The 71,373-nt window shown below is 49.7% G+C and overlaps 1 protein-coding gene across 4 annotated transcripts; it reads left to right on the forward strand.

Moving 5' to 3' along the window:
- The first annotated feature begins 3,189 nt into the window (after window positions 1-3,189).
- MAL (mal, T cell differentiation protein) lies at window positions 3,190-31,522 on the forward strand. Of its 4 annotated transcripts, XM_063078953.1 has the most exons (4): window positions 3,190-3,282; window positions 26,097-26,264; window positions 27,386-27,511; window positions 31,448-31,522. In XM_063078953.1, exons 1-4 carry the CDS (start codon window positions 3,190-3,192, stop codon window positions 31,520-31,522), a joined length of 462 nt encoding a protein of 153 aa, XP_062935023.1. The 4 variants fall into 4 exon arrangements, with proteins under 4 accessions (XP_062935023.1, XP_062935024.1, XP_062935025.1 ...); XM_063078954.1 differs by lacking the exon at window positions 27,386-27,511; XM_063078955.1 differs by lacking the exon at window positions 26,097-26,264.
- Window positions 31,523-71,373: the final 39,851 nt, after the last annotated feature.

The following is a 71,373-nucleotide window of genomic DNA, read 5'->3' on the forward strand; positions in this document are numbered from 1 at the left end:
GCTGGCTCCCCTCTGCCCTCTGATGCCCAGGCAGCTGTGACTGTCATGGATCCCTCTGCCCAGCAGGTGCCCTCATTGTTTCATGCCCTCTATGGAAATCCACAGCTGCAGGTGACTATGCTAGAAAAACAAAATCCTCCGGGCTAAGCGCAGGCCCACAGTAGCTCTCTGAATTCAGGCCTGCACTCAGCTTCCCCATCCATAAAGGGATGATGAGTCCCAACTTCCTGTGTTCCCAGTCAGGGGAGGAAAAGTCCAGAAATGCCTCAGGGAGCAAGTGTCCAGGGCCATGCCCAAGATGAGCACTCAGACCAGATTTGGGAGACTGCTGATGGTGTGCGTGGAGCTAAGCATTTGATTGGCAGCTGCCCATCTTCAGCATGGTCTTAACTGTGGAGATGCAGCATCGCCCAGTTTCAAAGCTGAGCTCCATCACTCAGCAGCTGTGTGGCCTTGGGCAGCTATTAACCTTTCTGAGTCTCTGTTATCTCGTCAGTTAAATGGAAATCATCTTACCAAACTCAAAAGCAGATTACGCCTGCTACTATTTACTGGCTATTCTGGACATGTCCCTCTCTCCCAGTTCCCACCCTCTCTAGACACACACACACACACACACACACACACACACACACACACACACACACACACACACACACACACACACACACACACACACACACACACACACACACACACACACACACACACACCCTCTCTCCCAGTTCCCACCCTCTCTAGACACACACACACACACACACACACACACACACACACACACACACACACACACACTCCCACCCACACAAGCTGGAGGTGACCTCTTCTTCTCTCAGACTAGCATAGCAATCATAACTTTCCAGTTTCTACTTTTAGAAACCTGCCCTAGGCCATGCAATATATTTGATGGAAGTCCCAGATCCACCCCAGGTGTACCCGCATTCACACCCACGATGCTGCTAGGAAGACTGAGGATGCTGCTATAGTTATTATTGGCTGAGGTTGTTGTTTCATATCCTGCTGGAAACCAAAGTATAGTCCTGGACTTCTCATGAATATGAACCCGCTAAATTATCAGCAAGTGCCCCAGAGCATCGTGGAGAAGCTCTGCTGGGAATGGAGACAGGCCCACCTCGACTTATCGGTCCACTTCAGCCTCTGGGGTTTGGCCCAGACAAGCCTAGGGCCATCCTGGCATCGGGCTAATGGTTACCGAGCACCTTCCAGGGCTGGGCCCTCGGGTAGGTGCCAAGGAAATGCTGTGGAGGGGAAGGAGATGGGCAGATGGGGTGGGATGTGGGATGCCCTGCAGAGGGTAGAGTCTGGTTGGGCAGACGAACATCAAAGCAAATGACTCCAGGTGAGATGAGGGGGTCGCAGAGAGAGGGACAAGCCCCCTTGACCTTGGCCAGGATGTCTTCCTAATGCTCTGTAGCCTCTTTCAGAGACTGTTTCCACTTATGCCTAATCAAAGGAGACTTGGATGCACCAGGGTGCACCAGGGAGCTGGGCCTTATCCCAAAACTCAAGGCCCAAGTTTGAAGGACTTAGCAACAAAGGTTTGAAATAGTTAGCAAAAAACCCAACCAAATCAAAAACAAACAAACAAAACCCCTCAAGCCCAGGCAAAGACATTATTAAGAGCTGATAGGACCTTTGTGGGTTTTAATTAGCATATACTGGTAGAGAAAACACCAAGCAGCTCCACTTGCTTGAGGCCTGTCTCTTGCCCAGCCAGCTACTTTGAAGCTTCTCCCCACTACTGTCTCCTCAGGAGGAAGACGATGTCCTCTCAGGGGCCAGCAGGTCCAACCCTGTAAGATGTCTAGGGTGGGTAAGGACCTGGGGGTAGGGTCCCCGACAATTGCACAGCCCTTTATGACCAGAGAGGTCCTGCCATGGAACCCTGACGCAATGGGACCCGGTTGCAGGCCACCAAGGCTGGCAGTCCCGAGGAGGCTTCCAGAGGCACAGGGGGACTGGCTGGCTCACGGGGGTGGGTTTTTGTTTGGGAAAATACGTCCGGCAATTTACTTCTCTCCATAGGGACTGGGAAGGACGAAGAGCTGTGTACACAGAAAGGGTGCGTGAAGGCCCCACTGGAGAGAGGGCAGACCCCTGCCCTGCTAGCAGCAGCTGGGGGCAGAGCTGGGGAAACACTGGGGAGTCTGAACTGGAGGCTGAGGCTTCGTTTCCCTCTTGGCATGCGCTGGACTTGGGGGCAGATTTTAGGCTTTAGTGTTTGTAAGAGAAAACACGGCAATAATACTATTAATACTAAATTAAAATAAACCGGAAACTACTAGAGTGTGGTACTTGTTTAAAAATAAAGGGAAAAAAGAGTAAAGAAATTACGGTGCAGGAAACACAAACAAACAATAAAACAAAATACACAAACACAAAACAAAAACAAAAAATCCGGCAATCAACAGCAGTCAGTGCGTGGGAGGGTCGGGGTCGCCCCACCCGCAGAAGAGCTGGGCTTCCTGTCGCACGGATTCAACGCCGGCTGAGCGCAACGTGCCGCCCTCCCGCAGACACGCAGCTGCGCCACCAAGCGGAGTGGCCCCCGGTGCACAGTTGCAGCGCCGGGCTCCGACGACGCAAGGACAAGGGGTCTGTGGCCAGAGCAGGTGTCACGCCGCCCTGCAGACCCCCAGCCCGCAGTGGCAGTCAGGACTGGGGACGCGTCCCCTCGTGAGCCTGGGCGCGAAGGTCGCGCACATTAACGCACCCAGCACCAAGATGAAGAACACCCGACTTAAAAGCTAAAGCCATGGCGACCCGAGGGGTGTCATGGTGGGGAGGTTCCGGGGCCCCGCGGATGGATGGTTGTTATTGTTAAGGCATGGTGATTACCAGATTGGCTTTGTCTTGCTCCCCGCAAGAGATGGCACCCAGGGGTGGGACGCAGGAGTCAGGCCCCGGTCCCCAACTCGGCACTCCCACAGCGTGCCCTCGGCGTGGTTCCGAAGGCGCCCACTGCGTCCCGGCCGGGTCCCCTGGGGCGGGGATCGGGCGGGGCGGGCGGCGGCGGCCCGGGCTCCTCCTCCTTCTGCCGGGAGCTCTGTCGCTTTTAACCCCCGCGCGCGGGCGTCCGGGCCACTGGGCTCCGCGGAACACGCGAGCCGTCAGCGCGGAGCCCGAGCCCCACGCGTCCTGTCGCCAGGCCAACGCCAGAACGCCGGCATGGCTCCCGCAGCGGCGTCGGGGGGCAGCACCCTGCCCCGCGGCTTCTCGGTCTTCACCACCTTCCCCGACTTGCTTTTCATCTTTGAGTTCGTGAGTGGCCCGGGTGCAGGGTTAAGTGGCCCGGGGATGGGAGGGGACGGGCTGAGCCGCGCGCTCTCGTGGGGGCCCCCACGGCGGTCCCGGCCGGATCCGCGGGCTGCGCGAGTCCCGGGAGCATCGGGGTAGCGGGAGCAGGATGCGGGGCTACGCCCGGAAAGGCCTTTCACCTCCCGGTCGTTTGTCCCCTCCTAGACCAAACAACAAGGGGGAAACAGTCTCCAGGACTGAGGGGCAAAGACCAAATTCGCAGCCCGGGGCATGTCGGAGGCGGGCCCGGCAGGACCCACTCTTTGCGCGCTGGTGCCAAAGCCGCGCGCCCGACCCTCATCCCCGCGCTTCGTCCCTGTTTGGAGAGCGATGTCCTTGTAGAAGTGCCCAGCGTTTTCCAGGGAGAGGGTTTCGTTAAAAAAAAAAAAAAAAAAAAGCAAGAAAAACCTTGGTATTACTAACCGAGGTTTGGAGATTGGGAGGAGCGGAATCCGGATTCTTCTCTCCTGGCTTTTTAAAAAGTTTCTGGCGAGCGAACGTATTTGCGACAAAGTTGGTCTGGAAATAAAACAGAGACCATAGTTTGCTCCTCCGCCGCAGTCACTGTGCCCGTGTGTGGGGTGGGGGAGGGGAGGGGGGCTGGCGAGAGCGGTCCGCGTGCCTCGCTTGACCTTGAGCAGCCCCGAAGCCTCTGCACCTGGGGTTGGTCCCGCTTCCTGCCACTGGCCCTTACTTAGGAGGGATGTGTTTTATTCCTTCTGTGGGTGTGGTGCGTTGCAGCCTCAGAGGCACATTTTCCTGAGTTCCCACCACAGAAGCAGCTGTGTGGAGAATTCGTCGGGAAAGAAAATATTGGAAACTGTTCAAAAACTGGATCTCCGGTTTCTTATTGCCCGATTGGAGAAAGGAGGGTGTGGGCACCAAAGGCAGCAGGTTCTGTTATCTATGAAGGGTTTAGAGGAAGGGGCAAAAGGGGCCGCACCTGCCCTGTAGAGGGGGTATCATTGAACTTGTGGTGAGACTTGAGTCCAAACTTGGGTGTGTCCAGAGTGACTTCAAATTCTGGGCATAACCAGAATCAAGATCAAGGAAATGAAACACAGAAAAAACCTTGGACACCATTGACCCCAGCCTGCCCCCCCCATTTATAGATGGAGACACCCAGGCCCAGAGTAGGGAGGGGCTTGCCCAAGATCAGTCAGCTCTTCAGCCAGCTCTCCTGCCACCCCCCAGTTCCTTCCATGTTCAAAATTGCCAGGCAAAACTTGGAACAGCAGCCAGCTGAATGTATTTGACACAGGCATATGGCAGGTGCAGAACCCCCACAGGGCTGGCCCATACTGGAGAGCACCCATAGGATCATTCTTTCTCCATATAGCTCCTCTGGGTGCTTCTCTTAATCAACCTTAGCCAGTGTTTGCCCAGGGCTGGATTTCCAAAAATGAGCATATAGAGTCCAAGACCTGCAAATAAGTAATGGGTGGCTCCTTCAGAGGCTTTACAAAGAAGTATTTACAAAGCCGAGTTTCATGACCAAAAGAGATAACATCTAATGGTGAGATGTGATGGGGCAGAGAGGTTTTTAAGCAAAGCCGACCTAGCGTCTCTTAAATTGCCCTAATGAGTGACTTACCCTGCCTTTGTAGCTGTTTGGGGAGCATTATAACAAGAATCATGAAAGAGTGTGTTAGTTGGGCTTCATGCTTTTGCAAAAGACTCTGGTATACCTCTCTCCTCTTACCCTCAACTATCTGGGCTCAGGTGGCAGCAGGTGGCGTGGGCCTGGCTTCACAGGAGGGCTGGCCTCCCAGTGCTCTCTCTGCCTCCTCTTAGTAGTTGAGCACAGGGGAAGAAGTGCCCCTGAGGATAGGAACAGCCCAGCCAGACAGGGCGATCTGATCTGGGGCGGAGGGGACAGGAGGATCCCACTTAACCCAGCCATCCTACAGAGAGAGCAGGGGTGTGGGAAATCTCTAAACCGTCTATTAGTGGAAACTTACTCCTCCAGGGAGGTTTTGTGACCTGTGACACTAGGGGTTTCCAGGGGAAATAATTCCCCCTTGCCCAGGACGCTTCCCTCTTAGCTGTCTCAGAAGTTGCTGCTTCACCTCAATCTCAGTTCCCTCTTCCTCTGTCCCCACGTCCTGAGAGGCCTGGATGGATTGTCATTTCTAAATCTTCCTTCCTCTCCAAATTGCGGGTAGGCTCACAGGATGCCTGGGAGAGAAGGCGCGAAAGCAGACACCAGTCCTCTAAGTTTCCCTCTGCATGGATTGTAAAAACAAAGCCACTTGTGTTTTGTTGTGTGGAAGGAATACAGAATTAAAGGGCTGAAGAGTCTCAGGCCACCGCTGGCAGGTTTTTTTTTTTTTTTTTTTTTTAAATAAATTATGGAATATTACAACTCACTAACAAAAAGATAAACAGCCCAATTAGAAAATGGGCAAAGGAACAGACATTTCTCCAAAGAAGATATACAAATGGCCAATAAGCACATGAAAACCACAATGAGATGCCACTTCACACCTGTGGGGATGGCTATTATGAAAAAAAAAAAAAATGGAACATAGTGAGTGTTGGCCGGGACGAGGAGAAACTGTGTACGCTGGTGGGAATGTAGGATGGTGCAGCTGCTGTGGAAAACAGTTTGGTGGTTCCTCAAAAACTTACCCTATGTGCCCTATGACTTGGCATAATTCCACTCTTAGGTATATAACCAAATAGTTCAAAGTAGGGACTCAAATAAGTACAGGTACATGCTTGTTCATAGCAGCTCTATGCACAATAACCAATGGGTGGAAACAGCCCAAATGTCCATCAACAGATGAGTTGGGAAAACAAAATGTGATATATGCATACAATGAAATGTGATTCAGCCACAGAAAGGAACGAAGTACTGACACATACTACAAAGCTGATCAACCTTGAAAACTCTACACTAAGTGAAAGAAGCCAGACATAAAGTATCCAAAATGCGTAAATCCATAAAGACAGAACACACAGCAGTGGTTTGGCAGGGACTGAGGGGAGGAGGAAATGGGGAGCAACTGCTTAATAGTATGGACTATCCTTTCGGGGTGATGAATATATTTTGAAATTAGATAGAAGTCGTGGTTGCACAACACCAGGACTGTCATGGTGCCACTTAACTGGTCAATTTAAAATTGTTGATTTTTTGACATGTGAATTTCACATTAATTTAAAAAAACAAAAACACTGATATTTCAAATACTACAAAAGAGTATATAAATAATACTTTAACAGGCATCCACATAATTATTACCCAACTTGGTCAAATCTTAATATTTTGCCTTATTTGCCTTTTAGAATTAAGGAAATAAGACATCTAAGCCCCCCGGACATCCTGTTGTTATCTTACTCTCTGTCCTCCATCCTCAGGACTCTGGGCTGACTGTGCTGTTCGTTACCCCCACGCACAATGCAGGCTTCTACTGCACACATAGCTGTGAGCTACACGTGGCACTGTTTTATGCTTCCACTCTTTATGATAATAGTATCGTACTGTGCATATCCTTCTCTGCAACCTGCTTTCCAGACACCATGTTTTGAGATTTATGCAGGTTGACATTGTTTTATCCATTCTTCTGTTGATGGACATTTTGGCTATTTCTGATTTGTTACTTTTAACTATTGCAGGCAGCATTACTGAGAACATTTTAGTATTTACCTCCGTAGTTACATGTTGGAAATTTCTCCCAGGAACACCTAAAGGATTTGAATTGCTGGGTCATAGGGAATGCACATTCTTATCTTCCCAGGTGTTACCACATTGCTGTCCAAAAGGATTATTCCAGTTTACACCAGGAGTGGATTTACTGGGAAGCTGATGAAGTTTAATTAAGTTCAGGACCCCCACTTACTCAGGCCCCTTCCAAGACTCTGCCTAATTTCATATTCTTTTTATTTATTTATTTATTTATTTTTCAACAGAGGAAATAAAACTTCCTTTATCAGCATATAACAGCACTGTATATGTAGAAAATTCCGAAGAATCTCTCTGGCTCGATGGAGCTGTGCTTGCTCAATCTTAGAGATGACGTCCTTTACTGAGAATGGGATCTCAAGTTTAGGGACCACTGGAATATCAGAGACTATTCCAGGATATCTTCTCATGATGGTGGAATCCTTGACTTCTTTTTCTGATTCAGAGTCATTGTCTATTTCTCTTTGCATTTTGATAAATATTTTTTGAAAATTGGGGTGCCTTTATTTCTTCTTTTTCACAGAATACAGGCAAATTCTAATAAACGTGTCCCCTAGGAAGCTAGAAGTCTATCCCGCTACCAGAAGTTGTGGCTTACCCTGCTACTAATTGGTTGGTAATGATGGTATTCCAATCCTGGTGATATCACAATAGATCCATTGTGACATTATCATTGACTCAAACATTTTAAAGAGAACAAGGCATTCTATATGCTGTGACAGTAGAAGGGTGAAGGGGGGAGGATGGGTAGGAAAGAACAGACAACACAAACGCCAAAAGAAATAGAAGATATAGCCCTGCTTACATGAGCTTAAAATCTAAGTGTTAGAATTCAAGATGTATTCTTTTATTTAAAAAGTACCCCAAATTGCATAGGTTTCAGGCTACATCTGGACCTTCCCCAGCTTCCACCAGCAGTGTATGAAAGTCCTCATTGCTCCTCATTACTTGGTAGTTTCAGACTTTATAATTTTCTGCTCATCTGATGGGTGTGAAATGCTTGATTATTTTTTAAATCTGTCATCCAGTGAGCTGTTGATGACTCACAGTTCAGATTCCCATGCCTGACATCCCAGTAGACTAGGAGGTGCAGCTGCCCAAGGCCAGCAGGGTGGAGCTCCAACCACTCCCATGGCAGAACTGCCCAGTGGAGCAGGTGAGAGTGGCAGCTCAGGGTGGGGCATGGCAACCTCACTTCGGCCTCTTACCCCTGTCCCAGAGCTCCTGACTTTTGAAAGCTGCAGGGACCTCACAGAAAGTGGCTGTGCTGCTGTTGCAGGTGGTTGGATCACAGGTGCACCCCCATGTGGGCCTGGGATAAAATATCCAATGCTCTCTTCTCCCCAAAAATCTCAAGCCAAAGCTTTACTTCTGGCCTGTTCCCCTGCAGAAAAGTCCTCAGCCAGTGAGGGACTTTTATTTTGGGAGCCACAGTGTTGTTTCCTCCTCCTCGTCCTCCTTTCTAAACCAGGGGCCACCATTCACAGAACAGAAGGTTAGCATGGAATACTTTCTGTCTTAGCTCTGGCCAAGGCCCCCAGAGGCATCTTCTCTCACAAAGTGCCAGAAGAGACCCCCACCCCATGGGCACCCTTTCAGGACTTGTGAAGGAAGTGCCTAAAGACAGGTTATGAGATCATTAACCCAACTCCCTCCTCCCCAGCCTATAAAAGGGGTGGGGCCAGCGAAAGAATGGTTGGGAATTAAGAGAGAAAATGTCTCTGACAATAGTGTGCTTGGAGTGCCACCGCTCCAGGGACGGGCATTCCCCCTCCCTGCATGTAGGTCAACTGGTGAGAGTCACGTGCAGGGTGCACATTTGGGGATGGAGGTAGGATGGAAGAGCTGCCATCGGTTTGCAGTTTTGATTCTTACAGTGAACTAGACGTAGTAATTACTATAATAAGACATTTTTTGTGACCCCAAATGACCAGGGACTTTAGATTTTCATGTGGCAGGGGAAAAGCTGGCCCTGCAGAGCCAGGACTGGGCCTCTGGGTGATAGAGCAGTTGATGGAGTTTAGATGTGTTGTCCCCTCCAAAACTCATGTGGAAATTTGATCTCCAATGTTGCAGTGTTGGAAACTGATTGAGTCATGGGGGCAGATCCCTCATGAACAGATTAATGCTCTCCCTGGGGGAGGAGGGGTAGTGAGTGAGTTCTTGCTCTATTAGTTCCCACGAGAGCTGATTGTTTAAAGGACCCTGAAATTTATCCATTTCCTCTAGATTTTCAAATTCCTTAGCATATAGTTGTTTATAGTAGTCTCTAATGATTCCTTGTATTTCAGAGGTATCAGTTGTAATATCACCTTTTTCATTTCTAATTTTTGTTATTTGGGTCTTTTCTCTCCTTTTCTTAGTTAGCCATGCTAATGGTTTGTCAATTTTATTTATCTTTTCAAAAAATCAACTTTTTGATTCATTGATCTTTTGTATCGCTTTTTGGGTTTCAATTTCATTAAGTTCTGCTCTGATCTTAATGATTTCTTTCCATCTGCTAACTTTGGGTTTGGATTGTTCTTGTTTTTCTAGTTAAGGTGAAGTATTAGGTTGTTCACTTGCCATGTTTCCATTTTTCTGAAGTAAGCATTTAATGCAATAAATTTCCCCCTTAGTACTGCTTTTGTAGTATCCCACAGGTTTTGGTATGATGTATCATTGATTTCATTAGTTTCAATAAATTTTTTGATTTCCTGTTTGATTTCTCTTGGACACATATGTCATTAAGTAGAATGTTGTTTAATTTCCATGTGTTTGTATAGCTTCCAGAATTTCATTTGCTATTGATTTCTAACTTTAATCCATTGTGGTCTGAAAAAATACATGGGATAAAATCCAATTTTCTGAATATGTTGAGACTTGATTTGTGACCTAACATGTTTTCTATCCTGGAGAATAATCCATGTGCTGATGAGAAGAATGAATATTCTGAGGTTGTTGGATGGAATGTTCTGTAGATATCTGCCAAGTCCAATTGGTCTAGACTATTGTTTAGATCTTGTGTTTCTCTGCTGATCTTTTGCTTAGATGATCTGTCCAATATTGATAGTGGGGTGTTCAGGTCCCCTGCTATTATGGTATTAGTGTCTATTTCCTTCTTTAGGTCTAATAGAATTTGCTTTATAAATCTGGCTGCTGTGACATTGGGTGCTTATATATGTATGATTGTTATGTCTTCTTGATGGATCAATCCTTTTATCATTAAGTAGTGTCCCTCATTATCTCTTTTTATGATTTTTAGTTTAAAGTCTATTTTATCAGATATAAGAATAGCTACTCCAGATCATTTTTCATTTCTGTTTGCATGGTAAATCTTTTTCCATCCTTTCACTCTTAGTCTATGTGTCTTTATAAGTGAGGTAGGTCTCTTGAAGGCAGCATATAGTTGGGTCCTCCTTTTTAATCCAGTCAGCCAGTCTGTGTCTTTTGATTGGGGAATTTAATCCTTTTACATTTAGAGTTGTTATTGAAAAGTGTTGATTTACTCCTAGCATTTTATTGATTTTTGTTTGGATGTCTTAAGTGTCTTTTGTTCATTTCTTTCTGATTTACTGTTTGTCTTTTATATTTGTTGGTTCCTTGGGTTGCAGATAAACTTGTTTTTTTTCTCTTCATTGTTGGCATTTTAATTTTACTACTGGGTTTTGATTTTCCTTGAGTTTTTATGGCAGTGGTAGTTACTTTTCAGGTATCAAACCCAGTACTCCCTTGAGAATTTCTTGTAAGGGTGGTCATGTGGTAGTGAACTCCTGCAGTTTTTGTTTGTCTGAGAAATATATGATTTGCCCTTCATTTTGGAAGGATAGCCTTGCGGGGTAGAGTATTCTTGGCTGGCAATCTCTGTCTTTTAGTATTTTGAATATCTCATCTCATTTCTTTCTGACTTTTAGGGTTTGTGATGAAAAGTCTGAAGTTAGTCTGATTGGGGCTTCCTTAGAGGTGATTTGATGCTTCTCTCTTGCAGCTTTTAAGATTCTCTCTTCGTCTTTAAGTTTTGCCAATCTGACTATAACACGTCTTGGAGAAGACCTTTTTGGGTTGAATACAGTTGGGGATCTTTGAGCTTCCTGAATCTGAAGATCTGTGTCTTTTCCTATACCTGGGAAGTTTTCGGGCACTATTTTGTTGAATATGTTTTCAATGCAATCTCCTTTTTCCTCCCCTTCTGGGATACCCATGACTGGAGACACACAAACTACCAAAACTGAGCCAAGAAGATGTGGAAAATCTGAACAGACCAATGACAATAAAAGAGATTGAAGCTGTTATCAGAAGGCTCCCAACAAAGAAATGCCCAGGACCAGATGGATTCACAGCAGAATTCTACCAAACAGTCAAAGAGGAATTGACACCAATTATCTACAAACTATTCCAAAAGATTGAAACAGAGGATATTCTCCCAAACTCATTCTATGAAGCAAACATCACCCTGATACCAAAACCAGGTAAAGATACAACTAAAAAAGAAAAAATATAGGCACAAAAATCCTCAATAAAATACTAGCTAACAGAATACAGCAACACATATGCAAAATTATATGCCATGATCAAGTGGGATTCATCCCAGGGATGCAAGGTTGGTTCAACATACACAAATCAATAAATGTGATACACTATATCAATAAAATCAAACACAAGGACCATATGATCATCTCTACAGATGCTGACAAAGCATTTGATAAAATTCAACACTCATTCATGATAATGACTCTATACAAGTTAGGTATAGATGGAAAGTATCTCAACACAATTAAAGCCATATATGATAAACCCGCTGCCAATATCATCCTGAAAGGGGAAAAACTGAAAGCTTTCCCTTTAAGAACAGGAGCTAGACAAGGATGCCCACTCTCACCACTCCTATTCAACATAGTGTTGGAAGTACTAGCCAGAGCAATCAGAGAAGAGAAGGAAATGAAGGGCATCCGGATTGGAAAAGATGAAACCAAACTGTCCCTGTTTGCAGATGACATGATCCTATATATCGAACAGCCTAAAGCCTCTACAAAAAAACTCTTGGAGTTGATAAATGATTTCAGAAAAGCTGCAGGATAAAAAATCAACACACAAAATTCAGTAGCATTTCTACTCTCCAATAGTGAACACGCAGAAAGAGAAATCAAGAAAGCCTGCCCATTTACAATAGCCACCAAAAAAATAAAATACTTAGGAATAGAGTTAACCAAGGATGTGAAAAATCTCTATGAGAACCACAAACCACTGCTGAGAGAAATTAAAGAGGACAGAAGAAGATGGAAAGATATCCCATGCTCCTGGATTGGAAGAATCAACATTGTGAAAATGTCCATACTACCCAAAGTGATATACAAATTCAATGCAATCCCCATCAAAATTCCAATGACATTTTTCTCAGAAATGGAAAAAACTATCCAGACATTTATATGGAATAACAAAAGACCACGCATAGCCAAAGCAATTCTGAGCAAAAAAAAAAAACCAAAAAAAAACCCATAAAGCTGGAGGCATAACTACGCTATAAACTATAACTACAAAGCTATTTTAAACTTTAAGCTATACTACAAAGCTATAATAACCAAAACATCATGGTGCTGGCCTAAAAACAGACACACTGATCAATGGAATAGAATAGAGAATCTAGAAATCAACCCACACACCTACAGCCATCTGATCTTTGACAAAGGCACCAAGCCTATACACTGGGGAAGAGACTGCCTCTTCAGCAAATGGTGCTGGAATAACTGGATATCCATATGCAGGAGAATGAAACTAGACCCGTACCTCTCACCGTATACTGAAATCAACTCAAAATGGATTAAAGAATTAAATATACACCCTGAAACAATAAAACTTCTTAAGGAAAACAGGAGAAACACTTCAGGAAGCCGGACTGGGCACAGACTGCATGAATATGACCCCAAAAGCATGGGCAACCAAAGGAAAAATAAACAAATGGGATTATATCAAACTAAAGAGCTTCTGCACAGCAAAAGAAACAATTAACAGAGTAAAAAGACAACCAACAGAGTGGGAGAAAATATTTGCAAAATATACATCTGACAAAGGATTAATATCCAGAATATACAAGGAACTCAAACAACTTTACAAGAAAAAAACAAGTAATCCAATTAAAAAATGGGCAAAAGAGCTAAATAGGCATTTCTCAAAGGGAGATATACAAATAGCCAAAAGACACATGAAAAAATGCTCAACATCACTCAGCATCCGGGAAATGCAAATCAAAACCACACTGAGATACCATCTAACCCCAGTTAGGATGGCTAAAATCCAAAAGACTATGAACGATAAATGCTGGCGAGGTTGCGGAGAAAAAGGAACTCTCATACATTGTTGGTGGGACTGCAAAATGGTGCAGCCTCTATGGAAAATGGTATGGAGGTTCCTCAAACAATTGCAGATAGATCTACCATACGACCCAGCTATCCCACTGTTGGGAATATACCCAGAGGAATGGAAATCATCAAGTAGAAGGTATACCTGTTCCCCAATGTTCACTGCAGCTCTATTTACAATAGCTAAGAGTTGGAACCAGCCCAAATGTCCATCATCAGATGAGTGGATACGGAAACTGTGGTACATCTACACAATGGAATACTACTCTGCTATAAAAAAGAATGAAATACTGCCATTTGCAGCAAAATGGATGGACCTAGAGAGAATTATATTAAGTGAAACGAGTCAGGCACAGAAAGAAAAATATCACATGTTCTCACTTATTTGTGGGAGCTAAAAATAAATAAATAAATACACAAATAAACTGGGGGTGGGGAAGAAGACACAACAATTACAATTCCTTGAAATTGATACACAAGCGAACAGAAAGGAGGTTGTTGGGAGGGAGCGGGGAGAGGGAGGGAGGAGGGAGGTTTCGGTAATAGGCCACACATTGTATATTGACAAAATAAAATAAAATTTAAAAAATATAAATAAGTTAAATTAAATTAAATTAAACTAAAAAAGTAAAAAATAAAAAAATAAAGGACCCTGGCACCTCCTCTCTCTCTCTCTTGCTTCCTCTTGCCATGTGATCTGCTTGTACCTGTCGGCTACCTGCCGCTTTCTGCCATGAGTAGAAGCAGCCTGAGGCCCACGCCAGATGCAGCTGTCCCAGAATCATAAGCCAAATAGACCTCTGTTCTTTATAAATCACTCGGTCTCAGGTATTTCTGTTATAGCAACACAAAACAGACTAATAACAGCAGTTTTTCATTACGTGGTCCACATCCCTGGCTCCGACAAGAAGGCAGCATGGAGACTCCTAGGAGACAGGAAATGTGGAATCATGGAAACCTAGTTTTCAGAGCTGGGAGGAAACTGAGGCTCAGAGAGGGAGAAGCTTGCTCAGGTCACTCGGGTTCCAGGAGCTTTTCTTGCAGTGATGGCAGGTCACATCCAGGCTTCTGTTTTCTCCCAAACACCCATGGTGAACTTTTGCTTACACCAGAAGAGAGCATGCGTAGGAGGCCCGGCCCACCTGGCAGGCCTGGGTGAGGCTTAGGTCCCTTCTCTTTCCCCAGGAAATGAAGCTCAGAGCCACTGAGGAGCTCACACCCCCTGGGCCTCCTGGTTAGAAACAACCCTGCAGGTTCTGAGTCACTAGGTCCATGGCAGGTCCAAGAATCTGCATTTGATGAGCACTGCACGCTTTCCATTGACTCAGTGATATTTGGAGCCTTAGTCCGTAGGCCAGCCTGCCTCCTTGATGCTTTTATTGGGGGACAGAATAGTGGGCCCAGATCTCAGTGAGAGGCTGGGGCAAGGAGCCAGGTGCCCTGAGATTCTCACAGATTCAGGCCACTGACCCCTCTTTTCCTGGAGAAATTTCGCTGCTGCCCCAGCCAGGAACCTCTCCTACAGTCACCAGGGAGTAGGACTGGCCATACTTGGCCAGCGCAGGACAGTGGTGGAGTTGGCCTTGCCTGGCTGTGTCAACAGGCTCCTGGTGTTACACTTCCCTCTGTGTAACCGAGATGAAAAAAAGAAAAAGAATTCACTCAAGGTAACATGAATGAGGTCTGGAGGGACTGCTGCCCATCAGGGGAGCAGCCACGATTCAAAATCCACCTTTCTTTTTATTGACAAGATAAGGAAGTTTCACAAGAAAAATAAGTTGATTCAATCATTAAAGAAGGACATAAAAACAGGCAGTGTAAAACTAGTAACAGCAGTAAATTAACAATGTGATGTTCCAGAACGCAATTTGTAAAAAGCTAAGTCGATCCACCAACAAATAGCTTGCCCTCAGTAAACCTTTTCTTTTCCACATACTTCCTACAGCGATTTCCTTAGCATATTTAAACAGCATTCAAGCAGTTTCCTTAACATATCTTAAGAACAATCAATAGGTTAAATAGTCAATAGTCCTTCAAGCTGAAATCAAACCAGCAACCTAAAACAGTCAAAGTACACAATCCCATCCCTAAACAGTGATTAGAATTGATTAGATGGCTTTTGCCAAACTTATTTGTGGACTTTTGTCCTCTACTCGAGGGCTATAGCCCATGCATGCATTACCTAAAAATGCTATTCTAAGATCAAAGGAGAATCAAGATTTCTAACCCACTACATCCTGGTCCTGTCTCCTGGCAGTGTGCTGTGGGCCCCTCTCTGTAGCTGTTTAGAGAGGTGCTGTCTGACACTGCCCTGCCTGAGTGTCCTTTCCTCCTCTCCAAAGGGAGGAGGAGAATTACCGATAGAGGTCTCTCAGGGGTTTGTTCCCGGTGTTGAGAAGTAACTTTTCCAGTTTTTCAAGAACCAAAGGCCTGCTTTGATCAGGAGTCAGTGACTCTGAGCAGTTCTCTGGAAACTGCTAAGTGACGGTGGGGCTCAGCTCGGCAGGATTGTCATGCGTGTGTCCTCACAGCTGAGCTCTATTTTAAAAGATTGCTTTTAGCTTTTCATAAGTCCCTCCCCCACCTCACAAGGATGGGGTGATGCCAGGGGTGGTACAAAAACTCCCACGCCGTCTGCCCAAATGCTTTCAGTAGAGTAGGAGGACCCGAGTTACTGATGCCTGCCAGGGAGATCCGACGCTCAGGTCAGCCAGGGACACAGGCTGATTATTTGCACCTACACCACCATGCCAGCCAGCCAGTGGGAGAGCACACTGCGCTGCCAGCCCAGGCCAGTTCTGCACAGCCTTAGCAACGGCTTGGCTTTGTCCTGGGCCCAGGACACATTCCCTGAGAGAAGGGGCTGCCTGCCTGGGGCCTGCCTGGGTCCTGGCTGGGATGGAGCCAGTCTTGAACTAGATGGGGTTGTGGGCTGACTCCTAATGGACTCAGTGCTGAGCCCTGGGCTCTCAGCGGGAGGCTCTGGTTAGGTTCTACCCCTGATATAAACCAGTCTGGGGCTTCCTCTTGGGCCCTCAAATATCAGTCTCTGGATAAAGTTCTTTGGACCAACAGTCACCAGGGCCAGGTGCTGATAGGACACCCCAGTAGGTATTCCTTTCTGGTGCTAATGGGCATGAGGATGATGGGCAGCTACACCCCTTGTCGTTGAGGCAGGAAACCATGGGAGAGTGTGGCCATGGGAGCCTGGAGCATGGAGCAGGTCCCTGGTAATCTGTAAATCACAGGAGCTCCAAATTGTCTTCCATGTTGGTGGAAAGGGTTGGTTCCCAGTTAGCTCCCAGCTGGACCTGAGCAGCATAATTATTCCCTAAGGTAATGAATGTGCTGGCCTGCATTTTCTGCTGGACGTGGCCACGGGCTCTCTCCTGCTCCCACCACACTCACAGCTAATGTTCTATCCTATTGGGGAAAACAACCCCAGTGTTGAGTCATTTTAATGCACCAAGGCCCTTGGGCCTGAGAAAAATATATAGAAAGCTAAAGGAAAGCCTTGTCACTAGCCATGGCACATGGATATACACATGAGCAGTGGGAAGAGAAAGGCCCAGGGCGACAGGGCCAGTCTACTGACCTGGAATTCCAGGCCAGAGCCTCGGGTTCCTGTGAGAATGCGGGGGTGGGGTGGGGGGGGAGTAACAGAAGATCAGAAGATGATATCCTGAGACCTGTTAGTGGAGGTGGGGTGGGGAGGGCTGTCACGACAGTGGACACCCCTGGGTTGTCTGGTTGCTGGGGACAGCAACTGCAGGCCTGTGCCTGCAGAAGAGGGAGCAATGTCCTTCAGTATTCGATCTTCTGCTTGTTTTTTGGTCTTGAACACAAACCTCATCATTTCCTCGGAAGGAACAGAGCCCAGTGGAGGGGTGGGGAGGGAGAGGCAGCGGCCGCTTCCTCTGCGGTTCTCTTCTTGTGCAGACCGACAGGCAGCTGGGAGTGGGCTGAAGACTAATGAATGGGCTGGTCCCCTCTCTCCTCAGTGTTAATATTCTCATGGCCATGTCCAAAGCTGACCCTAGACACAGGGGAGGTTTCATGGTAAACTGCAGGTGGGACACCACAGGTCACCGCCACACCCACAGGGGTAACTGCCACACCACACTCAGCAGCTGCGGGGATGTGGGCAGGCAACAGTGCTCTGTTTCTGCATCAGTAAAATGGGGATATAGTAGCACCTGTCTCAAGGATTGCAGAGTTCTTCAAACAATGGCTATTATCAGTGGCTATTAGGTGCAATTATTATTAATGAACTAATTATTCAAACACCTGCTGTGAGATCAACTGGCCGCTCTGTGCCAATGGAGGGCAGTCGCAGGAGGGGCTCTATAACACCCGTCCCTCACCACCTTTTGTCTTAGGTGTCCTGTGGCATTCTCATGGCAAGGTGTGTGAGGCAGAGGGTAAATGAGATTTGGGGTTGGGCCGGGCTGCTGAGGGCATGCTTGACTTGTCCCTGGGGTTGCCAAGTCCTGCATGGACACCACCTTCTGTAGGGCCTTCTCAGTGGCTCTTCTCTCACTGAGAAGGGACAACTGAAGGGCAGAGGTTGGAGTGTCCTCTGCTAGGAACTGCCCGTGGTCAGCCTGTCAGGGTGGCAGCCCCATTCTGCCCTCTGCCCTGGGGGCGTGGTGCTTTCTGAGCCTCTCTTTGTGCCAGGACCAGGGAGGATGGGGAAAGCTTTGTGGACTCTGAGTGCATCTGCCTGCAGACGTAGGAACCCATTACCAGCGGGCCATGATTAACCCTTTCAAAAGTGAGTTGTCATTAGTGTTAGCCTATGAACTGTCTAGAAGGGCATCAGTTCAGGGAGGGGCAGCCTCTGGCATACAGGTGTGCCCTCACCATCACCAGCCTCCATCCTGCCCTGCAGCTGCTTGGGGACAGGCCGGGCACAGTTGGATTGAGGGGCCTGGCAAGCTTGTGGGTCTTAGGACTCTTTCTAAAACCAAACATAGACCTCTCTCTTTCCCATTTGCAGTAGGGGTGCGTGGGAACGCTCCTTTGTTGGAGGTGGCCTTTCAGGCCAGGGCTTACCCATCACCTCCACCCAGAAGCCCACCCCAATAGGACCCTTTCCTGGCATTCAGCACACATCCTTCAGGCCCTTGCTTGTTGTCTGTCTCATGCTTGAGCATGGCCACGTCCCTGGCACAGACAGGGCACTCTGAATCATTTGTTCTCAGCAAACATTGGTAGGAAAGGGGCTAGCATCTCATCTCCCAGGGGCTAACATTTATGAATCACAAGATGAGCCCTTGACCTCATCAAGGGCAGAGAGAGGGTGAAACTGACAGTGGTATCAATTCCCAAGGGCGCCCCTGGGACCCTGGAGAGATGTGCCAGGCCCTGGTGGGTGGTTTCTTCTTGCCATTCGCAGGTAGACTCTTGTTTTGTTTGCTGGCTCACCACGTTACTAACTTACCTGGGGACTCCCATCAATACCCTCTGCTTTTCCTGTGTTGAAGCCACTCCTCTGGTCTAGCACTTCCACAGATTTCGTCTTTTACAGGTGGCTCACCTGGTAATTTTTCACGGAGCCTCCTTGTTTCTGTTGGTCCTGCGGGCTAAAGCCAGTGGGCACAGATGTCGTGGGCAGAATTTTCCATCCACACTAGGACATGTCTGTCTTGTGGACCTGAGAGGACCTTGTATTCATCCAGGAACAAGTGACTGTCCTCAAGCTAGTATTAAGCCGGCAGTCACTTGCTCATGCTGGTGGTGGGTGCTATGTGAGAGGCTTCCCAGGGGCCCCAGAGTGGGTGGGTTGCAGCCTTGAACTGGGGACTCTTCCCAGTCTGCACTTGCCTTGTTAATATCAACCACGGTCCTGAACTTAGCCCCATCTCTTTGAATACCAAGTCTCTATCCCCCTCTTCACAAACAGACCCAAGGACCCCTGAGTCCTGGTCTTGCCTTCAAATTAGATAAAGGGACACTGTCTAAGCCTACCTGAGGGGCATGATGGAGTGATGGGTCCCCCTGGAAGGAAGGAGCCTGCAGACAAAGGGATCAGGAGGGGAAAGCGACTGGTATAGGTAAACCAAGTCAGGTGGCACCAGCACCACTTCTGGTGTTCACCTTGGGAGTAACCCCAGAGGTCAGACTCCCAATAAACTGTCTTTTTAGTTGGCAGGGGGAGAGGGGTGCCCACACAATCTTCTGATCCCCTCCCCTATATCTCTCCCCATGGGGTCAGAGTAGGAATCCTCTGCAAATTACTGGGCTCTGTCCCTCTCCTGTGAAGTGTTTAGCTGGTTGCCCTTGTTGGACCCTGATACTTTCACCAGGTTCCCCTTGGTGGACCCAGAGCCACTCCAGTGGGACTGGCAGCAAGGCTTCAAGAGAGATCAGTTTGTGTCTTTGAGTAAGGTCTGTCTCCCAGGTGCCTGCCCCAGTGCTGACCATGGTCACTTTCCGTGCTTGTTAAATGCATGAATGAATGAGTGAATGGACGAGTGAGCAAGGGAGTAAGCGAAGCCTGCTCTGACTTGCTGGGGGCTGATCCCTCCACAGTGGGGAAGTGGAGCTCATAGGAGCACTAGGGAAACCCTGCTGTGTTTGCTTCCTGCCATCTCCACCTCTCAGAACTAGAAGAGTCCCTGGCCTCCCTCTCAGACCCATTTCCTGAAGGGAGGAGCAAAGGGGCCTTGGGGAAGGCTTCAGAGGTTAGGAGTCTTGAGTCTTTCCCCCCTGACCTCCCTCTCTGTGCATATTCATTCTCCCACCACCTGGTGCTCACTGTCTTCCTGACTTCACCCTATCATCAAAGCCTGTTGTCCTCCATGCCATTTCCCTGCTCTGCTCTAGCTCCTCCTTAACCTGCCTCTGCACACACACAGAGACACGCACCCATGTCTGCACATGCATGCACATGTATACACATGCACACACACGCACGCAAACACATGCATGTGCACATGCACATAAGTACCTACACATACATACAGGCATATACACATATATGTACACACACACATATACACACACCCCATGTGCATGCATATACACATATACATATACATACATACACGCGCACACACACACGTACATACACAGGAAAATGCCCCCTACCCTTTATCTAACTCGCAGAATAATTAATTTGTTTAGTCCATCAACGCTTAGAGGTGGGCAAACCTGCTGAGCCTCTCCTACAGCACACAGTTATTATACTGGTCAAATCACCTACCCAGAATGTCCTCCTGGCATCAAAATAACCCTTGACTGCTAAAATAATTCAGGGAATATATTGCCAGCAACAAGAGCTGAGGTGTTGTTCCTGGTGGCCTTGGGAGAGCACCAAAGGGCTCGGAGCTCCCGGCAGCCCTTGCAGCAGACTGGCATGAGTCTGTGTGCACTGCTCATCTGGTGTGGCCATCTTTTCTTTTCCTTCCTGGGGAGATGATTTTCGCCACTTGACCAAACTGACAGAATGGCTCAGCACTTGGTGTACAGCTTATGTTCTGTGCAGTTTCCTTTACTTCTCAAGAATCCAAGGCACAAACTTCTGTTCACATATGCCTTGCGAAGCTGATGGGAATTTTGATGATGGGCTCTGAGGGGCCACACCACCAAGTGTATGGGTGGAAAGCCCTGTGTGGGAGGTCCTCTTTGGTTCACATCTTGACATATTATTGCTTGTGGAGTTTCTGCTTGTGGAGACCCTGGCAGAGTAAAATGTAGTTCCCCCAAAATATCCAGGGAATTTGAGCAAGTCCTCTGCATTTGACCTCTGTTACCAAGTCGTGCAGCAGAAACCCTGGGGACTGCAGATGAAGAGCTCTTTCAGACACAAAGGCGATGGAAACTCCAGACAAATCTGAAGAATGTGCCAGAACATTCCTTTTTACCCCTTTTATAACTGAGGCTCATTGTTTGAAGGAAGGCCTTCTCAGATTTTTATGGCCTTTGTGTTTCCTTCTGCAGAGGCAAAGACATTTCTCTTAACTTTCAGTTTCTGGAGGATCATAGTTTTTTCTCTTTTTGATGCTTTTGAGGTTATTTTTAAATTCTGGCTCTCAACAAGTTTTGGAGTGGATAACTGTGCATACTGAGATCATAGACAACTGGGATTTTCAAGTGGTTACAGGTGAGACTTTGCTTTGTCACATGACAGTTGTGGCAGCAGGCACTTAGAGCGCTCACAGTGTGCCAAGCGCCCCGCAGATATAAACTCAGTTCATAACTAGTGTTAGCACTACTCTTCAGATGAGGGAACAGAGAGTTTAAGAAACTTGCCCAGGGACAACAGCTTGCCCAGCTAGTAACTGGCAGAGCTGACATTCATACTCTAACTCTGGTTCTAAAGTCTACATACACCCGTAACCACCCTAGCCTGCCTCCTGTGGATTAATTCACAAAGAAAAAATGAGAACCTTCTCTGAGTTCATGCAAAGGCTCCCCAGAAGACTCTCTCCTGAGGGAATTTTTTTTCACAAAAATCATTTGATGGGGTAGACCATGGATGTGAACTCTTAAGTCTTTGGAAACTTTTTGTCCAGTTTTGCACATTATCCCTGGTTCTTAGAGAACCTCAACTCTGCTCAGCACCCAAAACTGGACTGAATTAAAGATGGGAGGTTCTAGCCCTGAAATATCAGGGTGGGTAGGGGCCTCAGATCACCTGCGCAGACCCCATTCACAGACAGCGAGGCTGCATCCAAGCGCTTAGAGGACACACAAGGATGAGCTAGTCTCACATTCAAGGCAAGACAGGGATCGAAGCTCAAGGAGAGAAGAAGAGCAGAAAGGAAACTTTAGGGTGACATTTTGCACTGAGAGGCCAGGCAGGAACTGGAGAGGAGTGCTTGGCTGGTGTTGCTAGAAATCAGGCATTTGGGATGGGAACCATTTCCTCTGCTATTGGCGTGAATTACTAGAGCATCACCCCACAGCCTTATGTTATGAAAACATGTTACAGGGCCTCTGGCAAAGGGCCTGGGATGTCTGTTCCCATCCTGTAAGTCTTGCTTCTCTCCAGTTGAGTCAGACCTTGAGCACTGGTGTTTTTTTAAAGGCCTCCCAGGCAATTCAGTGTGTAGGGTTGAGGACCACAGCATGTTAGGCCCGGTCCCACCCCCATTTTCCAGCTTGGGCTCTGGGACCCAAAGAGAGAGCTCCACCCATGGGGCCGTTGAACCACCAATGTAGAGACCACTGTCCAAGACCACCCTTGCCAGCTGCTCCATCTCTGTTCTGGTGGACAGTGACTGGGGTGCAGGTGGAGGGGGGTGGGAAGCCAGGTCTGTCCACAGAGATGAGCGACACTGGGGCCATGCCTCCCTGTGTGAGAATGGTTTGGGAGCCACCTAGAGTTTTCTTTACGAATCGAAATGCTTGAACCCTCACCTACCACCTTGCTCTGGACAAATATTTGGCCAGCGGGGTCCCGAAGCTGGCCGGCGTCGATGGCTCACTGCCCAGGAGTGCCTTATCTCCCTGGGTGGGTGCATGCTTTCTCTCTGTTTACTCCTGGTACACTTAGTAGGTGGAGCGGGGCAGGAACTGGCTTGGGCTCCCTTGATTCACACTGAGTCTCAGCTTCCCACGGAGCAGGGCCGTAAGCCTCACCCTCCCTTGAGCGCTATCTCCTGCCACTCCTTGCCCTGACCTCGTGCCCTCCCCTCCCCCCCTAGCCTTCTGAAGCCCTCACGGCAGCTTCAGCATCCTCTGGGCCGGGCATAGAATCTTTCTCCCCTCTGCAGAGCCACGCCCTGGCCCTGTTAACCAACTAGCTCCACCTCTGCCTTCAAGACTCCATGGAGACCACGCAGCAGCCCCTGGCTGCTCTGGGGCTGGTGTCAGCCTGCATGGTGAGTGGTGTCTTACCCACAGTTGTTGGGTAGAGCTGGGCACGGCGCCAGAGACTTCACACTAGCTTCCAGCCAGTTGGCACCAGGCCACAATATGGGAAACCGCTGCAAATTGCCATTTCCAGATGAGGAAGCCAAGGCCAAGGGGCTGGATCACTGGCTGTAGCCTCCTGCCACAGATGCAGGAGAGCCCCTCTTAGGACTTGGCAGATGTGCGTGTTGCAGACAGGAGGGAACTCTGACACTGCTGCCCATGCACCTCTGCATTGCACTCCCAAGGGAAGGGGCACGACTCTGAGACAAAGCTAGGAGGGGAAGCTGTTCCTGTCTCATGGACATTGGCTGGCAATAAAATCTTTTTTTCCCTACTCCTCCTGGTCCTCTCAGGGTTACTCTGCACCCTCTCTGGCCCCGTTCCTAGATGCCCCCTGCAGCTCCTTCTTGCAGCAGTGACTCCTCCCCTGGGCACCTACTGGGCAGGGCTGGGAAGGGTACGAGGGAAGACCCACTGCCATCTCCTGGGAGCAGACCCCCAGTTCCGAAGTATTTTATCTGTGCTGAGGATATTACCTTCCCATGATATGTTTCCTAAACTATGTTTCTGGGACAGATAGGGACGGGTGGTATCTTTCCCGTAAGAATGTCCCTGGGAACGAGTGGCTCCTCAGTGCACCTAGAGGCAGGGCAGGTCCTAAGGTTTGCCAGGGGACAGGGGCTGGGGTTAAGCACAGCGTGGGCTTTGTTCTGTGGACCACTGTGGACAGGCTTCCTACCGCAGACTCCAGGAATCTGCATGAAAGTGTGTGAGAGGGAGAGCGAGAGGCCATGCGCATACGCACATATTTTCTGGGGAGCCAGAACATAGTCTTCATCAGACTGATAAAAGCACACACACCCAAAACAGGTCAGAGTCTAGCTTAACCTGGAAGCTTCCCTCTGCACAGGCGCTGGAAGCTCAGAGGCAAAGCTTGGTTCTACCAAGGTGCACACGTGAAACCCTATAGACAGCACTCGGTGACTTCACTCTGACTCCGCCCGTCTTTCCTGCCCTTCATTCCTGGTCATGATTCATATCTTGAGCTATATGGGGAAGAATGCAGCTGAAAGAGGTAAAGCAGGATGACTCTGCAGACCAGGAACCGATTTTGCCATTTCCAGTAGTCACTTGTGCACTAATTTACCTTGTATGTATTTTGTAGTTAATTTTTTCCCCCAAATAATGATACTGTTACCATAAACATAAAAACAATGTCGCTATCCAGTTCATCTTTGCCTGCTCATGTTCTAAGAGGACTCCAGACACCTGGCTTCACCCTGAGCCCTCTTGCCTTAGTCAGAAAAACCAAAGACAGTGAAAGAGAATCGTGGTCTTACTATGGCGTTAAGTGTTCCTCGATGTCGTATCCCTTGGCCACCTGCATAACAGAGTTCCTTCTCACCCACGTGCAACCCAAAGCTCTCCTTTCGGGTTTGGTTCATAAGTCACTCTAGTTTAGCCTCATGTGGCTGCCAGGAGACTGAAAGCCAGTTTAACGCAAACAGCAATGCGTGGCTCGATGGGTCTTCCCTATGTCCCCCACCAGGGAGCCAGCCATGAGCAAAACGGATCTCACTCTCACCATCACCTGGTCTAGGAAAGCGCCATTTTGTCACTGACCTAATACACCTGTGTTTGTGCTGCGTGCCACAGAGGAGACGTGCAGGACTGTCTGAGAGTGTATGAGTAAGGAACCTAACTTATATTGGTCTTCCTAGGATGGTCAGAACCTTTGGGAGAGGGGTCTCCCAGGCCATTGCCTCTCTCTGCACACTGGATGGACATACCTGACCGATCCTCCCAGTTGTCCATGCCACACTCTCGTGCCTCCTAAATCCAAATCCTGCTCAGGGGCCGGCCCGTGGCTCACTGGGGAGAGTGTGGTGCTGATAACACCAAGGCCACAGGTTCGGATCCCATATAGGGATGGCCGGTTAGCTCACTGGGTGAGCGTGGTGCTGACAACACCAAGTCAAGGGTTAAGATCCCCTTACCGGTCATCTTTTAAAAACAACAAACAAACAAATCCTGCTCCACCATCAACATGCTCATGTCCCTTTGTCAGTGCCCATATGGAAAAGGCCAAGTAATCTGTTTGATCTTAAAAGCAACTATGAATGAAATCTACAGACACACGTCTTATTCCATGACAGTCTGTTCAATTTTTATAAGATATACAATATGTCCCATTGACTCTGTCACATGCCTCTAGGTAATCTAAGATCCATCAATAGAGAAGATTTTCTGGCCAGAGATGCCCGTATCTGATTCATTAGGCACAACTTGGTTTTGATAAATCCAGGTTCTTCACTGCACTGATTTTTCTACCCAAATGTGATTCTCTCCTGATACTTCTCAGCCAAGAGCTCAGAGAACACCTGTGAAGACAGTGGTCTCTCTTACCCAGGTGGTCAGTGGGTCCAGGGAGAGGGGGTCAAGGTACCACGTGAGTTCACACCACAGGGGAGGTAGGACCAGGAGGGTGGCACCATCCTCAGCCCCAGATGCTCAGAAGATGGTGACAGGCTCCACAGGACCTTGGAGACCTTTGACTGCAAAGCCATTGCCACACTGCCGCAGCCCCCTCTGAGCCCAGTGCTTATCTGGGTGGGTGACAGGTGGATGAGATTGAGCTGATTTCCCACCGGCGTGAAGAGGAGCGAGGAGAAACACAGAAAATCCCAGCAAGGACTTGTGTGTGTTTGTCCACAGGCTGGATCCAGCCCAGGGCCTTGGGGGCTGGGGAATGTAAGAGTCATTTTTGGTGAGGAAAATGCCCGCCCTGTTCTCTTGTGTTTTGCACCCCAAGTGCCCCATTGTGACTGCTGGGCCTGGGGCCCTTCCTGGGTTTGGCCCTGCTCTGGACTGACACTCCCCTGCCTCTCCCTCAGGTCTTCGGGGGTCTGGTGTGGATCCTCATTGCCTCCTCCCTGGTGCCCATCCCCTTGGTCCAGGGCTGGGTGATGTTCGTGTCTGTGTTCTGCTTCGTGGCCACCACTGTCCTGATCATCCTGTATGTAATTGGCGCCCACAACGGGAAGACTTCCTGGGTCACTCTGGTGAGTCCCAGCCCAGGGTGTTTGTGGGGGGCCGGGTAGTATGGGGCCCTCTGCCCTGGGAGGCTGGCTTTCCCAAAACTGGGTGAGGCTGCCCTGCAGATGTCTCCCAGCCATGCTCCAAGGCCAAGCTGGCCCAGGCCTCAGCTGACTGTCCATAGTAGTCCGGGGCTCCCTGCAGCGCAGAGATCAGAAGGAGGGAGTGCTCCATGTATCTGCCACTGTGGTTCCCTGCCCCGCTTTCTCCTGCATGACTGCCCAACCCTCACACCACACCCCCTGCACCTACCAGCTGCCTGTTGGCACCTCCCATGGTCCGGGAGGGCTGCTTTCATCTTGGGGGAGCAGGATTCTAGAGGCTGACCCTAAGCTGACGGTCCTCCCCAGTGGTCAGCCCATGCCGACTGCCCAGCTTCTCAGCCACTGCCTCCCAAGCAGTGCTGCCAGACAGCATTAGGAATGAAATGGCCTGTGGCCTTTATTCTGTATAAATTCTGCTTTGAGGCTCATGAAAAGGGTAAAACTGACACATGCGGCACCTGCCCCTTACTGCAGGAGGGTGTGGGAGCCACTCAGCCAGGCCGCTCCCTCTCAGAAGGCCTCTGACTTACACTTCTGAAATCACTTCCACATTACAACTACAACTAGGTCCTGTTTTAGCACTTTCTTGCTTTCAAGTATACCAGGGGCCAAAAAATACCTAAACAAAACCAAAACCACAATGGAAATGGTCCAGGCCTCTGTCACCCTGCATGGGTTAATGAGGCCACACCCAAGCTGGACTGTGACCACATGTGACACTTCTCAGGTCCAGAACCAATCTCTACCTATCAACACCCCACCCCCCACCCCTTACTCAATCCCACCCCGAGGGAAAGCAGTGTCCTTCCCCATCAAAGTGCTTACTCTGGCCCCCAAACCAGTGAAATGAAGCTCAGCTGGCCTGCGCTGGTTAAACAGCCTCTGTGCGAGGGGCTGCGGGGGGCCAAGGAGGGTGGGATTCAAAGGAAGTGGCAAGAGATAGGGGAGGGATGGGCGGGTGGAAGGACCTGCTGGGACCACAGCTGCTCAGGGCTGGGCCGGGCGCCTGTCCCCTTCTCCCTGACACCCACTCTGACCCACAGGACGCGGCGTACCACTGCACTGCTGCCCTGTTTTACCTCAGCGCCTCAGTCCTGGAGGCCCTGGCCGCCATCTCGATGCGCAACGGCTACACCTACAAACAGTATCATGAGAACATCTCCGCCGTGGTGAGTCCCCCACGGCCTGTGCCCACCCGTATTCGCGCCCAGCAGCTGCCCCGGCCGCTGGCAGAGGGTGTGAGCGGAAGGCTGCCCACGGCCTCCCCTCTTTTGTCTTAGTTCACTAACTTTTGAATGAAGTCAACCCCCTCCCGCTTCGTTTGTGAAGCAGCAAAGCTTCAGGGAAGTGGGAGGGACGTGCCCGAGACTCCCTTAGTCATCGGGTCAGTGCTGTGCTGCCCCAGGTGGGCACAGGGGCTCCTGCCTGGGTGGGCTTGGTAGAGGGCAGACGTGTGAGGGGACGATGGCCACTGAGTGCCCGGCACTGTGATCACTCTGTCAACAGCCTTATTCAGCCTCCACAACAACTCTGTGACATAGCCACTGCCATTATACCCATTTCACAGATGGAGAAACAGGGCGCAGAGAGTACTTGGCAGGGCCAGTTGCGGTGTCACCCGCAGTCCTAGCACCAGTGTGGAGCAGTGAGTGTGGCCACTCGGGTCTCAGCTCTCCCTGAGTGGTCCTCCACCGAAGCACACAGTCCGGGCAGGGACACTGGGGCCAGGGGAGGATTTTCTTTTTAATGGAATGGATCAGATGACAGGGAGTAACAGAATGAATTGTCTCATAAAACGTTTTTTCAGGGTTGTGCACCTGTGCCCTTATACCAGTATACTAACTCACAGTGTGGAACGTATTTCTTTTATTTTTTAATTTATTTTTTAACTCGTTTTTATTTATACATATTTATGGGGTACAGAGTTGACTATCAGTATTTGTGTACAGTATGTGATGATCAAATCAATGCTGTTAGCATGTTCATTACAAATCATAATTACTTGCAAAATGTATTTCGAACCATGGGTATTGTTATTTTTTTTTTTTTCTTTTTGTGACCGGTAAGGGGATCGCAACCCTCGGCACGGTGTTGTCCGCACCACGCTCAGCCAGTGAGCGCACCGGCCATCCCTATATAGGATCCGAACCTGCGGCCTCAGCGCTACCAGCGCCGCACTCTCCCGAGTGAGCCACGGGCCAGCCCTTGGGTATTGTTTGAAAATAAGAAAACATTTCAGAAATAGCACCCACCCCTCAGATTTCTAGAAATTGACCTATGAATCATGTAAACCCCAAGTCGAATGTGGCAATAGATCACAAGATGCCAGCTCCAGGGGGACCAGGCTGTGTCGCCCCTCTTCTTGGAAAGGGTGGAGCAGAGATGGAGAGAAACCCCACAGGGATGGGTGGTGGGCTTTGCAAAGGGCTGGGCGCGGTGCCTCTTTCCTGCTCCCAGATGGGGAGGGGTCTGGGAGAGTGACCCTCAAAGCTCGTCTGCTGGTCTCTGTGGCCAGTCTCCTGTCCCTTAAGCCCCCAGTCTACAGCCACTTCCCTAAATGTGGCCACCTCAGGACCCTTGGCACCCCCTCAAGTGTCTGCAGTGTGGGAACATCTCCAGACACGGCGGGTTTCTAAACAGTAGCACAGCCAGATAGCGTCGTGGTTGTTCTTCCTTCCCCGAGAGTCTGATGATGCCTCCTAGGTCCTTCAAATGATTCTGACCCATCTCCCTCTGCTAGGAGCGCCTCACACCTCCCCATCCCCCCCCGCCCAGAAGCCCTCTCTCTTAATGGACATCAGCAAAGTATTTGACAACAATTTCTGGAAAATCGTTGTGGACAACAATAGGGAAACGTAGATGGGATGAGGTTTCTGGGTCGGTGTGCTTGATGGAAAAACCCAGATGGAATGAATGAACACTCCTGTCCGCTGGGCGGATCTCTAGTTGAGGGCCACTGGGCTCTACTGCATTCTGACTTTTCTCTTTCGCTTTTTATGGAAATGCAGCATACATCTGGACAAGTGTGCACGTTACAAGTGCACAGATGGATGAATTTTCACAAGGTGGACTCCCCGTGTAGCCAGGATCCAGATTAAGAAATAGGACATAATAAGCAGCTCCCAGAAATCCGCTCTTGTCCTGTCACTGTCACTGTGTGCCCCAACTCCACCCAATTTCTGATCTCTAGCGCCCAGTTTGGTTTTTCCTGCCTTTGAATTTCATAGAAGTGGAATTATACAATGTGTATTCTTCTATGTCTAGCTGCTTTCTCTCCACCCTGTGTTTGTGAGATTCACCCCTGTGGTCGAGTGTAGGTGTAGATTGTTAATTCTCTTCACTGTGTAGTATTCCGTGGTAGGAATTTTTGTTAGTTGAGTTGGGTAGACAGGAGCATGCCCGGGCGAAGTCAGGAGTGCTAGAACCAAGAGTCGTAATGTTCTCAGCAGGTGGACGCATGGGGCCCAAACCACCACCGTGAAATATGAACCGGGTTCAATGTAAAGTCATGCCTTTCCATTCAAAATACCAACTGCACCAGCACACGCGGGACAAGGTGCATTACTACTCAGGATTTAACCACAGACCCTGCCCAGCCACATTATGCCCTTCTGATGGTTGTGGGGCTGGCCAGTCCGGGGGATGTGGGGGTGAGGGGAGGCACCTCAAAACTTCTCTCACACAGCCCTGGCCTTGGGAAACACCCAGCCTGCCTCATGCCCCTCTCTGTAGTTCCTGTTAGGACCTGTCTCAAGAGCTCAGCTTCTCCCCTCTTTCCTTTGTTGGTGGCACAGCTGCTTCACCCAAGGGCTCCCTGGGATTGGTGGAAGTCAACTGACAAGAGCTGGAGATTTCTGGAGACATCTGGAGGTTTCCAGATCTTATCATGGTGGGCAATAACGGCAGCAGTTTAGGGAGTGGGGTTTCGGAAGGCAAAAATATGTCCATTTATGTCCCCAGCTCTAAATGTCCTCAGTGTGCCATTTCTCAGCCTCACTTGGAAATTAAGTCTGTTCCTGCTGGGGACTTCTGAGGTGCTTCTGCCAGAGGTTCTCACTGGGTCAGGAATTCCCAGCTGATGGGGAGAGGTGCTTTTGTGGGGGGGAAGCTGCTCCTTCCCGTATGCCTGCTCCTTTCTCAGGGTACTACGGAGTTCCCGGATGAGTTCTCTTACCTTTGTTATTAAGTAACTCGGTTGACTCAGCGCCTCTGGCCAATGAGGGTCAAGAGCTCGCCCATGCGTGGGGGCAGGGAGAGAGCAGGCACCATGAGGGCTGGTGTTTACACACATTTTCAAGAGTCACAGAACCGTAGCCACCCTAAATGTTTTGCCTGGGCTGAAACACTTGACCCCTGCCCAAGGTCACAAAACCAGGTGCAGATCGGACTTGGGGGCAGGCAAGCCTTTAGGGCGACCCCTCACCCAGAGTAGGGTGATGGGAGTAGCTAATGTCCAAGTGAACACAGCGAGTCACAACCAACCCTTTGCCCCATTTCCAGGGCCTTTGTTCCCCATGCCACAAAGGCTGGCTGGATCGTCCCAACAGCTTTCTCAGGAACCCTCCTCCTTTTGACAAAAGCTCAAAATCCCACCTCCCCTGCCCTGCCCCTCACTTCCTATGCATCCTGGCTCCCTGCTCCATGCCTGTGAGAGGAGGAATCCTAGTATCCAATTCTGATGGGGTCTGAGGAGGTCCAGGAGCATGGAGATCTTGACCAGAGCCAGCAAACCCATGCATTCCTGAGCTCTCAGCAGAGCCGCTGGGATCACAGCTGGTGGACGCTGGTCCTTCTGGTGTGGGGCAAGACGTTTTCCACCGAGCATAGCTGGTGCTTGCCTGGGATACTTTCACTGCAGGGGCCTTGGAGGGCCCCGTTCCAAGTCAGCTGACGCCCACCTGATGTTGTGCGACGGCAAGCCCAGGATTGCTAGGTCACCCGGAGCTCTGCCCTGAAAGGCCTCGGGGTGCACATCCAGGCTCAGCAAGAGAGGCTGTTCGAGCAATGGCAGCCCCCACGCTCTGGGTCCCTGCCCCGAGTGCAGGGCACAGTGCCCATGCCGTGCCTTAACCTCCCCATGCTCACAGCCCTGTCTCTTATTCCAGGTGTTTTCCTACGTAGTTACTCTGCTCTACGTGGTCCACGCGGTGTTTGCTTTAATCAGATGGAAGTCTTCATAAAGCAGCAGCATTCAAGCTGAAAATCCAGACGGTGTTAACGGATGGGCCCACCTCCAGGATAACTTTATAGAATGCAGTAATGCTCTTGATGGTGGAAAAAAGAAAACCAAAAAAAAAAGCAGCGCTCTGTTTCTTACGGGTGTTAAGCTTACTCTGCCATGTACCTTCACGTCAGGGGTAGGGGGGCTTGCTATGTTTAACCTCCAACTGTCTTTTTAGGGTCACTTTCCTGTTTGTGAAAGGGGACAGTGGGGGTGGGAAGGTGGGGACTGTGAGCTGAGAAGGAAACAAATGTCTCCTGCTGATCCCTGGACCGGATCTTGAGAACTGCCTATTGGAATTTTCCACAGGCTCTGTTGAGTGCCCCATCTTGTGGCGTGTTTCTGAGTGTTCATGGATATTCTGCCTGTCACGGGGACTCAAACTCACCCAACAGATATTTCCAGATGTCCACGGTGGAAGATAATAACCCTTTGAAATACTTTATAAAGTGCATTTGTGTTCAGTACTTTTGTGGGATGTGTTTGGGGTTTTGTTTTTATTTCCCCAGTATCAGGAACACCATCACTTAACCTGAATCTCAAGAGGCAGCATCAAGTGGCAGTTCAGAGGACACTGTGTGTGCGCGGCCACTGCACTCTCAGAGCTCCGGGCCGGGACCCCACTCTCTCAGCTATATCTGCCCAGACAGCTTTCCCTTCTCTGGAAACTCACCAAGAGCCAGCCTGGGGGGGGTCTCCTTTTTCCTACAAGACGCAGTGGTCTGGGATCAGTTAGAGCTTCCTTAAGCCCAAAGGAAACAAGGTGCTGAGTTTATTTGTAAAACTGATCAGAAATGTCTGGGCAGCACGCTCTGTGTTCTGTTCCAACTAGTGATGTGGGGAATCAACTGTTTTTAGAATTTCCTTGGGTCACTCCGTAGGAGAGAAAGGGGACCAGACCACAGAGTGAAAGGAAGCACAGTGACAAGTGGTGAAGGCCACATGTCGGGAATGACCTGTCTGGGATGGAAGGAAACAGGAGGGAACTAAATTAGGAATCTGGAAAGACTGTCCGGCTTCTTGCTGGCAGCCACAGAGACCAAAGATTCAAGCCTCAGGTGGAGGGTTTAACAAATTGACATGTTACTTCCCTTCCAACTTGGAGATCTCAAGTCTAAATAGGGTCATAGTGGCATCTTCAGGAGGTCCTTTGTTATCCCAGGGTAACTGGTTCCAGAAACTGGCCACTTGTAGTGAGTCCACTTAAAATGGCCACCATTTCATAGTAAATCATGACAAAACATTTGATTAAGGCCTTCTTTTGAAAAATTAAACTACAAATTAAAAAGCTGTAGGAAACTTATTGCATGTTTAACAAAACGTGCAATCAAGTGTTGACTGAGGGAAGTCTCGTTTTTTCAACCAAACTGCCTGATCCGCATCGAAGGTTTACTTGAATTTCCCAAGGGTTTCTCAATGTTTTGAAATTGTAATCGTTCTCTGTAAAGAAACTTTCATATATCTTTCTCATTCTTTTTCAGTTGCAAATTGGTCTAACTGTAAAACCCTTATTAGTCAAAACCTCTGCAGATGATTCTGACTTTCTCATCCCTTCTATTTCGAGTCATTTGTAAAATTTGCAGTTAAATTTTGCATTTGGCTTGCATCCATTCACATTGGATGGGAATGGGATGGGAAGATTTCAGCCTCAAGAAATGCCCTTTCCTAGTCTTGCTTGTTCTTCCTGCCCCCTCTGACCTAGCCCCCGTCCAGTGTCTGTACTCCTGCGTTCAGTACTCAGCTCTGTCTGTATCCAGCTGTTTAGTGTTTGCAGGTACAATTGCTTGCTGACGGGCAGCTCTACCTGCTACGGGCAATAGGAGCTCAGACCATAGAGACTGGGCACTGGCTGAATACCTCCAATGTGCTGGGACCATTGCTCCCTCAAGGATGTAGGATGGTACCTGGCCCCCAAAGTTTCTTACTGCAGGCACGCCCCACTACTCCGTGTCTGGGTCTTGGACAAGACGGGACCTCTGGGGCATATTCTGGTGCCAACACAAGCGCAGGTGGACATTCCTTAGATGCTCCCTGTTTGGTGGCCTAACTTGGATCAAAGTTCAGGTGGCACCAACACCCAAGCACAACTGCCCCAAACACCCAAACTCACACCTGTGTAGCCATCTCACCTGCCATTTTTGGAGCTCTTGAATTGGGCCAGGCACTGTGTAATCACCTTACATATGCCTGGCCTCCTGTCATCCTCCCAGTGGCCACAGGAGATGGCCACTACATCTTCCTATAGGTGAGGAAATGGAAACTCAAGCAGCTGGTGAGAAGTGGAGGCGGATACAGGGTCAGCGCCTCTAGCCCTGGAGCCCTGTGCTTGATTTCTACCTTAGGGTGCCCAGACCTGTCCTCATGTGGGTCTGTTCTCCAGCCTCTCACAAAGTGACAGTGATACTTTGTGGTAGACATGATGCCAGTGAGCAGGGACCTTCAGAATGGGATGAAGCTGGGTGCTTGGGACAGCCCCAGACTGCTAGCAGGGCCTGTAGCCAGCCACATGACTGAGCCCAGGTCCCAGACTCAGTTGTCTTACTGAGAGGGGCTGGCTGCCGTGAGCCGCAGCGTCATGACATGCCGGCTTAGGTGCTTACCGGGTTCCACTTTGCAGCCCACACTGAGTCAAAGCCTGCCTAGTCCAACTGACACTTTGCAAAGAAGGTAAAGAACTGGGTGTTTTTAAGCTCACAGAATCAAGAGCTAAATCCTTCCATGGGCCTGAGAAAGGATTAAGAAGAAGTTGATGTTTATGACGTGACCAAGAGCCAAAGCTTTCAGAACAAACCAAACCATAGTCAGCCACCGCACTGTCATCCCTGCTGAGGTGGGGCCCAGACAAGAAGAGGACTGTTCCCCTCCTACCTCACATAGGTCATTGGACCTACCGGGCCTCGTGGGCCTCCACTTCCCCTGATTTACTCTGTGGCCTGTGTGCTGCCTGTGGACACATACGAATGTTTATCGCCCAGGTGGGTGCCAGGAGGGGCACAGGGCCAGAACTCAGATAGCTCAGGTTGCGTGAGTGAGCAGGGCCCAGCTCTGCAGAGCTGCTCTAGCTGGCCCGTCCTCAAGCAGGTCTGTCCTCTGGACTTGCAGGAAATGACAGCGAGAGGAGACCTTGTGGTGGATAGATGCCAACTGGCAAGGGGTTTCAGAGGGGGTGAAGCCAGGCATTTGGTACAGCATTGGGAGTGCTCCAGCATGCCTGTCCAGGCAGCAATTTGGTGAGTCAGTACATGCCCTCCTGCCTCTGCAGCCCTCGGGGGCAGCTCCATGGGGCCTACAATATTCATGGACAGGTGTATGGGGAGGGAATGTGTCCTGGGAGGGCAAATGGTGAAAGGCAGATGATCAAATCAGCCAGGACATTTGGGAGGTTCTTCCTATAACCTCACTGGCTGTGGCCCCCTTTTTGCATGGGGGCTTTGTGGGCACCTCCTGGGGGCATCCTTCTGTTGGTCTTCCCTATGCAGCACAGGGTGGACTGGGAGGGGGATTCACCCACATATAGTCCATCTCCCTGGGGAGCCAACCTCCTGCCACCCTGTTCTGCACACAGGGTACCCCTCAGATCTGCCCTTCTGGAGATGATAACAGTTTATAGGAACTGGGCTTCCTCAACATTCTAGGACCAAATTCTGAAAAGCATCTCTTATCAGAACAGGTTGCAGGACTGCTTTTGTGAAGCAGCCCACAGGGAGGCTTTCAGGCCTCCTTAGTCTGACATTAAAGAGACAGCAAAGGGTTCGCACTGCCAGCTGTGGGCTGGAGCGAGCCGGCCTTCAGGGTCCAAACAAGGGCCTGTTGTTTTGTGAATCAATCGGGGCTGGTGTGGGGTCACAATGGGGCCTTTCAAGGAGACAAAGCACCACTAGTCTGGCTGAGTGTCCCTGCACACGTGGGCATCTGCCCAGGGCATTTAAAATAACGCGATTTGGGAAAACAGATGTAAAGTGATTTCCCCACTCTGCCTGATTCAATGGTCTTTGTTCAGTCTCCAGCGCACTCAGTCATGGCGGCGTCTGAGAGCTGGGGAGCTGGAGGCAAGGCACCAGGTTCCTAGCCATGACCTCTCTTCTTTTATAGGTAACTGGGGGTAATCACAGTGCCAGGCCCTCTGAATGGTACCCAGAAAGGGTTGATATGTGTAGGGTATGTAGCCACCAGGACTTGCTTCAGCCGACACGTGCTCAAAAGGAGGCAGGCACCCAGTGACATGAAGGTGAGAAGACTTGCCAACACCACCGGGTGCTGGGTGCTGCTGGAAGTACTTTACCTCTTCACTTAACCTTCATGAAAACCTCATGCAGTAGATACCACTTAGATGAGGAATTTGAGGCACAGACAGGTTAAGTGATTTGCCCAAGGTCACACAGCAAGAAGGTGTGGATTCCATTTCCACTGGCCTGGCTCGATTAACTGTCATGTACATCTCACCACAACATAGTCCTTGTCCCTGTGGGAGCAGGGGGCACAGACACGGTAAGACGTCCTTCACCCCCATAACCAATACCGAAGGCTCAAAACAGCACCCGAGGAATGTCCAGGAAACCCAGCCAGGAACCCAGCCCGCCGGAAGGTGTGTCTGAGCTGAGGGAGACTTGGCCAGGCGAAGGGGTCAGCTTCCCTAGGCAGAGCAAGGGTGGTCCAGCCCAGGTGTGTGTCGGGGAAGTAGTCTCACTGGGGGTTACGAGGCCCCAGAGTGCCCCAAAGGCAGAACTGCAGCTTGGCTTTCACCCAGGGGGCAGACCTGCAGGGGATATGTGTTGGGCGGCAGCTGCTGTCCAGCTGAGAGCTGCTATGGGCCTGGTCCACTGCAGGCCTGATCCAATGACCTTGACCCTCTCAGGCTGTCAAGGTGTACTTCACTGAGTAGTCAGAGGGCTTTGGCAGGAATGGCCTCCTTCCCAAAGGATTGAAGTTTGGCTTACTAGGTGGGGCTATTTTAAACTATTTCATGGCTGATTAAATGCTCAGTGCTGTGGGAAAAAGCAAAAGCATCAATCCAAGTTTACTAGAGAATGTCACCAATGTCAGGAACATGGTTAATGAATAAACACAAGGAGAATAACTATCATCTACTCAGGCTAGAAACTTCAGGATCATTCTAGACCTTTCCCACCTTCCTTCCCATAGTGATAACCACATCTGGTACTTCCTGAGCCTTCATTTGTCTCAGGGGCTCACCTGCACCAAGTCTTCAAATCCTCCCAACAACCTATGAGGCAGGATTAATAAATAGTCCCATTCTGCAGACAGGTAAACTGAGGCCGAGAGGGAGGCCACACACTCAAGCTGGCTCAGGGATCCATGCCCTTGGCCACTCCCCTTGCTGGCTCACAGTTCACTCATGTCTGGTCAAGTCTATACCATCTCCCTGGACCAGACCTCTCAGTCCTCTCAGTCCCCTGGGCACGAGTAGCCAGGCCAGAGCAACCTCACCCACCCGGGCACAGCAGCGCTGGGAGGGGTCAGGGAACTTACAGATGAAAAACCCGACGCCCTGAGAACTCCAGGCAAGTCAGCGCCAGGGATGGCCCTCAGCCTTGAGCCTCCTGGGCACCCTGTGCTGCCAGCCACCTCCCTTGTCCTCCCGCCCCTGCTGCCCTCTTTCAAGATGCAGCTTTGTGTGCTTAGATGGGGCTGAACTAGGGCAACTGGCAACCCACACGAAAGGCCGGGTAAGGGGTGGGAAGAGCCCAGGGAGGCTCGTTGGATGCGACTTCAGTGTCTATTGCCCCCCGGCGTCTGGCCCTGCAGCCTCCAATTTCTGGGGTGAGATCTGGCGACAATCTTGTGGATCACACAGGAAACCCATCCTCCAGTGGCTGGAATGAGGGGCATGCTGTCCCCAGCATCATGCACTAATCACCCAGCACACTCCAGGTAGGTTGTACTGCGAATGTGAAGTGGGTGAAGGTACTATCCTCAGTTGAGCTGCTTAATAAAGTATATGATTCTGTATTTAACTGGCAAAAGACAACTGAACTCCAGACTTTTGATTGGGAACATAATCTTGAATTTACTGTCATTCAGTATCTTTCAGAATTCTGACTGAAGAGAAGTTTTGTTTCTAGAAAGTCGCCTAAAGGATCTGTAGTTATCCGTCTTTCCAAGAATCTTATACTCTTAATCTAAACCCCCAGCTTGGGTTGCCAGATAAAATACAGGACACAAGTTACAGTTGAACTCAGAGATGAAATTTTATCTGAATTGATCTGAAATTTCAAATTAAGCTGGGTGTCTTGTATTTTTGTTTGCTAAATCTGGCTACCCTACTCAGGTAGGTTATTGTGCTTTTATGTGATACCAATTGATTTAATTAAATTACTAAAAATTTGGCCAATGAAAAGAATGCTGTGTGGCTGATGGGTGACATCATAGAATGTGGAGTCGACAAGTCATCTTCTGCTATGGACCCACCAGCTGTTACTTAATCCACTGAGGAAGTTACTTTACTTCTCCAATGTTTGGTTTCCTTAGGTAAAATTAGTAAAATACTGCCAAACACTTTGAGTTTCTGTGCTGATCAAATTAAAAAAAAAAAAAAAGTATTTGGACCAGAGTAAGAACTCAATAATTGGCAACAACTGTTATTATGAAACTTCACTGTGTTTCTTGTAATGCTGATTATAGTTCATGACTTCTCTCAACGAGGACTATGCTCTCCAGTCTCACTATTAGGAATAGATGTGCCTTGATCCCTGCTTCCCCATCCACCTGGAATGACAGGTGTGTTTTTGATTTATGAATACAGGGAATTTTTAATGTTGGAACTGATTTTATGTTCCTTTTTACATTAGCTACTTGAAAGCATAGAGCTAAATTTGGGAACTCTCTACAGCAAGTATATAGGACATATAACGTGGCATTTGTAATGATCTCTTTCTTGGCTCCATAATACCTTTGTTTTCGATTTGCCCCATATTTCTTATTTTTAAATGTCTTGGCTGTCTGTATTATAAAGCTCCTTTGCATTCAACAATAAATGCTGAGCTCTGTTCTCCATCACCCCTTTTCCTAAACTTACACACCACCTCCCAAGTCGCCTGAGCTCCCTGGGGCTCAGTTTCTATGACTGATAGAAAGGGAGGGTAGAGAAGGTGAGCGCTGAGGGTTTTCTCAGCTCCCACGGCTCAGATCCAAGCTGAACACTAGCAGTCAGGTTGGGAATCCAGCAGGCCTGGATTCATGCCAGCATCTCCACTAACCTCTCAGTTTCTTCCCCTGTACAGTAAGAGTGACAGATGTTTCATCTACCACACAAGGTAGGGCAAACAAAACAGATTTAGCCAAAAAACTTGTTAGGGTCTGCATATGATCATGGTGAAAACGCCTTTGAGCTATAGGAGCCCAAAGAGTTATTTTTAACTGAGTCAAGTTTGCATACAAGAAAACATAGATCCTAAGTGTTCAGTTCAATGAGTTTTGAATACACCTGTGTACTATCACCCCAAACAAGACAGAACTATTTCTGCCACTCCAGAAAGTTCCATGGTGCTATTTCCCAGTCAACCCTTCTCCTCTTCCAGAAGCAAACAATGTTCTGATTTCTATCTCCATGGATTAGCTTTGTCAGATTTTGATAGTCATGTCAGTAAAGTCATACAGGACTGTGTCTGGCTGTGGAGGATATTGACTAAGAAGATATTAATGAGATAGAAATAAAACTCATGTTTTTCACAGGACCAAAGTCCTTAGTGTAGAAGGCCAAGGCCTGCAGTTTAGAGGACCAAAGCCCTTAGTTGAGAGGCCAAAGTGCAACCCTTTAGGAAAACATGTATAAATGCTAAGATTAACAAAGACCAGAAAACTTTCACAGGACTAAAGTCTTTGATGTAGATAAGAGAACTAAAGCACAGTGAAAAGTGATTGCTCTGGGGACAGTTGCCCTTGGTGCAGCTAAGCCTAAATGCTGGGAAAGTACACGAGCTAAAATCTTCATGGATATTCTGCTAGTTAGTGCCTGGGGGATGTTCCACATCTTGCCCTAAGCTGTTTCTTTGAGTTTCTTGGGGAGTTAAGTGCTTTGGTGATTATTTCATTGTTTCTTTTTGCATGTCACATAGCTTAGTTTTATGACTCCTTTTGATGGTAAATTGCTCGAAGTGTTTTAAACTATACCTGCTTAAATGAAGATTGTCACATAGCGAGTTTGTTTATGTTTTCACTATGATTGGTTAACCATCTGTTTTTCTTCTGTAACCTTCTTGTCTTTACAATAAAAACAGAAGCAAAAACTGACTCGGGGCTGTGCCTGGCCTCTCCTCTTTTGAAGGAGTTTCCTTGGCGCAGTCCCTTCAGACTTCTCACTGCTCTTAAACATTTGGGCTCTGGGTAATCTTTTGCATCTCTGTCACTCTGTGGGAGGTGACAAAGTCCCATTACAGAAAGGCCATGTTCCCTCTAAGCTGCTGACTGTGTGGCAGGCACCTGTAGAAGAGATTGGATGTGTTATCTAACAGACAAAGCAAGTGAGATAGGTGAGGAGATGAATGTACTACAATCGGCTATTTAAATAGCAATTCTAACAACAACAAAAAAGTTTTAAGTTGTAAATGTAATATGGAAACCTACACAGAACACACTTTCGTAATAAAGCAGATCCCAAAGCAAATATGGAAACTATATGGATTAAATACAGAAACTCACTATTCATCATTTCTGGGTAATATGACAATGTTTTCAAATTTTCTGGAATAAAAAAACCTACCAGTACACCCACCTATTTCAACTAAAACAATCACCCAACTTTACCACATCCACCTCCTTAGCTAACAGAGTCATATGTGTGACATTCTAAGAACAGAATGGCCTACTTTACCCACTTTCATAAAAGCTATTTAAAAAAAAAGAAAAAAGTCCACATGCAACATTTGCTGAAAATGACACCAGAAAGTTGAATGAACCACCTCCTCATACACAGGTGCAATGACATGAAGATTTGTACCGCACTTATAACATACAAGTATTGAAACAGGCTGTGTGTCTGTCTGTCTGTCTGTCTCCGTATGTCTGGTTGTCTCCCTCCTTCCTTCCACCCCCCCTTTCTCTCTCTACTCCCTCCCAGCTGCCTCTGACTCCATCTTTCTGCCTCCTTCCCCCTCGCTGTCACTCTGCACCTGAACTGCTCTCTCATCTCTGCATCTCCCTCTACTTGCTGCTCCATCTTTTCCTACCACCCTCCCCAGTGCTCAGAGCAGAAGACACCACCTATCCGTCTTTAGTCCACCTTTCCTGCACAGACTGGCCAACATCCATAAATCCTAACTGCTAGTCCCTGAAACAGTGGCAAGAGTGAGCACAGTGTGGGTCAAGGCCCACCCCAGGATCTCTCGGCCATGTCACATACATGGCTGCCTGATGTGGGGGCCACCCAGCACCTCCTCTTCCTCCCCACCACACTCCAATAAGCTCTACAACCTACACAGGGTGAAGGCAGGTCAGGACCCAAGGTCAGCTCAGGCCTGGAAGCCTGCTTAGGCCCAAATCAGGGCATGGACTCTGGAGCCAGACCACAAGGGTTCCCATCCTACTCCAACAACTTACAAGCCACTGACTTGGGACGTGGGGTTCACCCTCTGTGTGCCTCAGTTCCACCACTGGCAAAATGGGGGGATAACAGTGCCTGCTTCTCAAAGTTGTGAGGATCAAACGCAGATTAACATAGCGGAAGGACTCAGCACAGTGCCTGGCACACAGTAAGCCACGTGTACATGTTCCTGATCACTCTCATCATCATGATGATGTGACAAGAGAGGGGCAGAGCCGAGCCAGTCTGTGAGGGCCCAGTCAGTGCCCTTCAGGAGCACACCTGCAGTTGAACAAGTTGGGTTCATTACTCACTCCATCGAAGGAGAGCATGCACCAGGAGGAACCATGGGGTGTCTCTGTAAGAGGGTGTTAAAAAGAAACTATTATTGCACTGGGCTTTAGTTGTGTAATTTAGGAGACAGTCTAAGGAAGCTCCAGATTGGATGCTGTTGAAAGGTGGGGGAAATGCTATCAAAGGTTAGCTCAATATTTACGGGGAGAATAGACAAGAGCAAGGATAGAGCTGTCACTGGAAACAAAGTTGCAGCCACTCATTTCAGCCAAGAGAGAAGGATGTTTGGCATTTTGTGGGCTGCGCAGGGATCAGGAGTTGTATGTTCTCGTGGTCTCAGAGTGACTGCCCTTCTTGGCTCAGGCTGCGATAACAAAACACCATCAACTGGGTGGCTTCAACAACAGAAACTGATTTCTTACTCCTGGCCTAAAAGGAAAGCAGGGACAAGAGGGGGGGACAGTAAAGGAGGGGCAGGTGCTGCTGTCTGAAGGCCAAGTGGGGTCCCATGAAGAAGAAACAGCCACATGGATTGGGAAAGGCATTGGCCAGTGAGCAGGTGGAGGCAGCCCAGGACACACCTAGGAAGAGGGATGGGTTGGTGACATAAAGCTTCACAGTGAGGCTACAACTAGACCTCTAAAGCCCGGTCAACTGTGTTAATTTAAAGGAAACAAGGCAAAGATGGATCATTTTTAGTAAAGACCATGCTACACATATTGAGGCCTTAAAAACATGACCGAGGGAATATCTATTGGTGTGGTGATAGATCTACAGTATATGGAAGGGAAAAAAGAGTAGGTGTCTAAAGTGTGCATGCAGTTAGTTGCTGCAGTGAAGACACAGGTGTGTGTGAGTGCTCACACTAGGAGGCCAGAAGGGATCGGAAGAACGTCCTGAAAGCACTGAAAGAAAAGACCCACCAGCCCAGCACACAAGACGCAGCAGAGACGTCCTTAAGGAGGGAAGGCAAACAAAACCAAACACACACAAAGGCTCACAAAGATGGCAGAAAACTAGGAGAATTCACCTCCCAAAATGATGTGAAAGGAACTTTTTGCAACCCAAATAGTAAACTATCCCGGACAAAGAGAGAGCCTATTCTTCTCCTCTTAGATTGTTGAACGTGCATATGAGTTTTGAATGCCAAAATTTTACCACTGTCTCAGAGGTGAGGACTAATTAATGCGGATGGAATACATATGACAACGCTAATAAAGAGAGCAGGGGGTAAAAGAATCTATATGGATGCATGGCTTCTGCATTTTACATTTGTCAGAGCCAAAGCCACACCAGACAAAGATGAACAGACAAGGAAGACGTTAGATGAGGCTATTGCAATGGGGGAACAGGCCCGAACTCACTCTGAGCGCAACTCCCTTGAAACAAAAGGCAGGAGGGTTTTGAAGCACTGAAGTGAGCGCTGGGAAAGGACTGGAGGACTTTTGGGGGAGGTGGACGGTGGGAGCTGTCCAGCACGCTGAGTTAGTTATTCCTGAGATGGCAAATGTTCTCTGTGATCAAGCCATATGTGTTGGCTAAATGGTGCTGACTAAAGTTTGGCTCTGACCCTCCCACAGAGACTGGGACATGGGGGCACTGTCTTCCTGGATGGTTCCATTTCAAAGGGTGGCTCCCAGGTCTTTGAGAAAGACATTGCTGGGTTCTAAAGTTGCCAAGAGGCTTTTTTCAAGTTTCCATCTCAGAGGAGCTGAGAAACAATGCACATTTACAAGTTATCTAAAGTCAGTGCTCTAAGAGGGAGCACAGGGACCTTCAGTCAAGCTGAGGTGAACTTCAAGGTGGCCTTGGTCACTTCAGTTGGGAAAATATGAACCCTAACTAGACTGTGAAATGATTATGATATACTGATAGTATTATGCCCCAAAAAACAACTTAAAAACTATGACAAAATCACTTTTTAAAAAAGTTGGATAACATTAGTAGTCCTACACCTACAAGATACAAATAAAGCAGCTACAATGTTCACATACGGGATTTTGTGGAAATCTAAGTTTTTATTTCTCTTGGTTAAATACCTAGGAGGGAAAGACGGGTCATATGGTGAGTAAATCCCCCCCAGCTGGCCCTGGCAGACACCTCAGCTGCCACCCCAGCAGGATCTGGGTGGTGCCCATGCTTCTGTTCTTAGCTGCTCTCTGCTCCCGTGTTCCCAGGGTAAGGGTAGGAGGTCACACAGGCTCTGATCACAAAGCTGCCACCTCCTGTAGGAGCTGCTCGGCCAGGAACCCTGCTCCCCAGCAGGTCCCCCTTTGCTGGGCAGGGACCCAGTCCTGGGCAGTGCAATGAAAGCTCTGGGGCATGATGGGGAAAAAGGGGCCACTGCCCTCCACTTGAGCTCACTGCCCTCAAGCAGATCACCCTCGACCCTCAGCAGGAGATGGGAAAGCTCCAAGGCTCAGGGGCGGATCCACAGGCTTTGCGTGTGCCTGTGTCACCTGTGTCCTGGGTGCGCCCCTCTCCCTCCACAATCTTTTGTGTGCAGCTGCTCCTGACATATGCTCTGCGCTTGCCTGTTCTTCATGGGTCTGTTACACACGCGCTCACGTGCACATTCTGTGCATGCGCGTCACCCCAGCAACCAAACATTCTGAGCTTTGCCAGTTGGCTGAGTTGGCAGCTCAAGGAGCTGTCTTAGAGCTCAGCCCTCTTATTCAAGGAGCCGAAGTTCCCCAACCGCTTTCATAGGCAGTTACCTGGGCAAGCTTCACCCTGCACCCGTGCCCCCTGCCCTGGGGGGCAATGACCTGCCAGAAGGGCTCACACACCCACAGACCACTCACCCCGCCTGCAGAATTCCCATGGCTGGCTGGGTCCACCCAGCAACCTGTGCCCTGGGATCAACCAGCAGGCCATACAACAGGTATTCAGCAACGTGGCATGAGTGTGGTGACAAAGCATCTGCAAGGAAATGTTCTGTGGCCCTGCAGACACTTGATTCCCTGTTGGGCATCCTTACTTCCATCTACAGGCATTGCCACCCTCTAGAGGAAGCAGGTGCTGTCTGCTCACAACTGCAAGGTGTCCTTCAGCTCAACACCCAGCTGTGCCCAAGATTCCTGCACAGCAAGAGTGTGATGAGGGCCCTTAGAGAGAGAAGCAGAGAAAAGGCTGAGCAAGAGGAAGACCCCACAGCCAAGGAGAAGCAGGAGGGTGAGAGATGGGGCCCCGATGGTGCTGGCGCTGGCACTGGGGGTACACTGTCAGCATTTAGGCCCTTTAGGGTTAATGCAGCCCTCCCTCCCTTCCTTCCTGCCCAGGCCTGGGCCTCTGCAGAGGAACCTCCAGGTGGGGTGCTGGCAGTCCAGATACAAGATACCACAGACCTCTTGTTTGAGCTGCTGCCCCCAACCAAATGCCACCACGAGCTCGTACAGCCCGACTTTAGGTTTCCCACTGCTGCAGAGGAGGAGGGGTCAGGCCACATCTCACTACGGGCTGCTCCACAGGTCCTCAAAGAAAGTGAGCAAGAGGGCCCTCAGCCTCCCTCTTCAGCTGCAGAGGTTGCTGAGAGGAAGAGCCCAGGTGCAGCAACAGGGCAGGAACTCCCTATAAGAACTCCTGCCCACAGCCCACAGCTCCAGGACCTGCAGATGCAAGATTCCTCTGCTGCTGCATATGTGAGGGGAGCCTCTGACACTGTCACCACACCCTGAGCCGGGTTTTTGAGTCACTGCTGATGACCTAGACAGGGAGGAGGCACTGCAGCACATCAACGCTGCCTTGGAGAGTGACAGGGAAGCCACCTGGGACTGCAGGGCTGGGCAGCCTTCTGGCTCTTTCCCCCTGCCAGCTGCAGGGACCACCCCTCCACCTGCTGGTCCTGTGACCTCCCTCATCTTCTTCTCCCAGAGCTCCCCTCCCACTGGGGATCCTAGTGCACCCCTCTCCGCTGGCCTGCCAACCAAGGTCGCTACAGTCAGCTCCAGCAACTCAGCCAGCACACCTGCCACCTCAGCTCCCCAACTCCAGTGGGAACTTCTTCCCATTTGCCCAGGCCCTTCCAACGTCCCTCAGCAGCAGCAGGGCCTCAGCCAAGGTCACCACCAGGCTGCTTGCAAAGAGGTTCTGGGCATCAGCCAAGGTCACCACCAGCACACCTGCAAAGAGGTTCTGTGCCCCAACCCCAACTTGAAAACTTCCTGTAAACCCTGGAGTTGCTGCCCAGTCCAGAGTTGGGTCCCCTCATGGGCAGAAGCGCAAAGCCCCCACCGTTCACAGCTCTCTCCAAGTTGGAGACCCAGCAGCTCTAGTTCCAGTCCTGGCCCTCACCTCTGCTCCAGACCAGCAAGCCTCAGGCAGCACATCACAGTCTGCTTTGGGGGGCTCGTTACCCAACACCTCCCACCTTGGGCACCCATGCCAGCAGTCAGCTGGCCTTTGCTGTCACTACAGCTGTATTCCTCCCTGGCACATCCACGGCCTCTGGCATATCCACGGCCTCTGGCATTGCAGCTGCCACCCACACACCAAGGGCTGTGACCAATATTCAGCCACACACTGGGCAGCTCCACTCCACATTCAGCAGCACAAGCCTGGCACCCTTGAGGTAGGCTGTTTCAGTGGCACCCATGGGCTTTGGGAGCACAGAGGCTGTTGCAGATCTGAGCTCCACATTTGCAGCTCTTGACATCACTGAAGGAAAGATGAGTTCTGAGCACCACACAGCACTATGGGGTAGGCTCGGGCCTGAACGCCTTGGGCCCCTCTAGACAGCAAACACCCCTGGTGACCACAGGACCTGCCTACAGTAAGAATAATCCTGTTGGGGGGAGCACTGTTGTCCTTACTTTGAGTCACAACCTCAGGGGCCCACAAAAGCTCAAAAACCTAAGTTCAAGTTGGGGGCTGAGTGGCACTGTAAGCATGGCTGCCTCTAACCCCAGCAACCCTGCTTCTCACATGGGCTCATGAAGGAGGAATCCTATCTCTAGGGCCCCCTCCTCACCTGCCCAGGGCTCTGTTGCACACACAACTGCTGGACCATCCACCAGCTCATCCTCATCCTCTTCTGGGTCAGGATGCTCGAGGTCCAAGAGGAAGAGGCAGGCCTGGGGACCTTCCCGTAGAAGTGGCCCGGGTCTACAGTCCTCCCAGGCTGGACCTCGTGTGTGCCCTGTTTCAAAGGGAAATGCAAGGCTAGCCCTACCCTCTGGGATCTGAGAGTTTCACAAAGAATTGGTACCAAGACTAGAAATCAGGCTAGAAGGAGTTTTTTGGCACAGGTGGCATGGCAGAGACATAGGTACAGAACCTAGCCCGACCTCTCCCGCAGGGGTTGGGCTTATGTCTCTTCTTGTGCTGAGCTGTGTTGCTCTGATTGGCCAGAGCTTCTGTTGACGAGGAGTTAAATGAAAAGTCCACTGGCAGTTGTTGATGCCTTATGTTAACCAGGTTGATTTTAGGTTTGCGATTATTGGTTCCCTTAGTGTGTAAAGTAGGGTTTCAGAGGGGACCAATGGCGTGGACTTCTGTTGCTGTTAGGAGTTTCGTTGTCTTTTTACTTTACAGGAAAGTCCCGTAGGGCAGGCGCCACCATTTTGAGTATCTTTGAGTAGCGCCATCTTAAGTAGTCCTCCCCAGACCTAATAGTCCTCCCTTCCATGTTTGGTAAAAAAAGAAAGGACGTGAGTTGATTGTTATTAGGGAGACCCCCAGACTGGGTATATGGATGAAGGTCCATCTTCTGTAATGTCTTCCTGCTGACAAAGGGGTGATGAGGGGCTAATGACCTGAGGGGTTTCCTTGTCACTGTGGTCCTTGAGGCTGGAGGAGATGATAACGGGCGTCTCTCATCATCGCAATTTCAGTTACCCAGTCATGAGTCACTGGATGGTCGTGCAGAGGAACTAGGAGAATTGTTGTAGAAGTATAGGTCCTGCAGAGAGCAGAAGGAAAGTTATTACAAACGGATTTAAGATAGGGAGCAAAATGGGTAATAGGCATGAGCCCTTAGACCATTCAGTCGGCAGAATTTTTAGGTTTGTAGCCTTTTCCTGACTGAAAAAGAACATGCTGAGGACAATTAATCTTCCACTTCTGTCCATTTGGTTATTTGAGGGGCAAGAAGTCCCTGAAGTCCCCTTGTAGGTAGCAGTCCCAAAGAAAAGATAGAAGTGTGTTCTCACAGGCCAGGACTTCAGGTGTGTTTGTAAGGAGAGAGTAGAAGTAGATCGTAGAAACTGCGTGCAGCTGACACAGACACCACCCAGGACAGCTCACTCATCAGCTGGGTGTGTGTTGGCTGGAGTAGTTAGGCTTCTGTGCTTCTGGATTCTGACTCCTCTTGTGGATTCCTCAGGTATCCTTGTCAGCCTGACAGAGGTGGGTGTGAGAAGCCAGGAATGATATTCCTCAGGATGTCCTGAGAGTTTTGAATTGAAGTCTGGTACATTTTCTAACCTGGAAAAATGAATCCACGCACTTATGCCTGATAATTTTGCCACGGTTGGGGTGGTGAGAAGTGCCTGATGGGGGCCTGTCCACTTAGGTTGAAGAGGTTTTGGATTTAAGTCTTTTAGGAGAACCCAGTCCCCCAGCTCAATGTTGAGAGGAGAAAAGGGATTGAAATAGGGGTTTGGTAGGTGGGTGTTAGCATACTCATGCAAAAGTAGTCGGGTGTGGTTTAGAGCAGGTAAAAAGTTTCCCAAAGGGTGAGGGTCATAAGGGAAGTTACCCAACAGAAAAGGTCTTCCATATACGAGCTCAAAGGGACTAAGAAGTTGGGGTGCCCTTCGCATTATGTGAATTCACATGAGAGCTGTTGGGAGTAGTTCAGGCCATGGCATACGTAATTGTAACAATTAATTTGGTAAGGTGGGTTTTTTTATAATAGAATTTGCCTTTTCAACCTTTCCAATTTCCAAGAGATGTCTAAAGCCTGTGAAACTCCTTGGGTGATCTGTGAAATGAAAGCTGGACCATTATCAGACTGGACAGTGGTGGGGAGACTGAACCAAGGGATTGTGTGTTGGAGCAGGATCGTGGTGACAGACGCTGCCTTTTCTGAAGTGCTGGGGTCAGCTTCTACCCATCCAGTGAAGGTATCTACCAATGTAAGAAGATACTTTTGTTTTTTTCCAGGAGGCATGTGGGTGAAATCTACTTGCCAGTCTTGTGCAGGAGCCTGACCTCTAGCTTGATCGGTAGGGAAAGGAGGAGGTTGTAAGTGGCCTTGTGGTGACATGAAGAGGCAGATATTACAGCCTAGTGTTATTGGTTGGGGGCCTGTGGAAGATGAGGGTATTCTACTGGAGGAGATGGAAGTTTAGAGAGAGGCTTATATCACACATGGAAATGGTTAGGAAGTTGTGTTAGGATACTGTACGCCTCTGTGGCTGGAAGGACTATTTTACCTTTGAGAATGTGCCATCCTTGTTTGAATTGTGAGCTCTGCTGTGTGAAGGATGTGTGTCCCTCGGGTGAGTAGGGTGGCGGCTGCACAGGCAGAACCAACATTTGGTGTTGGGCCTGTGTGAGTGTGTTTTTCTTGGCTTCAACATCTGCCTGATTGGTTACCCACAGCTATTGGGTCTTGAATTCTTTGGTGTCCCTTGCAGTGAAGGATGGCTGCATGGGTGTGCAGGTAGGCTGCCTGTAATAGTTTTAGGATTAAAGGGCCATTAATTACAGGTGTTCCCTTGGTTGTCAGGAAACCCCTTTCCCTCCAAATTGGTGCATGAGAATGAATTATGGGATAGGTGTATTTTGAGTCTGTGTATATGCTTGCTCTGAGTTTGTTGGACAATGTTAGGGCCCTGGTGAGGGCTGTAAGTTCTGTCTATTGTGAGGTTGTATTGGATGGCAGGGGGCTGGATTCAATGACCTGAGTTAAGGAAACAATCTCATAGCCTGCATGTGTTATCCCCTGGTGTTTAAAACAGCTCCCCTGTATGAACCAGTCCAGTGTGGGGAGTGGTAGCAGGGTGTCTGAAATATCTGGAGAGGGGTTAGTAACGTGGTCCAGTATTTCCTTACAGTCAGGTACATCCATTGTGGGTTGGGAAGGGTCAGGCAAAAGTGCAGCCAGGTTAAGTGAGGAGCAGCAAGTGAAAGTTTCTTTGGGATTTTCAAGTAGCAAGGCATGAATCGCCTGGAGTCTGGTGGCCGAAATCTGTTGGGTGGCCTGGTGGGTAAGGAGTGAAGGCGGTGAATGGGCACAATGTGCTATTATTTTTCAGAAGAGAGTTAATTTTGAGCTTTCTTGTGTTAGTATAGTGGCTGCAGCCTAAGACCGCAAGCAGGGAGCCCAGCCGAGAGCTGTTTTATCCAGCTGTTTGGATGAATAAGTCACTGGCCTGAGGTCGGGCCCATACTGTTGAGCCAATATTCCCAGTGCAAATCCCTGTGTGCTGTCTACATAGACAAGGAAGACTTCTTTTGGGTTGGGGAGCGCCAACGCCAGAGAAGTGAGAGCTTGTTTTAAGAGTGAGAAGGGAGTAGATCCAGGGAGATTAGGATCTAAGGGTTCATGGAGGCTCCCCTCAGTGGCCTAATACAAAGGTCGAGAAATGAGACCAACATTTGGCACCCAAAGCCTAAAATATCCTACTAACTCAAGGAAGGAGAGAAGTTCAGCCTTAGTTTGGGAAGGGGAATTTCTTGCATGAGGCGTTTTCTGTCTACTGGGAGAGCCCTATGACTTGGGACGAGTAAAAGACCCAAATAGGTAACCTCTGTTTTGGTAAGTTGTGTTTTTTTAAGTGAGACTCGGTAAACTTTTGTCCTAAGAAGTTTAGAAGGAGGATAGTATGATGTTTGGAAAGTTCTTTTGAGGGACTACATAGAAGTAAATCATCAACATATTGCAGTAAGGTACTAGGGGTGACGGACAGGTTCTGCAAGTCTTTCATTAAAGCTTGGCCAGACAGGTGAGGACTCTCTCTAAATCCCTGGGGTAGGACTGTCCAGGTGAGTTGTTGTGAGACCCACGAATCTGTGCCAGTCTGTGTGAAAGGAAAGAGGTCTTGCAACGATGGGTCATGAGGAATGGTGAGGAAGGCGTCTTTAAGGTCTAGCACCGTGTAATGTGAGGTATTAGGGGGCATGGAGGAAAGAAGGATGTAGGGATTAGAGATGACAGGGGAAAGGGGAAGAATGGCTTCACTTATAGCCCTGAGGTCCTGAACCAGAGGATAGGACCCATCTGTCTTCTTAACTGGAAGGATAGGGGAATTATGTGGAGGGCTTAAAATTATGTGGCCTTTAAAAGTCTAGCCTGTAGTAATTTATTTATGATGGGTTTTAGACCCTTTAACCTTTGTGTGGACACCAGGTATTGAGGCTTATTTGGGAAAGAAAATGGATCTTTTAAGTTTATATTTATAGGGGAGAGATGTGGGTAACCATTGAAGGATGTTCAGTGTCCCAAACCTGAGGGTTGATTACATCTGGAAAAGGAGTAGTAGGTGGGATAGAATTTTGAGATTCTTCCTGTGTGAGGATAGGAGATTATGTGTTAATGTCTTTGGTGGGTGTAGGGTTAAGGTTGTGTGTAGCTTAATGAGTAGGCCTTGCCCTATTATAACAGTGGGGCAGGTAGGTATGGCTGGCAAAGAACGAGCAGAAGCTGTATCTTGTATGATACAGATTATTGGTGGGGTTATCATAGGTTTGGGAATTTGGCCATTTATCCCTATAATAGAGATTGAGGAAGGGAACAAAGGTCCCACATGTTCAGGAAGAACCAAGAAAGTGGCCCTCGTATTGAGCAAAACAGAGATCAGCTTACCTGCCACCCCCATATTCACCCTGGGTTCAGTCTTGTTGACGGTCACAGTGGGGGCTTCTGAGCCCAGGCAGCGTCAGTCTCTGGTGGCACGTCCCAGATGTTCTGGGAGGTGCAGTCCCAGATCAGATTTGGGTGTTGGAGTGACGGCCCCAGGCCCAGAGGAGTGAAGGCAGTCAGACTTCCAATGACGCATTCTCCCACGTGCCAGACAGGGTCTTGGTGGAGCCTTGGGATTTGGGCAGGCTGTGGCCCAATGTCTTCCTTGCCACATGTGAAGCACAGCCCTGGAGTAGATCAGTGTCGTCCTGTTGGTGCTTTAGGATTCTGACTGCTCTGGAAGGTGGCAGCTTTCATTTGGAATTTAGCCTGATCTCTTTTTACCTTTGGTGGCCTTTGTTCCTCAACTCTTTTATTAAAGACCTTAAAGACTGTCTTAATTAAGTCCTTTTGAGGGGGTTGAGGACCATCTTCTAGTTTTTGTAGCTTTTTCTTGATATCTGGTGAGATAAATGTGGATGTAGGTAGTATAATTGGCCTGCTTCAGAGGTTGGGTCTAGGTTGGTGTATTTAAGGACTGCGTCTGAGAGTCGGCTCATAAAAAGAGCCAGGTTTTCATCTGACCTTCGTGTTACTTCTTGGATTTTGTCATAATTTACTGCCCTGAGTGCACCTTTCTTCATGTCTTCTTAATAGCAAGTAATTAGGTGTGTTTGTTTAGGCCGATCTTGAGAGTTGGTTTGATTGTCCCAGTTAGGGTCAGTTCAAGGGACTGCCACAGTCCCTATTGGATATCTTCTGGGGTCTTGAGTGCATAGAGTTGGTAAATGCAATAGTGGCTGACCAGACCCTACCCCTTTCTTCTGGGTTGAGAGTAGAGGACATGATGATGTATGCATCAGGCCATGTAAGATTATAGGCATGTGTTAAATACTGAAATTCTTTAACATACTGTATAAGGTCTGTGGTGTAACATACTGGGTATCGTGTAGTTTCCTTTCTATCTGAGAAAGATGAGAGAGAGAGAGAGAGAAGGGGACATGGACATGTACAATGCCTTCTGTTCCAGCAACCTCCCATAGGGGAACTTTCCAGTGGGGGAGACAGATGAAGAACTGCCAACAACTTGAGGAGTGTAGAGAGGACTAGCATTTATAAAGTGAATGTATTTCACAGGGCCTATTTTCCAAAGCCCTGTAGTCTCAGGTTTAGCCTAACTTTTTAAAATTACATATAGAAATGTTAAGCTTGCAAAAGACAGGAAACTTTCTCCAGGCTAAAGTCTCTGTTGTGGATAAGAATTGTAACACAGCATAATTGCTGGATCCAAGGACAGATGCCCTTGGTGCAATTAAACCAAATGACTGTTGCCATGACAATTATCTTTTTGCAACCACTTATGTTTCTTTTCTGTAATTTTCTGTCTTGGAGAATAAATGTGGGGAAAGAACCCCAGTTCATGGTTAATTTCCAAAGGAAGGAATGCCTCTCTCGAGGGTTCTGGGAAATTAACCCCTTTGGGGTCTCTCACCGCTCAGAAGAAATGGGCTTTGAGTAATCCTTTTTGCAGCTCCATCACCCAGGGGAAGAGAGGTGATAAATCTGTGTGAGGCAAAGCAACAAGGAGTACATGTTGGAGGGAGATCTAACTAAGACAGGGGAAGTCGAGGCTTGAGCTGGAAATGAAAGAAAGAGGAGGAAGCAGCCGGGTGGTGAAGGAGGTCCTGGAACCAGTCCTGCATAGAGAGCAAAGGACGAACGGACACCCTGCTAGGAACACATACAGGAAAACTCCCACAAGCAGCAAAATCATGCTTGGCTCATTTGCTGAAACCATTCCAGACTGTCAAAGACTCAAGTGCTCACTAGGCCAAGAATGGGGTCTCTCAGCCAGCAGCAACCACAGGGAGACACAAGAGCAGCTAGTCTCTACAGCAGCAGTCACATGCAGGTGGCACGCCAGACTCTCAACTGCATTGACAGGAGGGGAGGCACGGGCAGAGACCAAAAAAGAAAAGAAGAGGTCATCTTTTTTTCACAAATTGCACACCAGAGTAAAGGATAAACCATCTGATTTATAATATCAGAGGATTTGATCACACCTGCCTCAGTACTGGACAGATCATCTGTTGGCAACAGACCAACAGAGGAACAAAATCTATCAGATGGAGAGAACAAATCTATGGTTATTAGAGGGGGGAGGGGGAGGGGAAGAGAGGAAGAGGGAGGGGAAAGAGGAAAAGGGGCAGCTGAAGGGGAAAGGAGGGGGGAAGGAGGGGGGAAGGAGGGGGGAAGGAGGGGGAAGGAGGGAGGGGGAAGGGGAGAAATTGGGCATAAAGAATAACTAGGTTATTTGCATTTTCATAGCAGCAGCTTCTCAATTTCTTTGAAAATAAATTCCTCCTGGTGTTCAGATTGGGGTTACATTAAATATATAGACTTTATGATAATATATAGCATCTAAAAGTATACGGACTTTGTGAACTTTATAGCTTGTGTAGAATAGATATGTTAACAATAATGAGTCTTCCAATCCATAAACACGGTATATCCCTCCACATACTCGGGCCTTTCATTTTTCCCAGCAATATGTTGTCGTTTTCATAGTATTTATCTTCGCCATATTCCAAAGGATTCATACTTTGGTATCTGATTTTTTAATGCTATTGTAAATGGCATTTTTAAACAAATTTCATTTTTCAAATTTCCATCATTAGTATATAGAATTACAATTGATTTTCATGTGTTGACTTGGTATTCCATGATCTTGCTAAACTCAGTCAGAACCATAGTTTTTTGTAGATTTCAAGGGTGATCTTCATACAATCACACCCTCTGCCCAAACGAGGAGTTCCACTTCATTCTTTCCAATTTCACGCCTTCTATTTTTATATCTTCACTTATTGTAAAGAGCTTGTCCTAGGTGAGACCTAACACCCTTTACCAATCTTAGGAAAAAGCAAAATGTTTCACTTTCAATTATGAAGTGACCTGTAGGTTTCTTACAGACGTTCTTTACCATATTAAGAAAGAACATTCTGTTTTACACTGTTTTCTAGTGTTATTAATCCAGAAAGTGTTGGATTTTGTCAGACGCTTTTAAAATTTTTTTGCCTTTATTGAGATAATTATATGATTTTTCTATTTATTAGATGGTGAATTATTTTGATTGGGTAAAAAAGAATGAACATCACTGTCTCATTAAACCCTTTCCCTGTCAGTGATGGGTTTCACCCTTCATTTTTGTTTGAAAACAGTTTTACCACATTATAGAAATTTAGAAACACTATTCTCCTTTGGCCTTCTTTTCTTCTAAACAATTAAAAATCTCCGTTCAACAACTCTGCACCCCTCTGTGATTTCCCAATAGTGAAGCCCCATCCCTCAGGCGATGCAGAAGGCCTGGACTCGAGTAGTCCAGACAGTAACGCCCTCTGCCCCTTCGGCTCACCTCAGGGAGCCCTTGGTGTCTTTGTGTATGTGTGTGTGTGCGTGCGTGTATCTGTGCGTGCATGCGTGTGTGTGTGCGTGTGTGTATCTGTGCATGTGTGTGTGTGTGTGTGTGCATGCACGCGTGCATACGCATAATTGGTGACACTGCATCGGCAGCTTTCCTGAGAGCAGAGTTTTAGAGGTTGGAGCCGTTTCCAATTCTCTTCCGGAGAAGTGAGAACAGCTGAAACAAGTATAATAGTAGTTGTCATTTATTAAGCACTTACTGTGTGCCTGACACTACGAAAAGCTTTTAGATGTATTATTTTCACTTAAGTCTTCTAGGGGCCAAATGAAGTAGGCACTGTTGTTATACTTAATAAAAGCGGGAGGGTGGACTGAGAGATTCAGTAATTTATCCAAGGGGGGATACAGCTACTAAGTAATAAATCCCAGATTTACAACTAAAGTTTCCTTATTACAAAACCCTTGTCTTGAACGCGAGGTGCCTCCAGAAATTAGAAGGCCTAGCAGGTTGCATCACAGTTATCAGACAAATTAATGACTGGGCAATCACGGTCAGATGTAAAGATCTCAGATTACTGTATTAATTTCACCAATGTCCCTTGCTCATTCTTGGGACCTCGGTGAAAACTCATTCTGTGCCATACACAGTGATGGGATCTGGGCACATCTCTCAACCTGAGGGCATTGGATGGGCTACAAGGGGTAAATTTGGGGAATTGGGTTATTGGGTTTGTGCAGGTTCTGGGGACAGCATGCCCCACTCCACCCCAGCCCAAACACACGTACCAAGGCTGAGAACAACTGGTCTCGGAACACGGAACGGGAAGGCAGGGTTCTGCCTTCCACAACAGCACTTGAGAGTGGGATCTGGTCCAGGAGTGATGGGGACAGCCTTGTGGGGTGGGCTTGGACAAGGACACACGCTGTTTGTGGCCGTAGCAGTGGGAAATCTTCCTTGAAAAGACAACCATTGAGCTAGGTTGCAAGGACTTGGGAACCTGGCGGCTGGGAGAAGTGGGGACGGTGCAGGAGCAGCACATGCATAGGTGGATTAGGGGGGAAACGTTAAGTGTAATAATAACAGACACTTGTGTGAAGGACCACAAGGTGGCAATGATGTTACTGTCCTTACAGAAGAGAGACCAAACTCCACACACATTTTTTCCTCCTTAGAGTGGAAGTGTGCGTGTGTGTACAGATCATTTTTTTCTCTCTGAACTTGGTTGTTTTATCATCTCACAGGCTGAGTAAAACACCAATGCATAAAACACGGTAAAGAAAGAATTACACCAAAAAAAATCACTGATGTCATGATTTTCATCAAGGCAGTTTATCCTAGGAGGTGTCCTAGGATATCCAAGTCCAATAAAAGTTTTATGAATGTTTTACAACTGCCCCCTCACTCCCCACTGCCTGGAGTTGAGCCCTGGGCAGCCCACATCCCTCCTCTGATGGCATGCTGAGCCCTGGGGCTGCAGCAGTCCACGATCCAACATGGTCCCTGCCCTCAGGGGGCTTACAGACTGTCCTTGAATCTAATAGCAAAGGGTGACTCTCTAAGGCTGTGAGAAGTCTCCCCATCCTCAGGCCATGGCTCCCTCCTGCAGGGTCTCAGCTGCACCTCCCTCCACAGTCCTGGCCATACAGGGGCTGATGGAGCTGCCTGCCCATGACAGGCCCTGGGTCTAGGTTCTGGGTTCAGGACTTGGCACAAGGCCTAGCACAGAGGGACTTTGGACCAGAGATGTAGATGCCATGAGGACAAAGCACCGGTACAAGTGCCTCATGCTTATACAGGGCTCTGGGGTGAGGAATTTACACTGTGGGATCTGCAGGTCAGAATCCAAGACATATTCCAGTCCCCAGGGCAAGAGCCTCAAAGTGGGGAGTCCTGGCAGACAGTCACGAAGGTGCCGGGCTTTTCCATTTACCTGCTTCTTCTGAATTTCTTTAGAGAAAGTTGGCTATGGCAAGACGGTTATCTCTACTAGTTACAGTGAAGCACCAGTAACACGCTGAGATGCCTTCGTCCCACACCGACAGAAGCATAACATGATGTGATATTTGGGGGAATCACTTTGCCAGGAACTCTCAAGAACCTTTTTAATGCCTGTGGTATTTTCTTTTAAAAAATGAGAACAATTCAACTTCTGAGAATCCATCTTAAGAGTATACCCTACTTATTAAAATAGAGATTTATACACAAAGATGTTCCCAGCAATGTTATTTACAACAGATGTTGGAAACACCTGAACACTTACAGATACCTAAACAATCCACCGTGAAGCCCTGGCCCAGATGATTACTCTCACACCATCATTAAGAGCAATGGCACGGTGACAACGATTGCAGCTGTCTCTGACTGTGCCTCACCGTGTGATGGGCACCGTGTTGAGTGCTGCATGCGCTTTTACCTTTCACTGTACATTTAAACCTCAGAGCACACCACTTAGGGCACACCCATCAACCCATTTTACAGATGGGGAAACTAAGGCTTGCAGAGGCCCAGTCATTCACTCGGGTTATAGACCAGGTAAGTGATGGTGCTAGGATTTGGACCAAGCTCTGCCCAAGTTCTTAATCACTATGTGGTTCAGCTTGCCTTGAAGACTACAGAGTAAAATAGTAAAAGAAAAAAAAAAAAAAAGCTTGTATGATAACATTAATTGAAAAGAATCAGAGCACAAAATTGTATACACCATATAACCTCAATTACATAAAAAGAAGGCTTTAAAGAGAAAATACAAAAAAAGCTGTCAAATTATTAACAAAGGGACAATGGGAGACTTCTTTTTACTTAACCTAGATTATTAAAAAACTAGTTTGTGATTTTTTTTTCAAATTACTTAAAACATCTCATTTGGAAACAGATGACTGGGGCCAGGCTGAGAGATCATGTCCCCGCTAGGACAGGAAGAGTCCAGGGGGCATTCTGGGGCCAGAGGCCTTCTTCCTTCAAGCGATGGGACAATTAACCCACAGGGTAAGGGTCCCCAAACCCTTGGGTGCAGAACAATAACCTATTCCTGCCCCAGGTTCTGAAGGGAGATTTGTTCCCAAGGACCATGAAATATTGCCAATTCTGCCAAGACTTCTGAGACCCAGTTAGGCCACCAGCAAATTCTGACATCCATACTGCTTACCCACAGGGATCACCTTTTCCACCTCACAAATCAGTGTACCAGGCTGACGAGAATGGATGTTACACTTGCAAGTGGGAATGGTCACTGTGATCAGGGAGAGGGGCAGTTTGCAAAAGCTGAAGGGAAAGGAGCCCTTCAAATCCCACCGTGTATGCATCTGACAAAATGAGCTTACTTGGGGCTGCCAGCTGCTGCACGGCACCCTGGGGACCCTGGGAGACTCAGTGGGGGCCCTCAGCCTAGAGAAGCTTGCCTCCAGGGGAGGGGCCACAGCAGTCAAGAAGGGCTCAGGGAAAGCAACTGGCTCGGGATGCTTAGGGTCCCTGCAGAGGGCACCTCCCTGCATCTTGGGGCTCCACAGAAGTCAGGGTGATGATGAAGGAAAGGCCACTCCTGCGGTGAGGATGACTCGGCAGTCACTGGGCATGCTGGCTTGCAGCAATCACCTGCCATTTCTGCCTACTTCTTGTGACAGCCCCTGGTTTTCCTTGGGGAATAGGGTTGCAGCAGGGTCCATCCTTGATGTCCAGAGGAGCACACAGCCCAGGCTTGCCAGTGGGCCCGGGCATACCCCTGGCCACAGTGCTGGTTTGGAAGAGGCATGGGGCTCCAGCACTTTGGTGGGGCTACTGGGAGAGAGGCTCTCTTTCCACTGGACTTGCAGCTGGGAAGACCACCCATGGGGGAGCCTGCCTGGGGACAGCCACCTGGAGGATGGCAGGGCTGAGCCCGGATGACAGTGGCTGAGTTCTGGGATTGAGCCATGCCTCCAACATAGCGCCACCTCTGAGCTTTTCCAGGCACATGGGTCAACTGAGCTAAGGCTCTGTCACCTGTACATGGGACTTCAGCTCCTGCATTTCTCAGTCCCACCTGGTCTAAGTGGAGGGCGATGTCTGGAGCAAAGGAGATCCCGGAGCTCACAGGGCTTTGCTCACGCACGCCTTCGTGCAATGGAGAGCAGTGGGCATGGGCAGACTACAGACTAGGATGGCAAAGACCTTCCCCTGCAGCAGCTCCCAGCCAGGAGTGTCCTGAGGGTGGACACCCCTGGGATTCAGATCTTAGTGCAGGGAGTGGAGAGGCTGCTGAGGCAGAGTAGAAGGTGAGCAGGATAGAGGATGACAAGGACTTGCTGCTCAGTTTGAGAAGGACAGGGAGCCTTCCTGAAGTATCCAGCACAAGTGGCAGAATAAAGGAAAGCCACTATGGGCTGACGTAGGGATGGAGGGTAGCCTGTGACCCAGAGGGACAGTGGGAAGGGGAGGCAGAGGAGGCTGGTAGAAGGCCGAGTGCAGAGGGGGCCGAATGTCATGCTAAGGGCGGACTGTGACTGCATTTTCCTGAGCCTTAGTGCCTGGAGTGACTCTGTGCCCACGATGAGCGTGGGCTGGACAAGGGCTAGCAAGCAGAGGTCACAGCAGTCACAAGAATTAAGTGCTTACCAAGCAGAGAGGTGCCAGAAGATGTCACCTGAAAAAGTAACACATTTACCAATCCCCACACAAACACAAATACTAACCTCCAGGCCTTAGCCTGTGCCTGGTCCCCCCGTGACGGTCTGCAGCCCTCGTGCAGAGGAAGGGAAAGACTCAAACTTACTGACAGGCACAAGGGTCCACATGTCTTATGCACATTTTTTCATACCCATCACAACCCTGAAGGCAAGAACTCTCCTCTTTTTACATGTAGAGGAGAGCTGAGGTCCAGAGCGCATCTTTAACCACTCCAAAGTCGGTTCAAGCCAACACTGGGACTTCTGGAATTCATGTGGGCCATGAGCTCAGGGCCAGGTGGAACAAGTGGACACTAGGTGAACTGTCTGCAGCTAGACGGCCTGGGTTCAGATCTCAGCCCTGGGGCTCAAGCGGCTGCGTGACTCTGAGCATAGTCCTTTACCTCTCTGTGCTCCACTTCCTCATTTGTAAATGGGGACTTCATCATTACAGCTCACTCCAGGTCTCACAGCAAGTACGGAGGTGGGCTTTCAACGCTCACTCCTGACCATGAACCCTTCCCTCCCACGTCAAGTGATGAGCAGAAAGTGCTGCAAGGAAAGGTGACTAAAAGTCTGTGGATGTCACTGAGGTGAGGAGATAATGGGTGACTTTTCCCTCAGACTGTTAAGCTCTCTCACTAAAGTGACCATATGACTTTTATGAGTGAAAACTGGCTTATGATGTGCTCATGATACCTGGATACTTGAGGTTAGCCCCATCCAGAGCTGACCCACCACAAGGATGGGAGGCTGGACGATTAGAGCCCTGCCAGGAAGGCCTGGGGAACAGGCAACAGCCTGCGTCTGTGATGACGTTATGCCAGGGAGAGCAGAGCTCCTGGGACATGCAGATGGTGACCCCAACCTTTGAGCCCTGCTCACCTTATGCGAGGCCCCTGGAGTCATGGGTCCCTGACTCACTACCAGGCGGTACTGGCACACTCAGCCCAGGGCGGGGCCCTATGTAGGCTATGGGTGGCTCCCTGGGGACAGGTCCTAGGGATGGTCCTGGCTGCCTGAACAAGCCAGTGGCCACTTCAGCTTGCCAAACACCATTCTAAATTCAGCTGGCTCCGTGGCCGGATGACAAGGCCTGGGGGGAGGACAAGGCCAGAGCGAGGTGAGCCCAGAGCCTACAGGTTGGGTGCCAGGCCCTGCGCCCACCCCCTCCCTGCTCGGTTCCACACCTCCCAGAGTTCCACACTCCACTGGTGCCCCATTCTCTTGCAGTGTAAAGAGCTGGGGCTCTGCAGCTAGACCCCTGGGTTCCAAACCCTAGCTCTTCCTCCATGTTCTAGCCACGTGAATTTGCGTGAGTTATGTGCCTTCTCGGGGCCTCACTTTGACATCTGTACAGTGAAGACACAGTTTGTACAGTACTTAGCCTTGGGACTGCTCTGTTAGTGGATCCTATGGGTGCAATGACCGCTGTGACTGCTACTGTCACCATGCTCACCACTCCACTCCTCCTCAGGCACAACTGCTGATGAGAAGGAACCCAGGAAAAGCTCAGAGGTTCCACGGAGATGACATCTACGGCAGCAGCTGCAAACATCTGGTAATGTCTAAGAAGTTTTTCATTGTCACAGCTTGGGGCATCAGGGGGGCTATGCTACTGCCACTTAGCGGGAAGAGGCCAACGGTGTTCATAAACACCCTACGGCACATGGGGCAGGCCCTAAAGCAAAGAACGATCGAGCCAAAATGTCATAGCACCTAGATGGAGAAACCTGTCTAGACAAAGGTCAGATGCCAAGCACAGAGTTCAAGGCTTTTCAGTGGTGAACTCTTCCTCACCTGCTCCCCATCCCAGCCAAGGACCATCCCCAGGGCCTCAACTCTGGTTGATTCCACGAAAGACTTCGGGGGAAAAAAAGTTACATTGCTTTAAAAACCTTCTCCAAAACCACTATTTTAAACAAACCAAACTAAATTAGTTAATAACATATAAAACACTTAGAACAACACCCTGAACATTGTAGAAAGCAGTGAGTATTAGTTTCTACTATTACTGAACGTTCCTAGAACATGCCCCCTTTCCAGGTGCCTTAGCATACTCTGCTCCCTCTGTCCCTAACGCCCTTCCTCCCTTTTCTAGCTGCGGAAACCTTCAGGATCAGCTCAAGCCCACCGCATCTGTGAGACCTCCCAACCCCACTCTGGAAGGGAACACTCACTCTGTTCTCTCTGTCCCCCAACCCCTTAGCACCCCAGCCATAGTGCTTGTTACTTTCTACAGTCACCACCACCCCTGGGGAGGTGCCTAAGGCCAATCCTATGTGCTCAGGTCTGACGCTAGTCACAGGGAGAGGGCCACAGCTGGAACACAGGGGGTGGGAAGGAAGGATGAAGGCGTGGGGGAAATAGCAGCCCCTCCCCCCACAGGCCCTGGCTTAGCCCCACGGGGCTGTGGGGGAGGGGCGGGATGTCCCTGGCTCTGCCCCACTGCTGCCAGACCAGAACCTTAACCCTAACTTCCAAAGGGATCTGCCGGTGCTCATCTTCCACACAGGCCACAGAGGCATCCTGCGTGGGGTACGGCTGCTGAGTGGTGATGTGACCAGTGGATGTGGGGTCCTTGCACTCCACACAGCTATCTCTGGGCCATGGGCTCTGTCTCCATCAACCCACTGAACCTCCTCACAGCCACCTTCACCAGTGGTGAAACCTAGCATCACCCACGATGGGCAAAGTGATGTCACGTGTGTCCTGACAGGGTGCACTAAGAAGCACATGAGATCACCTCTGCAAGACTCCATCTAAACATGCACAACCTAAACCCAATCATGAAGAAACATCAGACAGACCCAGAGTGCACTGGAAAACCACCAACCTGGACTGTTCAAAACACTAGTATTATGAACTAAGGAGACCCGACAACTAAAAGCTCATGCCATCCTTTGCTGAATCCTGAATCAGGGAAAAACGTTTTAAAAGACATTGGGACAAATGGGGGACCCTGAAAATGGAGCGTATGTTAGATAACATGGTATCAATGTTAAATTTCTCCAGCGATAATTGCATTATGGTTCCGTAGGAGCATGTCCTTGTTCCTAAGGGACAAACGCTGGAGGAAGCACGCGTGACTAGTACACAACTGATGTCAATGGCTTGGTGCACACACACAGAAAGCAGGTGTGATAGCATGTCAGCAGGTCACAAAGCCAAGTGAGTAAGAGTGTTCGATGAACTCCACCTTCCACTCTTCTGTACGCTTGAAATTATTCAAAAAGCTGGGAGAGTAATCCCACTAACAGATGAGGACTCCGGGACTCAGAAAGGTTAAGATTCTGGCCAGGATTCCAGCTCAGGTCTGGCTGACTCCAGAGCTCTGTTCTTTGACGGTGCCTTGCTTCCAATACCCCAGAGTGGGTAGAAAATGCTGTGTGTACAATGCCGGCCCTGCCTGTATCTTCCAGTAAAAGCCAATTTGGTCCTGGCAGAAGCTACTTCTGACGCAGCTGGCTAAGGACTCTAATAAAATCCCGTGGACAGGTTATTGGGGTTGCCCAAGAATCTGCTCCAGAGTCTATAATTGCAACTGAGTAGTTGGGTGGGTGGGGAGAACACATTTTAAATGAAAACCAATCTCATTTCAAACTCCAGAAGGAACACAGAGCCTAACGGCCCATTGTTCGAGGGCCTATTTATGGGAACACAATGATACCCAAACCTTAGGGTTCTTTGTGTCCCCTCCCTTTGGCACCAAGATGAGTTTTCACTTTTTCTCTTTGCTGGGCTTCCAGAAGCCTCTCAGTTGAACGGTGTTGTGGGAAATGCCCACTTCCATCCAGGACTCCAGGGTCTGCTCGGTGGGCATTCAGCTCCTCTGAGCCTCAGTGTGCCCTTCCGGGAAATGGGATGATGGTCTCCTCCTAGATGCCACAGCAGTAGGAAGAGGCAGCACCTCAAAGAACTGGCACCAAAACAGAAGCCACACTCAATGGCCCAAGTTTCCGAACTGGGAGATTTCATGTAAAAATCTAGATTTCCAGTCTTTCTTGAAAATCTAAAGGATTTGATGGCACTGTGGTCGTGCTACAGCCCAGCAACGCTGGGTATGGAGCTGAGTGCTGGCTACCTCTCCGATGGGGCTGGGCCTCAGCACCCCACAGCCCTCCACACAAGGGCCTCCCACACCCATCAGGCTTCCTGGGTGGCAGGCAGATCCAAGAAGGGGGTGGCACCGTATCTGCAATGCACCTGCACCACACCGGGCATCCTTGTGCACTGGTTCCGTCCTCACAGCCCCTTTCCCAGATGAACACTGAGAGCTCCGAAGGCAGCGGGCTGGCCCCGACACCTTCAGATTGGGCCCAGAACGGGCACGAGCTAAGGGAAGCGGCGCTGACCAGCCTGGCCCACAGCTAAGCTAATGCATCCACGGAGTGATTTCAACACAGGCAGTTGTTGTCGCTCAAACTCTTCTGTCTTAAAACAAAACACAGAAAACTTCATTTCTTATTTGTATGGACCACACTTTTGTACCAAATGCAACTATCCACGTGCCGTGATGGGCTGCTGACCTTGTGCAAAGGACCATATCCAGGCCTCGGCTAGGGTGGTGCCATTCTAGCCCAGCCTGAGGGCAGCAGGCCACACACGGGCATAAAACTTGTTCTGTGCAGTCCTGAAGGCCCAGCTCTCTTGGCTGGTGGTGGCAGGAAGAACCATCAAACAGATGCAGGAGGCTGGTTTCCAGCAGAGCCCCGGCCCTGAGCCCTGTCTGTTCCCAGAGCCTGCCTGAGCTGAAGCCAGCTCACGTCAGGCAGGCCCTCAAGGAGGGCACAGGTGCAGGGCTCCCTGGCATTCCAGATGGGTGAGGCACCAGGACAAGAGGTTCTCATTGTAGAGCTGGTTTCTTTGGGTCCCTGATGAAGCCAGAGATGTGGACAGGCAGGTGATGGGCCCCGGCTCCACACATGCACCAGCTCATATCTGAGCCTGGTTTCCAAGGCTCAATCTCTCTCCCTGTAATGTGGGAAGGGGACATAAGTCCATGATTTGTGGCCTAAGGACAGGTGCAGTCATGTGCAGTCTTGTGGAAGCCCTGAGGCAGGTCCTGTGGAAACAGAACATGGCTCTAACTTGCAGGTGTAGGAACCCACACTGGGGAGTGTTGGGTGGATGCTGATGTGACACTTGGGGCTGGCAGGAACAGCCCAAACACCACTGTGATGTCCTTTCTGCTATGTGCAGACTGACCTGTGCATGTCCTTAGGGACACGATGAGAACATCCACAGGGTAGTGGCACCCCTATATCCAGGGGCACTGATACTCCTACTTATTCTCAGACCCTGGCACAATGTCACTTCCTTGGGAAGGCTTCTGGACCCCACTGGGTCAGGGGCCCTGCTGCATGATCTCATGGCATCGTACACCTTCCCTGTACAGCATACGCGTGGTTGCCAATGTACAAACACTGGGTGGATTGCATACTGTACGTCTTCCTGACTCTTGTAGGTGAACTGTGTCCCCCCAAATTCACACGCTGAATCCTAACCCCAACTGCCTCAGAACAGGCCTATACTTGGAGACAGGGCCATGAAAGAGGCGATGAAGGTAAAATGAAGTTAGGAGGGCCCTAATCCAGCATGACTTAGTCCTGCTGAGAACAGGAGATGAGGACACAAACACGCACAGGAGGACCACGGGAGGACACAGGGGGAAGATGCCATTTACAAACAAAGGAGAGAGACCTCAGGAGAAACCAGCCCTCCTGACACCTCGATCTCAGACCTCCAGCCTCTGGAACTGAGACAGTAAATGCCCGTGTTTAAACCCCCCTCCGTAGTACTTGTTATGGTGACCTGGGCTGACTAGTATACCAACCAAACTGTAAGCTCCGGGAGAACAGGGGTATATGTGGGCCGTTGCTCACTGTGGTCTTTCTGGAACCTAGCACAGGGATGACACATGATGGAGGCTCAAAAACATACTGTTGAGTAGATGAGTGATGTCTCTGAGAGCAGGAACTGTGTCTTCTTTGAGCTGTGTGTCCAGAACCTAGCACTGTGTCTGACACCAGAAAAAATGCTGCCATCCAGAAGAGTAGGTTCTTGGTAGAGAGAGGCTGGCTAAAGGAAGGGTGACTGAGTGAGTGCCAGGCCTGATGGAAAAGGAAAGATCAGCAGGAGGCTGCACCTGCCGGAACCCTCCTGCCTGTCTCTGACCTTGAAAATCAGGGGTGGAGGCTGGGCTCAACTACAGCACCCCCTCCTCCCATGCACCTCAGGATGGCTGCCTGGGCACTGGTGCCAGTTTGGTTTCCTCCTCTGCAGAACTCAGTGATGACAGCCTGGCCTCCTGGGCTGCTGGCAGGATTGAGTGGTCTGCCTACATGAGGGCATGATGCCTGGCACAGGGCACATGCTCAGGAACAGCAGCTGGCTGTATGGCTGTCGTCATCTCAGCCTGGGCCCTGCCTGTGCCTCCTGGAGTGGCTGTAGGATCTCACACTGTGGGCCACCTCAGGAGAGACGTTGGCCAATCACCTGCTGAAGCAAAGTGGGGCATTTAGGGACATGTTTATGATCTGGCTTCTTTTTTAATCAGGAGGGAAAGGTATAATCCTTGCTTTTGACCAAATGCACCGTGCCTTCCAGGGTCAATAAACCAGGTGGTTCTGGTGGCACAGCCAAGCCCTGCTTGAAAGGTGGCTGGGTAACCTCTTGTGGAACAGAGGGCATGAAGGGAGCTCCGGGCTTTGGTGGCATTATTTCCCACTGCTCTGCAGTGGCGCAGGGTGTCGGCGGAGGAGGAAGCAGGGCTCTCAGTGGACATGTGAGCTACCCCACCACCAACAACACACAGTCCCAGCCACCATGTATGGAGTCCCTGCCGCAGGTCAGATACTGCGGGTGGCCCTTCACAGAGCTTATGTGATTTAATCCTCACACATTCCCTGGAAACCAGAATTATCAGCCCTGGTTCAGCACTGAGGAAGTTCAGGCTCAGTGCAGGGACTGGCCTGCCCTGGTCAGAAGGGAACCTGAGCTTCACTGGGACTCCTTCCAAGTAACTGGGCCAGTGGTCCCTGCGGCCCTGGCCAGGCCTGGGCCATCCACCCTCCCAAGCTTGTGAGTGGTACACAGGAGTGCTGCCTTTCTGGGTGGTTACAGCAGCACGCTCCTCCCCCAGCCAGTGCTCAGGGTACGCGCCCCCTGCCCACGTTCTGGCTCACCCCTAGCCCTCCAGCACCTGTACAGGCCTGGCATGGCAGGGGCTCATAACCAGTGATGAAATACAGATGCGGGAGGTGGTGGGACACCGCTTCGAGTCCTGGAACACAGGGTGATGCTGTGTGCTTGCTGTTTCAGAACCCAGGCTGAGGGTGGTCTGCTGGAACCCCAGAGTCCTGGGAAAGGGCTGGGAGGGATAAGAGAGAAGAGCCTGCTGGCAGGGCCAGACCTGCCCTCAGGAGCAGCCACTCTGGTGGCCGCTCAGCTTGGTCTCCCTAGGGACTGATGAGGCAGACAGAGACTCTGGCCCATTCACTTTGTATGTAGCTGTGAGCAAGGAACCTCGGTTTTCTCACCTGCAGAATAGGGACAATGTGGTTGTGCAGGCCGTGGAGAGCTGAATTAAATAGTGGTGGTGGTGGCGGGGTGGCAGTTCTAGGCTAGGGCTTGGGGGACACCCCTGCCTCCCCAGTCCCTGCCCCCTGCTGGCACCCACTCCGTCAGCAGTGCTGTGGAGCCCGGGGTGCAGGTGCACCTCCACAGAATCAGCAAGAGAGGAATGGAGCTGGAAGAGGCCTTGAGAGGAGGCAATGCAGGGACTCACACGCCCACTGGGCAGAGCAGAGAGCCAGGGCCAGGCTCAGGACTCCCCATCCTGTGTGTGGCGTTTCCCACCATCCCCTCCTTTCTCTGCCACTGGCTGTGCTGGGTTGGACTGGCCTCGGCCACGGGGTTCTGGAGAACATCAGACACCTGATTCTCGCTCTCCGCACAGGCCTCCTTCTCCCCCCATGCCTTCCTGCTCAGAAGGCTACTTCTCGGGAAGTCTGTCCTGACCCTCCCCGCCCTGGCCATGTGTGCCCATGGCCACTGGCCATGCTGACTGTGAACTTCTGACTGTGCCTCTGCCTTTCCCACAGGGAAGCGTCTGCAGCAGGACACTGCTGAAATGACCTCAGCATCCCCAGCCTCAAGCCCTGAGCCTCAGCTAGAGTTTGCTGAGCTGGATGGACTGGCAAACCCTCATTTTAAAGAGAAGGAAACCAGAACCCCCCAAGCCACGCCACTAGGCAATGCTGTTCTGAGGGAGTCTGATGACGTGGTGCCTGGCTGCGTTGGAGGGGTTCTGTGGCACCCACAGCACGCTAAGCACCAGGTCACTTGCCTCCACTGTGACACTGCAGAAAGCAGAGCCGAGTAGCCCTCATGGGGCGGGCTCATCCACTTGTTCATTCCAGTCCAGGCTATTCCACCAAATTCCTTCCCCTTTGGCTTGGCAGTGACTGGGATAGTGTGGAGTCAGTGGGCCCTGAACCCCTGGGGGTGGGCACAGGGGACAGAAGCTGAAGCCAGGATGGCTTAGTGGCCTTCCTCAGAACCCCCTTCAGAGGTGGACAGCAGTGGCTCTCCTGACTCCAGCCACTCTCCCCAGGGACCTCCCGGCAGCCATCTCAGGCCCTCTGCCCAGGGGCCTGCCAAGCAGAAAAATCACAACTGCCCCTTCTGCACACACCCTGAGGAATGGAGCTGCGTTTCAATTCCTCACCATAGGCCAATGTGTATGGACACGGGGGCTCAGGGAGAGTCTCATGCAGAGTGGTGAAGAGGGAGGTGAGCTGGGTTCAAATCCCAGCTCTGATGCTCGCTGCCTATGAACTGTCTGTGTAACACTGAGCACCCTGCACTGCCTATGCTCTGAGCCTCATCTGCAAAATGGGATGACCCGAGGCTGGGTTGCTGAGACAACACGTGCATCCGTAGCAGCCCACCTTTTGGGGGCTCATGATTACTCCTCCTCTTGAGCGCCGGCCCCTCCCAATGAGCGGTGAATAGAAGTCCCTTCTGGTCCTAGCTGCGAGCACAATTCCACAAATTTCTTTTTTTCTTTACTCGTCTGACTAGAGTTCATTAGGTTGTGAAAAGCAATAATTTAAAAGGTTGTTAAAAATCACCAAAAGTTGACAATCCTAAGTGAAAATGAGCAGGACCCAAGACCTCCAGGTTCCTGCTGCACAGTGAAGCACTGGCTTCTCGGCCATGGGGCAAAACCCACTGACACGATGAGGCCATTGCAAGACCTTTGGGGGCCGTATTCTCAGCCACTGCTTCTCTGGCTGGTGCAAGGGACATGCTCGCAGCTCTGTCACCATCAGCTTGGTTTGCCATCAGTGGCGTGGTTGCCAGTGAGGAGTGGTGACGCACCTGCGTGAGTGCTGCTGGGGCCCGCAGCTTCCTGGGGGTGAGGCCCCTGCAGTGACACACGCAAGCCTCCCCACACTGGCAGGTCAGGAGCCTCAGAGGAGATGGGCTACCTACCATGAATTTGGGCCACTCAAAAAGCTTGCCCCCTTCCAGCAGGGCACACATAACAGCGCTACTGTTAACTTTAGATTTATGGGACATTGTTTCAGAAGATAAAGCCACAGGCATAAGTTCACCTTCTCTCCTAGAGTGAATGAGCAGTGATTTAGAGCTGTCATTAGGAATGAGTCCACTCAGCTTCTCGAGGGACTGACTCTTCTCTAGCTGGAAGTCATCAAAGTGTTCTTTCCCCCCTGCAAGTGGGAACAGAAGGGGTTAGCAGGAGCTGTTGTCCCACCCCACCATTCAGGCTGCCCCTCTGAGTGGCAGGACAGGGAGCTTGCCAAGGTGAGCCATGGAGCCTGGAGCCCACACCAGGCCACTGGGCCATCCAACATCACACAGCCTCTCAGACAAGGGGGCTTCTGCAATCACCGTGTGGGCCCATTTGCAGACAAGACTGCTCTCTAGGGATAGGAAGCAGGGGCCAAAAAGGGCAGAGGAGCATTGCACACTGAGACCGTGGGCAAGGCCCTCAGGCTGCCTGGGTCCTACCTGTGAGATGGCGGTAACAAGACCCAGCTCCACCCCACAGGCCTAAGGGAGCACGAGTGATGCTATGACAGACAGGAGCCTCATCTACGCCCAGCACCTTTCTCCAGCTACTCTCTCTCTCCACTGGCAAAATTACCCAGCGGATTCCCATCCTCCCAGGCCTTGCAGACGGCAACGTCTGTGAAGCTGTGTAAATGTAGGGCTTTTCAACCTTGAGGCCCCCCGAGACTTTCAGGGATGGCTCCTTGGGCATCAGGAAGAATGGGGCCATTCCTCCAGCCCTCTCATTTCCAACAGTATATTCTGCGAAAGCAAGGGTCCTAAAGTCAGGACCCTTGTCTCTGAGACCAGAGTCTATGACTACATAGAACACGCTGTTTGCATACTACGGTTCAGTTTTGACTCATCAACATGAGGACCAGGTGTCCTCTCTAAAATTCAAGCAGAAGTTACAAGTCACTAGGGACCAAACCAGCCCAAAGGAATGTTCTGTTTAGTTCAGACAGTTTTAGTTTTAATGAGACTTTACATAAAACATCAAATTAGACAAAATGAGACCCCAGGCCTACATTCCCATATAGCAGCAGCAGCTCTCCAGGTGGCCAGGGTCCCCACTGCTCCCTACTGTGGCCACCTGGCCTCCTCAGCACCCACTTGTCCCTGCTGGCACCTGACCTTGCAACCTGAGGTGAGAGGCCAATGGGAGGAACCAGAAGATTCTTCCGTCTGCCTTCCCAGCCTAGGTGGCCCTGCAGAGCCAGCAGTGAGGCCCAGGAGGCGCATGGGAACCCAGACCTGTGGACGAGCCACTCCCCACTCCAAGGAACCTCACGTCGTGTGGCACCAAAACCCTGGGCTTCTGCGCCAGCCCTGCCTCTCCCCTTCACCTGGCACTGGGTGGCTCTGGACCCTGGGGACTCTTTCATAAATAAGCACTTCGAATGGTTAAAAGAGAGGAATTGGCAGGGAGTGGGGGTGAGAGGGATGGAAAGCAGAGGGTGGGATGAAGGAATCTGACCAGTGATATTTAGTAAAAAGCTCAAAAGCCACAAACAAGAAGCAGACAGACTAAAAAGGCAACACTGACCCAACGGAGGAATGTGAAGTCCATGGACCTCAGCTGCGTCACTGTGTCCCTCCTCCCTGCACTCTCACCCCAGCAGCCGGGAATGCGACCCCAAACAAGACTCCTCTGGGGGCTGATCTGCTCTGGGAACACCCCAGCTCTGAGTTTGCCTCTGTGGAAGGGGAGCTGAGGAAGGCCAGCAGGAGCCTAGAAACGCCCGCCTGGACCCACAGGGCCCAGAGCTGTTGAGGAAAGGATGAGTGCTCAGGGGTGCTCCTGCTGGGGACTGTCCCCCTGGGTGGCCCTCGGTCAGTGGAAGGAATCCTGGAGTCCTTCCCAGAAAGCTCATGCCAGCCTGGGCAGGGGCAGGCACAATGTCCTCAGGGGCTGAGGTCTGGACGCTGGCCTGCCTGCTCGTACCTCTGTGTGTTCTCTGGAGCCCAGAGCGGGGCACTGTGGGTCCCTGTCCCTGCGGACAACCTGTACCCAGACAGGGGACCCACGAGGTTTCCAGTGTGGCTGAGATGAAGACTCAGAGCTGCTGAGGAGTAGTGGAGAGGGTGGGACAGGACTGTGAAGCAGGCTTCACAGCTGGGGGCCACCCACGGGTGGGTTACTCTGCCTCCCCCAGCTCCAGCCCCAACCTAACAGAGCCCTTAGGGGGTGCAGTCTAACGGCAGGAGCCAAGTGACGCAGAGAAGCAGGGCCTCTGGTGACCACCACCCTTGCTCATGAGAGGGCAAACATCACCTGTGGCCCTCTGGCCAGGCTGTCAGGAGAGCAGACAGTGCTCACTCCAGCTGGTGAGCTGCCAAGGTAGCTGGGATTTGTTTCCCAGCTAGAGCCAGGGCACCACCCTATCACATCACGTTGCTACCTGCTCTAAACCTCCTGTGGCTTCCCACCCTTCACAGAAGCAACCCAGAGTCCTGGAGCAATGCAGAGGACAGTAACATGTCCATGTGGAATCAGGGGGTGGGTGGCAGATGTTCACTGTCAAATTCTTCAACTTCGCTGAATGTGTTG

Source organism: Cynocephalus volans, chromosome 14 (genome assembly GCF_027409185.1).
Source record: "Cynocephalus volans isolate mCynVol1 chromosome 14, mCynVol1.pri, whole genome shotgun sequence".
Lineage (NCBI taxonomy): Eukaryota > Metazoa > Chordata > Mammalia > Dermoptera > Cynocephalidae > Cynocephalus > Cynocephalus volans.

Bases quoted from the DNA above. Each gene is read 5' to 3' on its own strand.
- MAL (XM_063078953.1), top strand. From the start codon at position 3,190: ATGGCTCCCGCAGCGGCGTCGGGGGGCAGCACCCTGCCCCGCGGCTTC. The intron at 3,283-26,096 runs GTGAGTGGCCCG...CCTCTCCCTCAG, and splicing joins TGCTTTTCATCTTTGAGTTC to GTCTTCGGGGGTCTGGTGTG. The intron at 26,265-27,385 runs GTGAGTCCCAGC...TCTGACCCACAG, and splicing joins AGACTTCCTGGGTCACTCTG to GACGCGGCGTACCACTGCAC.